Raw genomic sequence first — 72089 nt, forward strand, 5'->3', positions numbered from 1 at the left:
ATGGCGGCATGTTCAGGCACAGACAGGTTGAAAAGTCGGCCCTTAGGAAACTTACAGCCTGGAATCAAATCAATAGCACAATCACAGTCCCTATGCGGTGGAAGGGAACTGGACTTGGGCTCATCGAAAACATCCTGGAAATCTGACAGAAACTCAGGAATTTCAGAAGAAGGGGAGGAGGAAATTGACATCAGGGGAACGTCATCGTGAACCCCCTGACAACCCCAACTAGTCACAGACATAGATTTCCAATCCAACACCGGATTATGTACCTGTAACCATGGAAACCCCAGCACAACAGCATCATGCAAATTATGTAACACCAGGAAGCGACAATCTTCCTGATGGGCTGGCGCCATGCACATGGTTAACTGTGTCCAAAACTGAGGTTTATTTTTAGCCAATGGTGTAGCATCAATCCCCCTCAAAGGGATAGGACTCCGCAAAGGCTGTAAGGAAAAACCACAACGTCTGGCAAATTCTAAGTCCATTAAATTTAAAGCGGCGCCTGAATCCACAAATGCCATGACAGAGAATGACGATAATGAGCAGATCAGGGTCACAGATAACAGAAATTTAGGTTGCACAGTACTGATGGTAACAGAACTAGCGATTCTCTTGGCACGCTTGGGGCAATCAGAAATAACATGAGCAGAATCGCCGCAGTAAAAGCACAACCTATTCTGACGTCTGAATCCTTGGCGTTCCGCTCTAGACACAATCCTATCACACTGCATAGGCTCAGGACTCCGCTCGGAAGACAACGCCATAGTGTGCACAACTCTGCGCTCACGCAAGCGCCGATCAATTTGAATGGCCAGAGACATAGAATCACTCAGATCTGCAGGCATGGGGAACCCCACCATAACATCTTTAACAGATTCAGAAAGACCCTTTCTGAAAATTGCCGCCAAAGCATCCTCATTCCACTTAGTAAGCACAGACCATTTTCTGAATTTCTGGCAATATGACTCTGCCGCTTCTTGACCCTGACACAGGGCCAAAAGTGTTTTCTCAGCATGCTCTACAGAGTTAGGTTCATCATACAATAACCCAAGCGCCTGAAAAAAGGTGTCTACATTAAGCAAGGCCGGATTCCCAGATTCCAGGGAAAATGCCCAATCCTGCGGGTCACCACGCAACAGAGAAATGACAATTTTTACCTGCTGGATGGGATCACCAGAGGAACGGGGCTTAAGAGCAAAAAACAGTTTACAGTTATTTTTAAAGCTCAAAAATTTGGACCTGTCCCCGAAGAACAGATCGCGGGTAGGAATTCTAGGCTCTAAAACAGGAGTCTGCACGATATAATCAGAAATACCCTGTACTCTAGCAGTAAGTTGATCCACCCGAGAAGCAAGTCCCTGAACATCCATGTCAACGCCTAACTCCTGAGCCACCCAGAAGTGAAGAGGGAAAAAAAAAAAACACAACAGAGTACAGAAAAAAAAATGGCTCAGCACTTTCTTTCCCTTCTTTTGAGATGCGGTTAACTCATTGTTGGCCAGTTTTACTGTTATGAACTGGTGGCCTAGGAGCAGCATGGACGAGCTCTGGAGTAGGTGGCCTCTATACTGACCGCAGACCCTGAACTTAACACATCAACTAGAAGTAGCCGTGGGATGTTCCTGTCACTCCCTAGACACCTCGTCACGGCCGGAGGACTAATTACACCTAAAGAAAGAAACAGGAATACTATCTTGCCTCAGAGAAAATTCCCAAAGGAAAGGCAGCCCCCCACAAATATTGACTGTGAGAGGTGAGGGAAATTACAAACGCAGACTGAAAACAGAATTTAGCAAAGGAGGCCACGCTACCTAGAAAGAAAAGACAGGAAAGAGTACTGTGCGGTCAGTATAAAAAATACTACAAAATCCACCACAGAGAATACAAAAATCTCCACACCTAACTAAAGGCATGGAAAATGAAAAAAAAATGGACAACTGGCACTCCCTAAAGGAAGGAGCCAGACTAAATAGCTCCGTCCAAAGTGGAAGCAGCTGATGACTGTTGTGAAGGACAAACAGCAGCACTACCACTTATAACCACCGGAGGGAGCCTAAGAGCAGAACCCACAACAGAATTCACAACAGGGACCGTACGGAGAACTACCTTGTCCTGGTGAAAAACCAGGAAAGGCCGTCTGCAGGAGAGTGCTGTCAGTTCAGACACCCTGCGTAGCAAGGTGATTGCCACCAGGAAAAAAACACCTTCTGGGAGAGAAGGCGGAGCGGGACCTCCTTAAGGGGTTCGAAGGGTGGTTCCTGCAATGCTGTCAGGACCAGGTTGAGGTCCCACGTTTCTAGTGGTCGTCTGTAGGGGGGAACCAATCGGGAAACCCCCTGAAGAAAAGTCCTTACTCGCAGCTTGGTAGCAATGCGCCGTTGAAAAAAAAAAAACACTGAGAGGGCTGACACCTGGCTCTTAGGCGAGCCCAGGGACAGCCTGGCCTCCAGACCTGATTGGAGAAACAACCAGGTAGTTCGGGGAGGGAAGAAGGGAATGGGGTCTGGCCACGAGATTCGCACCAGGTAAAGAGAACTTTCCAGGTACGGTCATAGATCTTGGCAGAGGCTGGCTTCCGTGCCCTGATCATGGTCCTAATGACGTCTGTCGAGAGCCCTGCCTAGGATAGAACCCAGGTTTCAAGGGCCATGCTGTCAAATTGAGAGCCCCTGAGTTCTAGTGGTAGAACGGGCCTTGTGATAGAAGATCCGGGCGGTCGGGGAGGCGCCAGGGGGCGTCTGCTGAAAGTTGTACGACGTCTGCATACCATGTACGTCTGGGCCAGACCGCAGACCGGTGCGATTAAGATGGTTGGAACTCCATCTTGCTTGATCTTCCTCACCACTCTGGATAACAGGGGGAGAGGTGGAAAAATGTACAGAGGCTGGAACTGGGTCCAGTCCTGAACCAGAGCGTCTGCTCCGAGCGACTGCGGATCGTGTGTTATGGCCATGAAGTTGGAGACCTTGGCATTGAAGTGGGATGCCATTAGGTCCACATCTGGGGTCCCCCAGCGATGGCAGATCTGACGAAAAATTTCGGGATGGAGAGACCACTCTCCCGAATCTATTCCTTGTCATCTGAGGAAGTCTGCTTCCCAGTTGTCCACACCCGGAATGTGGACCGCCGAGAGAACCGAGCCTGTGTCCTCCACCCAGTGGAGGATGTGTGACACTTCTCGCATCGCCTGGGTACTGCGGTTTCCCCCTTGGTGATTCACAGATGCCACAGTGGTGGCATTGTCCGATTGTATTCTGATGTGAGAGGCTGCCAGTAAGTGATGGAAGGCCCTCAATGCCAGGAGGATGGCACGAATTTCCAGGATGTTGATGGGCATGGTCGCTTCCACTGGGGCCACTTGCCCTGTGGTGTAGGTGCACTGCACCCCAACCCATCAGGCTCGCATCGGTGGTCAGAACTTTCCACTGACCTGTGAGAAAGGATTTCCCCTTTGCTAGCGAGGTTGGCTTGAGCCACCAGTGCAAGGACCTCTTGGTTGACAACGTTAGCCGGAACTCCCTGTCGAGAGAAAAAGGGATTCCTGTCCCAGGACATGAGAAGGGCTAGTTGGAGAGGCCTGAGGTGAAACTGGGCCAAATTGGTACCACTTCTATTGCTGCCCCCATCCTGCCGAGGACTCTCATGGCAAACCGGAGAGATTGAGGGGGTTTGCGGAGGAGGATGCGAACTCCTAGGCGGAGAGCCAGTGCCTTGTGCCTGGGAAAGAGAACTAGACCTCTGGAGGTGTTGTATAGCATTCCCAGGAAGGTCAGAGACTGACTCAGGGTTGGTGATTACCTTGTAGGTTGACTAACCAGCCCATGCGATTCAGAGTGTCGATTGTGATTGAGACGCTGAGCTCGCAGTCCTTGAAGGTAGGAGCCTTGATGAGTAGATCGTCCAGGTATGAAATGACTACTATGCCTCTAGAGTGCAGGACGTCCATGGTGGCTGCCAAGACCTTGGTAAACACTCTGGGAGCCGTGGCGAGTCCGAACGGAAGAGCCACGAACTGGTAGTGGTCCTGGTCGACTGCGAACCTGAGAAAACTCTGACGAGCAGGTGCAATCGGTATATGCAGGTATGCATCTTGTATTTCTATGAAGGCGAGATATTCTCCCTTCTCCATGGACGCAATGATGGACTGAAGGGGACTCCAGCGGAAGTGACGAACCCGTACATATTTGTTGAGTTGTTTTAGGTCCAGTATGGGCCGTACGCTGCCTCCTTTCTTGGGGACTATGAATAGATTGGAGTAGAACCCTCGGAAGCGCCCAGCCGTGGGAACCGGTTACTCCTGCTTGAAGAAGCGAGGGAACCGCTTGGTGGAAGGCACGAGCCTTGGCTGGCGGTTTTGGGGGAACAGAGAGGAAGACTCGGTTCGTGGGTTGGAGGTTGAACTCTATCTTGAACACTAGTTCCCTGACCCACCTGTCTTCTGTAGTAGGCTTCCAGACTTGCTGGAAGAGCAAAGTCGGTCGCCTACGGGTGGGATGTCTTCAGGGGTCCATGAGGAGGAAAAAATCTGAGGTTTACCTCCTTTGGGCTTTGACTGGCCTGCTTTTAACTGCCAGGTCTTGTCCGACCAGGTCTGTAATGCTGTAGATAAGCCCCTGATGTAACCTGAAAGATAAGAAAAGCAAGTTAGATTATACTCACCCAGGGGTGGTCCCGGTTCGGGTCCGATGGGCGTCGCAGGTCCGGCGCCTCCCATCTTCATGCGATCACTTCCTCTTTCTTGCTTCTGCTCCTGTGCAGGTGTTATTCTCTGCCCTGTTGAGGGTAGCGTAAAGTACTGCAGTGCGCAGGTGCCAGGCCTCTCTGACCTTTCACAACACCTGCGCACTGCAGTACTTTGCTCTGCCCTCAACAGGACAGAGAATAACGCCTGCACAGGAGCCGTGACAGAAGCAAGGGAGAGGACGTCATGGTATGAAGATGGGAGGCGCCACACCCGGATCGTGACACCCATCGGAACCGAACCGGGACCCCCCCGGGTGTGTATAATGTAACCTCTTTTTCTCATCTTTCAGGTTACATCGGGGGTTTATCTACAGCATTACAGGAAGCTGTAGATAAGCCCCTAATGGCGGTGGCCACAGTTTATAGCGGCAAAATGAGGTGACAGATTCCCTTTAATGAAATAAAACACAACACAGTTTGACCATTTTATTATTACTCCTAATCCATACGACCCCATCGATCTCCTGTAATAAAAGTAAAATAACAAACCAACAATATACCCATACCTGTCCGTCGTCGTGTCCCACGCCGTAATCCATATCTGGGCGATATACTTTATTAGCATAGCCATGTATTACGTAATCTTACAGGTTGCAGATTGTTACATGTGTATAAGATCAGAACATTCCACCCCCCACCTATACTGTCTCCTCACAAATTCCTCCTACATCTATACTGTCACCTCACATTCTCTCTTGTCCAAACTGTCTCCTCACACATCTCCGTCTTCTTACACATTCCTCTCCTTCTTTTTACACATTTTCTCCCCTATACTTTCTCTGCACACATTTATACTGTCTCTTCACATTTTTCTTTTCCCTCCCTGTCCAAACTCTTTATATATTTCTTATCCCTCTTGCTCATACTGTCTCTTTACACATACGCCAATTTTGACAGAAAAATTGTAGCTGAATACAGTACCAGCAAAGGGAAGAGAGTTTTCTAATCTCCCCCACGCTTTTTCAGTGTAGAATTTGATTAGGATACGGCCACACACAGCAGCGGACTGCGCAGTCAGGGTTTTGTGACACCTAATTTGCGACAATTGGCTATTGCATTAGGTAGAGTTTCTCCCACCCAGGGCAGTGTTCTGTGTGATCTCACTGTGAGGCTAAGGCTTCTTTCACACTTCAGTTGTTTGGCGTCAGTCTGCTCCGACATTGTGACGGATCGACGGATCCATCAAAATTGTTGAGAAAACGGTTTTAACGGATCCGTTTTTTTGACGGATCCGTTACACGGATGCATAAAAAAACTGGATCCATTAGAACCATTGCGACCGTCTTTTAGATCCGTTGGAACCGTTTTTTGACGGATCCGTTTTTTAAACACCGAGGATCTCAATGTGATTGGCTAATACAAAGTACTGGGAAATGTGACTGGCTACTGGAAAACTATATATACAGTGTATTTACACCACATCTTTGAAAGGTTGTAGAGAAAGTGGCAGAGATGGAAGGAGTACTGGCGAATATTGGATTTCACTTTTCAGGCTAATCGGTCTGTCTTGCTGGCTGCTGGCAGGGTCTGTCTTGCTGGCTAGCACTGTGTTCTTTCTCTGCTTCTTCTCTGCTTGATGGCACATTGAGAAATTAAGCCCACCTGTCCTGTTTATATAGTTTTGGGGTTGTGTGGGAAAAGTATCTACTTTTTGGAGCATGCTCAATTGAAAAAGCGGATTGGGGCGACGGATCCGCCAAATTACGGATCCGTTGCCCATTCTAGGAAATGGCGGACACGACGGATCCATCGCGAACCGCCATTTCAGCGCAGACAAAAAACGTTGCAATGTCTAGACGACATCCTCCAAATTTCGACGGATCCGTCACATGGCGGATGGAACGGACGACCATCCGCCACAATCCGTCGCTAATGCAAGTCTATGGGAAAATAGCAAATCCGCCAAAAAAAATGGCGGATCCGCTATTTGACGAAAACGGCGGACTGAAAAAAAGACTGAAATGTGAAAGAGGCCTAAGCTCATACGAAAGTACAAGAAAATTGTCTGATTTTCAAGCAAAATAAATAGAAGAGGTTTGATCCATTTTTATTCATCAGAAATTTACGAGAACAAAAAGTTTCCTATGGTAAAGAATTGCAATGTATCTGTGATACAGATGCTTCGTATGGGATCCAATTTTACTTTGTGCACCCACAGACTTGTATGGGTGAGTCTCATCAAAGATATGGATGAGAATAGTGCACCCTGCGATTTTCTTCAAACGGACATTCGGTCTGCATGAAGAAAAAAAACGGTCATCTTAACAGCCCTATTAAATAACATTGTTTCATTTTGCTGTCAATTATTTACATCGACCGCACCCCGACTGAAAACATGTAACTTAGGTTATAGTGATGCTCAAGCATGCGAGTGTGCCGAGGGTCTTCCACGTGCTCGAATATGTTCGAGTCCCCGCGGCTGCATGTCTCACGGCTGTTAGGTGCAACACAATCAGGGATTGCCTAACAAACAGGCTGCTAACAGCCACAAGACATGCAGCCGCGGGGACTCGGATGTTCGCGTACGCGGAAGATACTCTGCACACACGTATAACACCTCATCCGAGCTCGTTTGCTCATCACTAGTTATTAGTGATGAGCGAATATACTCGTTGCTTCGGTTTTCTGGAGCATGCTCAGGTGGTCGCCGACTATTTGTGACTGCTCGGAGATTTAGTTTTCGTCGCCTCAGCTGCATGATTTATGGCTGCTAGCCAGCCTGAGTACATGTGTAGGTTGCCTGGTTACTAGGGAACCCCCACATGTAATCAAGCTGGCTAATAGCTGTAAATCATGCAGCTGAGGCAACGAAAACTAAATCTCCGAGCACTTACAAATTCTCGGAGACCACACGAGCAACGAGTACACTCGCTCATCACTAGTAGTTATCTAGTTTTAACAAGTGAAACATAGTGGACCGATGCAGCTTTTCTGAGAACGCCGGGAGCTGGCCCGCCGGATGGCTCACTTGGGGTAAACGACAGCGTTCGGCTGCCGATGTGACGGAAACGGGTCCATACAGCCTGGAAAATGCTGTCACTGGATGGCTGCAAGTGGACAGGGTCTCTACTGTGGCGACCATACCACATAATGGGTTCACCTGCACGGACACACATTTAATAGGGTACGTCAAGGGGAATCCAGATCGCCAGACTGGCCATCAGCACACACTTCTTGAAGAGTTTTACGGTGCAGCACTGACACTAGTTACACACAAGGCACCTGGTGGCCATACAGGGCAGGCAGCTGTACCAGGACTCTTGGGATGAATGAGATGGGCAGCATTAGAGGAGTACAGGTGGTCTGTAGTAACAGCGCCCCTGCTGTCTGGAGGCTGCAGCCCTCCTCACCAATGCTGGTGGGTAATGAGTGCTGCCAGTGCCCTGAGCTGCAGGCGCCTAGTGCTACCGGTTACCACCACCCCCAGCACTCCTCACGGCTTCCCGCCCGCCCTCTGCCAGGGATTTCTGGAGAAACTGTCCATCCACCACACAGCTGAGCTCTCCTCCTCCAGCCGTACAGTCCGGCTCCTCCCACACGTGACTGATCACATGGGCACGACGTCATCGGAAGGTCCTTTACCCTGTGCAAGTTAGCTTCTAGCGAATTAGTGCTGCTTGTGGTAGGTACGGCTCCCATCTATGTCATTATGTAGCCAGTCATATCATGGGTACACGTCCGGCTATAGCGCAGTATATCTAATGCTTTCTCCCCCTTGTATACAGTACCTCTCTACTGAGATCACCTTGTTCTCACCGGTGTACAGGCCTCCCCTGCCCCTCATATATACAGAACGATTGTGCTTTCCTTCATATATACAGAATCACTTTGCAATGTCCTTATGTATATGTCTTCTTGTATAAGGGCTGCGTCCCCTAACATATAGGACCCCTCCGCTGCATCCCCTCGTGTACAGGACCCCTCCACTGTGTCCCCTCGCGTACAGGACCCCTCCGCTGCATCCCCTCATGTACAGGACCCCTCCACTGTGTCCCCTAACATATAGGACCCCTCCGCTGCATCCCCTCATGTACAGGACCCCTCCACTGTGTCCCCTCGCGTACAGGACCCCTCCGCTGCATCCCCTCATGTACAGGACCCCTCCACTGTGTCCCCTAACATATAGGACCCCTCCGCTGCATCCCCTCGTGTACAGGACCCCTCCACTGTGTCCCCTCGCGTACAGGACCCCTCCGCTGCATCCCCTCATGTACAGGACCCCTCCACTGTGTCCCCTAACATATAGGACCCCTCCGCTGCATCCCCTCGTGTACAGGACCCCTCCACTGTGTCCCCTCGCATACAGGACCCCTCCGCTGCATCCCCTCATGTACAGGACCCCTCCACTGTGTCCCCTAACATACAGGACCCCTCCGCTGCATCCCCTCGTGTACAGGACCCCTCCACTGTGTCCCCTCGCATACAGGACCCCTCTGCTGCATCCCCTCATGTACAGGACCCCTCCACTGTGTCCCCTCGCGTACAGGACCCCTCCACTGTGTCCCCTCGTGTACAGGACCCCTCCACTGGGGCCCCTCACGTACAGGACCCCTCCGCAAAATCCCCTCGCCTACAGGTTCACTCCGCTACGTCCCTTCACTTAAAGGACCCCTCCGCTGGCTGCTTCCCTTCGGGTCATTCCATGTCAAGTGAACCAATGATTTTTACCACTATATTTTTAATTCTTTTGAGATTTTGTTATTTGGTAATAGTGTGTCAGAGAATGCAAAATGTGAAGAAAAAAAAAATTCTAGATTTTTTTTTTTATTTTTTATTGATTTTCAAAGTTCGGAAAAAGTGCGAATTTCGGTGTTGCCTGCCTTTACATTTCTCCCCATAACTCAGGCTAGAAAAGAGATAGAGAAACAAAATAAACACCATTCTACTCAGAACTGTACAGGCTTTCGCCAGATATGTCACAAGAATATCTTTGATAATATTTTACCTATGCGAACGCAAACTTTAAACCGCATTTCCGAAAAAAACGTTTAATTTAAAAATTTCAAAAACTGCACATGTGCCTGCTATACTCCTATTCACATCTGTACCAAAATACAAGATGGGATCATGATGGGATCATATTTTAAAAAATAAAACTATTACAGTGTCAGTTCAAAAATCTTGATTTCAGGTCTGTTCAGCCTGTGGTGTAGATGTGTGGCGTCCATATTTACCAAATAATCCATGATTGTTAGATATTACGGTATTATTTTATTATGTTAGAGCTTAGAAGCAGGAGAGGACAGAGGAGAAGCTTTGTTAGGGCTGAGAATGACCAGGGGTAGACGGTGAATGCAGAGCAGATGACAGGCCGGCAGCTCGCGCCTCCAGAGGCCATATTCACACCAAATCTTAACACCGATGCAACTCCTCAAATGGAGGGAGAAAAATACTCTTAACATCCAGTTCATGTATTGTACAAACCAGGACTACGAAGAGGAGGAGAGTTTGTTATAGGAAGCAGAACCCATCACAGGGACTCAGCAATACCGGACTGTCATCCCATGTAGTGGAAATAAAGACAGTGACGTCCATGACGTGGTAGAAGGCTGCACAAGATCGGCCATGGATGACACAACTGGCTATGTGACCTGTGAATATGGTCAGCGCTGGCGGCTACTGGACTCTCCAAAGATTGTGAAAATGAAGACGTAGAAGTGACTTTTCTGCACCTTCTGGTCCAGCGCCGTCCTTTGTGTATCCAAGAAAATCAGACATTGTAAAAGTGAACAAAAATCAGATATAACTCAGGTGGAGCCGAGCACCATGACAGCCGCACATACTCTGACCCAGAAGGAAACGGCCATTGCTAGTGAGCGCTTATGGGCAAGATGACATTTCATCCACTAGAAGGGACACATTGATGATAAAAGGCCAGTGTAAAAACCTACTATTAATTGTTTGATTAGTTCATATTTTATAGAACGAGGATTTAACTACTGTACTATTCTTCTTAAACACTTCAGAAATGACATGTTTAGTGATATAGTAGAAAAAAAATTGTTCCATGTATAAATAGGTGGTGGAAATATTGGTTCTTTTAATCTTGTTTTTAACATATAATTAGGACGAGACTGTATTTAGAAAATCACACTTGAGGATATGATCACCTTTTTTCTTTTGGCTTGTTCAATGAATTCAGGTTGAAAATGCAGAGCAAGTTATGATGATTAAGATGTATTTATTCTGGCACTTTGGTATTTGTTTTTTGTGTTACTTTATTGTTACATATAAATGTTGAATGCAGTAAGTTGTAATTTGAAAAGAAAAAAGGAAGAAACTCACACAAACATAAAATCAGATGATGCAAGGCTTAAAAAAAAAAATACAAATGTGATAGATCCCAAGTTGAATCCCTGTACAAATATAAACAAGGACACAAGTAACACACATGCATGTTTTCACAATTTTAAAACATACGTTTTTTTCAGAATTGCACATCAAAATATTTAATTTGATTTCTCCAAAAGAAAATATAAAGAAACATAGTCTTGTGACATATCAAATGAAAGCCGGTACCGTTCTGAGAAAAATAATGCCTCTCCCACCTCTTTATCTTAATTCTAGCCTGAGATATGATAAAAAATGTAAAGCCATACCAGGCCAAAATCCATGCTTTTTCAAAACTTTAAAAATCTGTAAAAAATTAACTGATGAAGAAAAAAATTCTAAACTTTTAATTTGTAATTAACTAAAGTTGTACTTCATAAAAACAAAAAATAAAAAAAATCTAAAGACGTCAGGTAAAAAAAATATTCATATTTGGATCACTTGATATGGAATGACCCCTTCGCGAAAAGGACCCCTCCGCTGTGTCCCTTCGTGTGCAGGACCCCTCCGCTGCGTCCCCTCGCCTACAGGTTCCCTCCGCTACGTCCCTTCACGTAAAGGACCCCTCCGCTGGCTGCTTCCCTTCGCGAAAAGGACCCCTCCGCTGTGTCCCTTCGTGTGCAGGACCCCTCCGCTGCATCCCCTTGCCTACAGGTTCCCTTCGCTGCTTTCCTTCGCGAACAGGACCCCTCCGCTGTGTCCCTTCGTGTGCAGGACCCCTCCGCTGCATCCCCTCGCCTACAGGTTCCCTTCGCTGCTTTCCTTCGCGAACAGGACCCCTCCGCTGTGTCCCTTCGTGTGCAGGACCCCTCCGCTGCGTCCCCTCGCCTACAGGTTCCCTGTTGTGAATTTGCTTTTGCTCCCTCTAGTGGTTACTATTTTTTTGACTCTGGTTTTTCTGTCATTCCTTTTATCCGCACCTGGGTCGTTAGTTAGGGGTGTTGCTATATAAGCTCCCTGGACCTTCAGTTCAATGCCTGGCAACGTAGTTATCAGAGCTAGTCTGCTGTGCTCTTGTCTACTGATCCTGGTTCCAGTTATATCAGCTAAGTCTGCCTTTTGCTTTTTGCTATTTGTTTTGGTTTTGTATTTTTGTCCAGCTTGTTCCAAATCTAAATCCTGACCTTTGTAGGAAGCTCTAGGGGGCTGGTGTTCTCCCCCCGGACCGTTAGACGGTTCGGGGGTTCTTGAATTTCCAGTGTGGATTTTGATAGGGTTTTTGTTGACCATATAAGTTACCTTTCTTTATTCTGCTATCAGTAAGCGGGCCTCTCTGTGCTAAACCTGGTTCATTTCTGTGTTTGTCATTTCCTCTTACCTCACCGTCATTATTTGTGGGGGGCTTCTATCCAGCTTTGGGGTCCCCTTCTCTGGAGGCAAGAAAGGTCTTTGTTTTCCTCTACTAGGGGTAGCTAGATTCTCCGGCTGGCGCGTGTCATCTAGAATCAACGTAGGAATGATCCCCGGCTACTTCTAGTGTTGGCGTTAGGAGTAGATATATGGTCAACCCAGTTACCACTGCCCTATGAGCTGGATTTTTGTATTCTGCAGACTTCCACGTTCCTCTGAGACCCTCGCCATTGGGGTCATAACAGTTTGCCAGGCCAGTATTAAATGTTTAATGCATTGCAGAAGAGGGATTATAAGAAAGAAGATTCTGAGTTTTTTTTTTCTTTTTCCCCTTTACCTCAGAGTGGCTATGCTTGCTGCAGACATGAATGTCCAGACCTTGATTACAAGTGTGGACCAGCTGGCTACTCGTGTGCAGGGCATACAAGACTATGTTATCAGAAATCCTAGGTCCGAACCTAAAATACCGATTCCTGAACTGTTTTCCGGAGACAGGTTTAAGTTTAGGAATTTCGTGAATAATTGTAAATTGTTTTTGTCCCTGAGACCCTGTTCATCTGGAGATTCTGCTCAGCAAGTAAAGATTGTTATTTCGTTCTTACGGGGCGACCCTCAGGATTGGGCTTTTTCGCTGGCGCCAGGAGATCCGGCATTGGCTGATCTTGATGCGTTTTTTCTGGCGCTCGGTTTACTTTATGAGGAACCCAATCTTGAGATTCAGGCAGAAAAGGCCTTGCTGGCTATGTCTCAGGGGCAGGACGAGGCTGAAGTGTATTGCCAAAAATTTCGGAAATGGTCCGTGCTGACACATTGGAACGAGTGTGCACTGGCCGCTAATTTTAGAAATGGCCTTTCTGAAGCCATTAAGAATGTTATGGTGGGTTTTCCCATTCCCACAGGTCTGAATGATACTATGGCACTGGCTATTCAAATTGACCGGCGGTTACGGGAGCGCAAAACCGCAAATTCCCTCATGGTGTTGTCTGAACAGACACCTAATTCGGTGCAATGTGATAGAAAAACCGCAAATTCCCTCATGGTGTTGTCTGAACAGACACCTGATTTAATGCAATGTGATAGAATCCTGACTAGAAATGAGCGGAAAATTCATAGACGCCGGAATGGCTTGTGCTACTACTGTGGTGATTCTACACATGTTATCTCAGCATGCTCTAAACGTATAGCTAAGGTTGTTAGTCCTGTCACCGTTGGTAATTTGCAACCTAAATTTATTCTGTCTGTAACTTTGATTTGCTCACTGTCATCTTATCCTGTCATGGCGTTTGTAGATTCAGGTGCTGCCCTGAGTCTCATGGATCTCTCATTTGCTAAGCGCTGTGGTTTTACTCTTGAACCATTAGAAAATCCTATTCCTCTTAGGGGTATTGATGCTACACCATTGGCAGCAAATAAACCGCAGTATTGGACACAGGTTACCATGTGCATGACTCCTGAACACCGCGAGGTGATACGTTTCCTGGTTTTACATAAAATGCATGATTTGGTTGTTTTAGGGCTGCCATGGTTACAGACCCATAATCCAGTCCTGGACTGGAAGGCTATGTCAGTCTCAAGTTGGGGCTGTTGTGGTATTCATGGGGATTCCCTGCCTGTGTCTATTGCTTCTTCTACGCCTTCGGAAGTTCCGGAGTATTTGTCTGATTATCAGGATGTCTTCAGTGAGTCTGAGTCCAGTGCACTGCCTCCTCATAGGGACTGTGACTGTGCTATAGATTTGATCCCAGGCAGTAAATTTCCTAAGGGAAGACTGTTTAATCTGTCGGTACCTGAACATACCGCTATGCGTTCATATATCAAGGAGTCTCTGGAGAAAGGACATATTCGTCCGTCTTCTTCCCCTCTTGGTGCGGGATTCTTTTTTGTGGCAAAAAAGGACGGATCTTTGAGACCTTGTATTGATTATCGGCTTTTAAATAAGATCACTGTCAAATTTCAGTATCCTTTACCGCTGTTGTCTGACTTGTTTGCCCGGATTAAGGGTGCCAAGTGGTTCACCAAGATAGACCTTCGTGGTGCGTACAACCTTGTGCGCATTAAGCAAGGTGATGAATGGAAAACCGCATTCAATACGCCCGAAGGTCATTTTGAGTACTTGGTGATGCCTTTTGGGCTCTCCAATGCGCCTTCAGTTTTTCAGTCCTTTATGCATGACATTTTCCGGAAGTATCTGGATAAATTTTTGATTGTTTATCTGGATGATATTTTGGTTTTTTCTGATAATTGGGATTCGCATGTGGAGCAGGTCAGGTTGGTCTTTAAAATTTTGCGTGAAAATTCTTTGTTTGTCAAGGGCTCAAAGTGTCTCTTTGGTGTACAGAAGGTTCCCTTTTTGGGGTTCATTTTTTCCCCTTCTGCTGTGGAGATGGACCCAGTCAAGGTACGAGCTATTCTTGATTGGACTCAGCCCTCGTCAGTTAAGAGTCTTCAGAAGTTCTTGGGCTTCGCTAACTTCTACCATCGTTTTATCGCTAATTTTTCTAGCATTGTGAAACCTTTGACGGATATGACCAAGAAGGGCTCCGATGTAGCTAACTGGGCTCCTGCAGCCGTGGAGGCTTTCCAGGAGTTGAAACGCCGGTTTACTTCGGCGCCTGTTTTGTGCCAGCCTGACGTCTCACTTCCCTTTCAGGTTGAGGTGGATGCTTCGGAGATTGGGGCAGGGGCCGTTTTGTCGCAGAGAGGCCCTGGTTGCTCTGTTATGAAACCTTGTGCCTTTTTCTCTAGGAAGTTTTCGCCTGCCGAGCGAAATTATGATGTGGGCAATCGGGAGTTGTTGGCCATGAAATGGGCATTTGAGGAGTGGCGTCATTGGCTCGAGGGTGCTAAGCATCGTGTGGTGGTCTTGACTGATCACAAAAATCTGATGTATCTCGAGTCTGCTAAACGCCTTAATCCGAGACAGGCCCGCTGGTCATTGTTTTTCTCCCGCTTTGATTTTGTTGTCTCGTATTTACCAGGTTCAAAGAATGTGAAGGCCGATGCTCTTTCTAGGAGCTTTGTGCCTGATGCTCCTGGAGTCGCTGATCCTGTTGGTATTCTTAAAGATGGAGTTATCTTGTCAGCTATTTCTCCGGATCTGCGACGTGTGTTGCAGAGATTTCAGGCTGATAGGCCTGAGTCTTGTCCACCTGACAGACTGTTTGTCCCGGATAAGTGGACCAGCAGAGTCATTTCCGAGGTTCATTCCTCGGTGTTGGCAGGTCACCCGGGAATCTTTGGCACCAGAGATCTGGTGGCCAGGTCCTTTTGGTGGCCTTCCTTGTCAAGGGATGTGCGGTCATTTGTGCAGTCCTGTGGGATTTGTGCTCGAGCTAAGCCTTGCTGTTCTCGTGCCAGCGGTTTGCTCTTGCCCTTGCCTGTCCCGAAGAGACCTTGGACACATATCTCCATGGATTTCATTTCTGATCTTCCGCTATCTCAGGGCATGTCCGTTATCTGGGTGATATGTGATCGCTTCTCCAAGATGGTCCATTTGGTTCCTTTGCCTAAGCTGCCTTCCTCTTCCGATCTGGTTCCTGTGTTTTTCCAGAACGTGGTTCGTTTGCACGGCATCCCTGAGAATATTGTGTCAGACAGAGGATCCCAGTTCGTTTCCAGGTTCTGGCGATCCTTTTGTAGTAGGATGGGCATTGATTTGTCGTTTTCGTCTGCTTTCCATCCTCAGACTAATGGACAGACGGAGCGAACCAATCAGACTTTGGAGGCTTATTTGAGGTGTTTTGTCTCTGCTGATCAGGACGATTGGGTGACATTCTTGCCGTTGGCTGAGTTTGCCCTTAATAATCGGGCTAGTTCCGCCACCTTGGTTTCGCCTTTTTTCTGCAACTCTGGTTTCCATCCTCGCTTTTCTTCGGGTCATGTGGAGCCTTCTGACTGTCCTGGGGTGGATTCTGTGGTGGATAGGTTGCAGCAGATCTGGAATCATGTGGTGGACAACTTGAAGTTGTCACAGGAGAAGGCTCAGCGCTTTGCCAACCGCCGCCGCGGTGTGGGTCCCCGACTACGCGTTGGGGATTTGGTGTGGCTTTCTTCCCGCTTTGTTCCTATGAAGGTCTCCTCTCCCAAATTTAAACCTCGTTTTATTGGGCCTTACAAGATATTGGAAATCCTTAATCCTGTATCTTTTCGTCTGGATCTTCCTGTGTCGTTTGCTATTCACAATGTATTTCATAGGTCCTTGTTGCGGCGGTACATTGTGCCTGTAGTTCCTTCTGCTGAGCCTCCTGCTCCGGTGTTGGTTGAGGGCGAGTTGGAGTACGTGGTGGAGAAGATCTTGGATTCTCGCCTCTCCAGGCGGAGGCTTCAGTACCTGGTCAAGTGGAAGGGCTATGGTCAGGAGGATAATTCCTGGGTGGTCGCCTCTGATGTTCATGCGGCCGATTTAGTTCGTGCCTTTCATGCCGCTCGTCCTGATCGCCCTGGTGGTCGTGGTGAGGGTTCGGTGACCCCTCACTAAGGGGGGGGTACTGTTGTGAATTTGCTTTTGCTCCCTCTAGTGGTTACTAGTTTTTTGACTCTGGTTTTTCTGTCATTCCTTTTATCCGCACCTGGGTCGTTAGTTAGGGGTGTTGCTATATAAGCTCCCTGGACCTTCAGTTCAATGCCTGGCAACGTAGTTATCAGAGCTAGTCTGCTGTGCTCTTGTCTACTGATCCTGGTTCCAGTTATATCAGCTAAGTCTGCCTTTTGCTTTTTGCTATTTGTTTTGGTTTTGTATTTTTGTCCAGCTTGTTCCAAATCTAAATCCTGACCTTTGTAGGAAGCTCTAGGGGGCTGGTGTTCTCCCCCCGGACCGTTAGACGGTTCGGGGGTTCTTGAATTTCCAGTGTGGATTTTGATAGGGTTTTTGTTGACCATATAAGTTACCTTTCTTTATTCTGCTATCAGTAAGCGGGCCTCTCTGTGCTAAACCTGGTTCATTTCTGTGTTTGTCATTTCCTCTTACCTCACCGTCATTATTTGTGGGGGGCTTCTATCCAGCTTTGGGGTCCCCTTCTCTGGAGGCAAGAAAGGTCTTTGTTTTCCTCTACTAGGGGTAGCTAGATTCTCCGGCTGGCGCGTGTCATCTAGAATCAACGTAGGAATGATCCCCGGCTACTTCTAGTGTTGGCGTTAGGAGTAGATATATGGTCAACCCAGTTACCACTGCCCTATGAGCTGGATTTTTGTATTCTGCAGACTTCCACGTTCCTCTGAGACCCTCGCCATTGGGGTCATAACAGTTCCCTCCGCTACGTCCCTTCACGTAAAGGACCCCTCCGCTGGCTGCTTCCCTTCGCGAAAAGGACCCCTCCGCTGTGTCCCTTCGTGTGCAGGACCCCTCCGCTGCATCCCCTTGCCTACAGGTTCCCTTCGCTGCTTTCCTTCGCGAACAGGACCCCTCCGCTGTGTCCCTTCGTGTGCAGGACCCCTCCGCTGCATCCCCTCGCCTACAGGTTCCCTTCGCTGCTTTCCTTCGCGAACAGGACCCCTCCGCTGTGTCCCTTCATGTGCAGGACCCCTCCGCTGCGTCCCCTCGCCTACAGGTTCCCTTCGCTGCTTTCCTTCGCGAACAGGACCCCTCAGCTGTGTCCCTTCGCGTACAGGACCCCTCTGTTGCTCCCATTTACATTATCATTCTGATGTCAACATACAGTGGCTTGCAAAAGTATTCAACCCCCTTGGCTTTTTACCTATTTTGTTACATTACAAACTGTGCTTAAATAGTTTTGTAATCCAGTTTGGGTGTGATGCATCAGTGCTAAATAGTCTAAACTGGTGAAGGGAAGTGAGAAAAATATAGGTATAAATAAAGTTTATGGGCTCAAATAATTAAAAATTGGCATGAGCATATGTATTCACCCCTTTTACTATGAAGTGTCTAAAAAGTAATAACCTTCATAAGTCACATGGTCTGTCAGTATATACTGTACACATCTTTTCTGAAAGGCTGTATCACCATTAAGCAACAGGCACCACTATCCAAACAACACCATGAAGACCAAGGAGATCTCCAAACAAAGTTGTTGAGAAGTACAAATCAGGGTTGGGTTATAAAAAATACTGCAATCCCTGATGATCCCCCGAAGCACCATCAAATCCATTATCATCAAGTGGAAAGAACATAGTACCATAACAAACTTGCCAAGAGAGGGCCACCCACCAAAACGCTCATCTCAGGCAACGAGGGCATTAATCAGAAAGGCAGCACAGAGACCCAAGCAGAAACTGGAATGTCTGTCCATGCAACCAGAATACAACCCCTGGCAAAAATTATGGAATCACCGGCCTTGGAGGGTGTTCATTCAGTTGTTTAATTTTGTGTAAAAAAAAAAGCAGATCACAGACATGGCACAAAACTAAAGTCATTTCAAATGGCAACTTTCTGGCTTTGAGAAACACTAAAAGAAATCAAGAACAAAAAATGTGGTAGTCAGTAATGGTTACTTTTTTTTTAACCAAGCATAGGGGGAAAATTATGGAATCACTCAATTATGAGGGAAAAAACTATGGAATCATGAAAAACAAACAAAAATACACTCCAAAACATCACTAGTATTTTTTTGCACCACCTTTGGCTTTTATAACAGCTTGCCGTCTCCGAGGCATGGACTTAATGAGTGCCAAACAGTACTCTTCATCAATCTGGCTCCAACTTTCTCTGATTGCTGTTGCCAGATCAGCTTTGCAGGTTGGAGCCTTGTCATGGACCATTTTCTTCAACTTGCACCAAAGATTTTCAATTGGATTGAGATCTGGACTATTTGCAGGCCATGACATTGACCTTATGTGTTGTGAATTTGGATTCTGGGCTCCCCCGGTGGCCGCTTGTGGAATTGGACTTGTCATCCTCTTTCCTGTTTCACCTGGTTCCATCAGTAGTGGGTGTCGCTATTTAAGCTCATTTCTCTGGTGGTTTCTTGCCGGTCAACAATGTTATCTGATGCCTCTCAGTGCTTGTTCCTGCTTCTAGACAACTACTAGATAAGTTGGACTTTTGTCCATGTTTTGTTTTGCCTATTTGTTCCAGTTCACAGCTGAAGTTTTGTTACTGTGTCTGGAAAGCTCTCGTTGATCAGGGATTGCTACTCTGGCGTTATGAGTTAATGCCAGAGTTTAAGGTAATCTCTGGATGGTGTTTTGTTAGTGTTTTTCTGCTGACCATGAAAGTATACTATCTGTCTTCTGCTATCTAGTAAGCGGACCTCAAATTTGCTAAGACTATTTTCCTGCTGCGTTTGTTGTTTCATCTGAACTCACAGTCATTATATGTGGGGGGCTACTGTCTTCTTTGGAATATTTCTCTAGAGGTGAGCCAGGTCTTATATTTCCCTCTGCTAGCTATTTAGGTCTTAGGCCAGAGCTGGGCATCTAGCTATAAATAGGAAATGCTACCTGGCTATTTCTAGTTGCGCGGCAGGCTTAGTTCATGGTCAGTATAGTTCCATCTTCCGAGAGCTTGTCCCTCTATAGGCTTGCTATGATCTCTGCCTGCAGAGATCATGACAGTTTGACCGGCCAATAAAGTGTTAAAGACCCAGGTTGAGAAAGGAGAGTCATAAGAAGTCTGCTGGAATTTTTTTTTTTTTTTTTTTTCCTCCAGTCTGCCTTGCTGCAGTCTTTTTTCTCTCTCTCCTCCTAATCTCTGTATGGCTCTGTGTGCACCTGACAATAATGGATCTTCAGAGTGTAACTGCGGGTTTGAATAATCTCATCACGAAAGTACAAAATTTACAAGATTTTGTGGTACATGCTCCGGTATCTGAGCCGAGAATTTCTTTGCCGGAGTTTTTCACAGGGAATAGAGCTAGCTTCCAGAATTTCCGAAATAATTGTAAGCTTTATTTTTCCCTGAAGTCTCGTTCAGCTGGAGACCCTGCTCAGCAGGTTAGGATTGTGATTTCCTTGCTCAGGGGTGACCCTCAAGATTGGGCCTTCTCATTGCCAGCAGGGGATCCTGCGTTGCGCGATGTGGATGCGTTTTTTCTGGCCTTGGGCTTGCTTTATGAGGAACCTCATTTGGAACTTCAGGCAGAAAAAACTTTGATGGCACTATCTCAGGGGCAAGACGAAGCTGAAGTTTACTGCCAAAAATTCCGTAAATGGTCTGTGCTGACTCAGTGGAATGAGTGCGCCTTGGCGGCAACTTTCAGAGAGGGTCTCTCTGATGCCGTTAAGGATGTTATGGTGGGGTTCCCTGTGCCTACAGGTCTGAATGAGTCCATGACAATGGCTATTCAGATTGATAGGCGTCTGCGGGAGCGCAAACCGGTGCACCATCTGGCGGTGTCTATGGAAAAGACGCCAGAAAGTATGCAGTGTGATAGAATTCTGTCCAGGAGCGAGCGACAGAATTTTAGACGGAAGAATGGATTGTGTTTCTATTGTGGGGATTCTACTCATGTTATATCAGCATGCTCTAGGCGTACAAAGAAGCTTGATAAGTCTGTTTCCATTGGCACCATTCAGTCTAAGTTTATTTTGTCTGTAACCCTGATTTGCTCTTTGTCATCCATTGCTACGGACGCCTATGTTGACTCTGGCGCCGCTCTGAGTCTTATGGATTGGTCCTTTGCCAATCGTTGTGGTTTTGATTTAGAGCCTTTGGAGACTCTTATTCCTCTGAAGGGGATTGACTCCACCCCATTGGCTAATAATAAACCACAATACTGGACACAAGTAACCATGCGTATCAATCCGGATCACCAGGAGATTATTCGTTTCCTGGTGCTGTATAATTTACATGACGATTTGGTACTGGGATTGCCATGGTTGCAGTCTCACAATCCAGTCTTGGACTGGAGAGCAATGTCTGTGTTGAGCTGGGGATGTAAGGGTATTCATGGGGACTTACCTTTGGTTTCTATTTCTTCGTCCATTCCCTCTGAAGTCCCTGAGTTCCTCTCTGATTATCAAGACGTCTTTGACGAACCCAAGCTTGGGTCGTTACCTCCGCACCGTGAGTGCGATTGTGCCATAGATTTGATACCGGGTTGTAAATATCCAAAGGGTCGTTTGTTTAATCTGTCTGTGCCGGAACATGCTGCTATGCGGGAATATATAAAGGAGTCTTTGGAAAAGGGACATATTCGTCCATCTTCTTCTCCCTTGGGAGCTGGGTTTTTCTTTGTCTCAAAAAAAGACGGCTCTTTGAGACCATGTATTGATTATCGGCTTCTGAATAAGATCACTGTTAAGTATCAATACCCATTGCCATTGCTTACTGATTTGTTTGCTCGTATAGAGGGGGCTAAGTGGTTCTCTAAAATTGATCTTCGTGGGGCGTATAATTTGGTGCGGATCAGGCAGGGGGATGAGTGGAAGACCGCATTTAATACGCCCGAGGGCCACTTTGAGTATTTGGTCATGCCTTTTGGTCTTTCTAATGCCCCTTCAGTTTTCCAGTCTTTTATGCATGATATTTTCCGCGATTTTCTGGATAAATTTATGATAATATATCTGGATGATATTCTGATTTTTTCTGATGACTGGGACTCTCATGTCCAGCAGGTCAGGAGAGTTTTTCAGGTTCTGCGGTCTAATTCTTTATGTGTGAAGGGGTCTAAGTGCGTTTTTGGGGTCCAGAAAATTTCCTTTTTGGGGTATATTTTTTCTCCCTCTTCCATTGAGATGGATCCCGTCAAGGTGCAAGCTATTTGTGACTGGACTCAGCCCTCCTCTCTTAAGGGTCTTCAGAGATTTTTGGGCTTTGCCAATTTTTACCGCCGATTTATTGCTGGTTTTTCGGATGTCGTTAAACCACTTACTGATTTGACCAGACAAGGCGCTGATGTTGCTAATTGGTCCCCTCATGCTGTAGAGGCCTTTCAGGAGCTTAAGCGCCGTTTTGCCTCTGCCCCTGTGTTGCGTCAGCCTGATGTGAATCTGCCTTTTCAGGTTGAGGTTGACGCTTCGGAGATCGGAGCTGGGGCAGTGTTGTCGCAGAAAGGTTCCGACTGCTCCGTCATTAGGCCTTGTGCCTTCTTTTCTCGCAAATTTTCGCCCGCAGAGCGGAATTATGATGTTGGGAATCGGGAGCTTTTGGCCATGAAGTGGGCGTTTGAGGAGTGGCGCCATTGGCTCGAGGGGGCTAGGCATCAGGTGGTGGTATTGACTGACCACAAAAATTTGATTTATCTTGAGACTGCCAGGCGCCTGAATCCTAGACAGGCGCGCTGGTCTTTATTTTTTTCTCGCTTTAATTTTGTGGTGTCATACCTACCGGGTTCTAAGAATGTTAAGGCAGATGCCCTTTCTAGGAGTTTTGACCCGGACTCTCCTGGTAATTCTGAACCCACAGGTATCCTTAGGGAGGGAGTAATTTTGTCGGCCGTTTCTCCTGATCTGCGGCGGTCCTTGCAAGAGTTTCAGGCGGATAGACCGGATCGTTGTCCGCCTGATAGACTGTTTGTTCCGGATGATTGGACCAGTAGAGTCATCTCTGAGGTACATTCTTCTGCATTGGCAGGTCATCCCGGAATTTTTGGTACCAGGGATTTGGTGGCAAGATCCTTCTGGTGGCCTTCCCTGTCACGAGATGTGCGAGTCTTTGTGCAGTCATGTGACATTTGTGCTCGGGCCAAGTCTTGTAGTTCTCGGGCTAGCGGACTGTTGTTGCCCTTGCCTATTCCTAAGAGGCCTTGGACACACATCTCGATGGATTTTATTTCTGATCTGCCTGTTTCCCAGAAGATGTCTGTCATCTGGGTGGTCTGTGACCGTTTCTCTAAAATGGTCCATTTGGTTCCTCTGCCCAAGTTGCCTTCTTCTTCTGAGTTGGTTCCTCTGTTTTTTCAGAATGTTGTCCGATTGCACGGTATTCCTGAGAATATCGTTTCTGACAGAGGTACCCAATTTGTGTCTAGATTTTGGCGGGCATTCTGTGCTAGGATGGGCATAGATTTGTCTTTTTCATCTGCTTTTCACCCTCAGACTAATGGCCAGACCGAGCGGACTAATCAGACCCTGGAGACATATCTGAGGTGTTTCGTCTCTGCCGACCAGGATGATTGGGTTGCTTTTTTGCCATTGGCAGAGTTCGCCCTCAATAATCGGGCCAGCTCTTCCACCTTGGTGTCCCCGTTTTTCTGTAATTCGGGGTTTCACCCTCGATTTTCCTCCGGTCAGGTGGAATCCTCGGATTGTCCTGGAGTGGATGCGGTGGTGGAGAGATTGCATCACATCTGGGGGCAGGTTATGGACAATTTGAAGTTGTCCCAGGAGAAGACTCAGCGTTTTGCCAACCGTCATCGTCGTGTTGGTTCTCGGCTTTGTGTTGGAGATTTGGTGTGGTTGTCTTCTCGTTTTGTCCCTATGAGGGTCTCTTCTCCTAAGTTTAAACCTCGGTTCATCGGCCCTTATAGAATATTGGAGATTCTTAATCCTGTTTCTTTCCGTTTGGACCTCCCTGCGTCCTTTTCCATTCATAACGTTTTTCATCGGTCGTTATTGCGCAGGTATGAGGTACCTGTTGTGCCTTCAGTTGAGCCTCCTGCTCCGGTGTTGGTTGAGGGTGAGTTGGAGTACGTTGTGGAGAAAATTCTGGACTCTCGTGTTTCCAGACGGAGACTCCAGTATCTGGTCAACTGGAAGGGTTACGGCCAGGAGGATAATTCTTGGGTCAATGCATCTGATGTTCATGCTTCTGATCTTGTTCGTGCCTTCCATAGGGCTCATCCTGGTCGCCCTGGTGGATCTGGTGAGGGTTCGGTGCCCCCTCCTTGAGGGGGGGGTACTGTTGTGAATTTGGATTCTGGGCTCCCCCGGTGGCCGCTTGTGGAATTGGACTTGTCATCCTCTTTCCTGTTTCACCTGGTTCCATCAGTAGTGGGTGTCGCTATTTAAGCTCATTTCTCTGGTGGTTTCTTGCCGGTCAACAATGTTATCTGATGCCTCTCAGTGCTTGTTCCTGCTTCTAGACAACTACTAGATAAGTTGGACTTTTGTCCATGTTTTGTTTTGCCTATTTGTTCCAGTTCACAGCTGAAGTTTTGTTACTGTGTCTGGAAAGCTCTCGTTGATCAGGGATTGCTACTCTGGCGTTATGAGTTAATGCCAGAGTTTAAGGTAATCTCTGGATGGTGTTTTGTTAGTGTTTTTCTGCTGACCATGAAAGTATACTATCTGTCTTCTGCTATCTAGTAAGCGGACCTCAAATTTGCTAAGACTATTTTCCTGCTGCGTTTGTTGTTTCATCTGAACTCACAGTCATTATATGTGGGGGGCTACTGTCTTCTTTGGAATATTTCTCTAGAGGTGAGCCAGGTCTTATATTTCCCTCTGCTAGCTATTTAGGTCTTAGGCCAGAGCTGGGCATCTAGCTATAAATAGGAAATGCTACCTGGCTATTTCTAGTTGCGCGGCAGGCTTAGTTCATGGTCAGTATAGTTCCATCTTCCGAGAGCTTGTCCCTCTATAGGCTTGCTATGATCTCTGCCTGCAGAGATCATGACACTTATGTGTCTTTTTTCAAATAATGTTTTCACAGTTTTTGCTCTATGGCAGGATGCATTATCATCTTGAGAAATGATTTCATCATCCCCAAACATCCTTTCATTTGATGGGATAAGAAAAGTGTCCAAAATATCAACATAAACTTGTGCATTTATTGAAGATGTAATGACAGCCATCTCCCCAGTGCCTTACCTGACATGCAGCCCCATATCATCAATGACTGTGGAAATTTGCATGTTCTCTTCAGGCCGTCATCTTTATAAATCTCATTGGAACGGCACCAAACAAAAGTTCCAGCATCATCACCTTGCCCAATGCAGATTCGCGATTCATCACTGAATATGACTTTCATCCAGTCATCCACAGTCCACGATTGCTTTTCCTTAGCCCATTGTAACCTTGTTTTTTTCTATTTAGGTGTTAATGATGGCTTTCGTTTAGCTTTTCTGTATGTAAATCCCATTTCCTTTAGGCGGTTTATTACAGTTCGGTCACAGACGCTGACTCCAGTTTCCACCCATTCGTTCCTCATTTGTTTTGTTGTGCATTCCCTGTTTTGGAGACATATTGCTTGAAGTTTCCAGTCTTGACACTTTGATGTCTACCTTGGTCTTCCGGTATGTTTGCCTTTAACAACCTTCCCATGTTGTTTGTATTTGGTAAAGATTTTAGACACAGCTGACTGTGAACAACCAACATCTTTTGCAACATTGTTTTAATTGACAGCTCTTGTGTTGGAACCATTATTCATGTCAGTCCACTTTGTGCAACAGCTCTCCAAGGTGTGATCACTCCTTTTTAGATGCAGACTAACGAGCAGATCTAATTTGATGCAGGTGTTATTTTTGGGAATGAAAATTTACAGGGTGATTCCATAATTTTTCCCCTCATAATTGAGCGACTCCATAATTTTACCCTTATGCTTGGTTAAAAAAAGTAACCATTACTGACTACTACATTTTTTGTTCTTGATTTCTTGTAGTGTTTCTTAAAGCCAGAAAGGTGCCATTTGAAATTACTTTAGTCTTGTACCATGTCTGTGATCTGATTTTTTTCTACAAAATTAAACAACTAATGAACATCCTCCAAGGCCGGTGATTCCATAGTTTTTGCCAAGGGTTGTAAGCTGTACACTTGATAGAGATGGCCTTTATGGAAGAGAGGGTAGAAAAAAAAGCCTTACACACAAAAATTGTAAGGCTCGTTTTGAGTTTGCCAAAAGACGTGGGAGACTCCCCAAATGCATGAAGGAAGGTGCTGGGGTCAGATGAGATCAAAATTTAAATTTTTGGCCATCAAGGTAAATGCTATCTATAGTTCCAAACTAACACAGCTCATTACCCCAAGAACATCATCCCCACAGTGAAACGTAGTGGTGGCAACATCATGCTGTGATGTTTTTCGGTAGCAGAGACATGGAAAATGGTCCGAGTCGAGGAGAAGATGGATAGTGTGAAATACCGGGATATTCTTGGGCAAAACCTGTTTCAGTCTGTCAATGATTTGAGACTGGGATGCAGGTTCAGCTTCAAACAAGACAATGATCCAAAGCATACAGCTAAAGCAACACTCGAGTGAGTTAAGGGGAAACGTGTAAACGTTTTGGAGTGGCCTAGACAAAGCTCAGACCTTAATCCAATTGAGACTCTGTTTTCAGACTAGAAAATTGCTGTTCACCAGAGGAAAGTGTCTAACTTGAAGGAGCTGTAGCAGTTTTGCCTAAAGAGGAATAGACAAAAACTCAAGTGGCAAAATGTGTAGAGTTCATAGAGACTCATGCAAAGCAACCTGCAGCTGTACAAAGTACTGACTTTATGGGGGAGGGGTGAATATTTATGCACACTGAAGTTTTCAGTTATTTTGTTCTATTTGTTGTTTGCTTCACAACAAAAAGAAAACCAAATTAATCACAGTTGAGGCATGTTCTTTACATGAACTGATGCAAACTATAAAAAAAAAAACAGTGAAACTCCAGGTTGTGAGGTAGCAAAATGTTGTGAATTCTGCTTTTGGGTTCCCTCCGGTGGTGGTAAGTGGTAATGCAGTTGTCCCTGGGTTTCAGTCCTGGTCAGGTGTTTCTGCTGATTGCAGTTCTGACTGGGGTATTTAGGTGTGCAGGATTCATTAGTCCTTGCCAGTTGTCAATTGTTGTTGGGAGGTGTTGGACCTCTGCCTGGTTCCTCCTGCCTTTCTGCCAAATCAGCAAAGATAAGTGTCTGGTTTTTTTTTTCTGTGGCACACATGCTGTGTGCTTCATGATTCAGTGCTATTCTTTTGTGTTTTCTTGTCCAGCTTAGATTGTGTCAGTATTTTCTCAGTCTTGTTGGATTCTCTGGGGTTGCAGATATTCATTCCACGTCTTGAGTTAGATTGTGGAATTTTTTGTATTATCTGCTGTGGATATTTTTTGAAAGGTTTTAATACTGACCGCCTAGTATTCTGTCCTATCCTTTCCTATTTAGCTAGAGTGGCCTCTTTTGCTAAATCTTGTTTTCTGCCTGCGTGTGTCTTTTCTTCTCCTACTCACAGTCAATATTCGTGGGGGCTGCCTATCCTTTGGGGTTCTGCTCTGAGGCAAGGTAGTATTCCTATTTCCATCTATAGGGGTATTTAGTCCTCTGGCTGTGTCGAGGTGTCTAGGGTTTGTTAGGCACACCCCACGGCTACTTCTAGTTGCGGTGTTAGTTCAGGATCTGCGGTCAGTATAGTTTCCACCTACTCCAGAGAAAGTTTCATGCGGCTCCAAGGTCACCGGATCATAACAGCAAAAGACCAAAAATGCCAAGTGGGTGAACAGTTTCCCAAGCCACTGTATATACAGGATGCTTGTTCTCACCCATAAAGACCTCCCATGTCACTCATATTTCAGTGTCTTCACTGCCACCCCCAGGTATATAGAGCGACTGTACTGTCCTACATTGTCTACATTGATATTAAGTGCAGAATCTATGTGGAAAATCCTTAATACAATAAGACAATGTGGTTTTGTGTATATGACAGGTAGCTCCATTATCAGGTGTGTATAATACAGAGCTGATAGTCCTACTGAATAGACTGTTAGAATTTGTATTATGGCAAGAAAAAAGCAGCTAAGTAAAGAAAAACGAGTGGCCATCATTACTTTAAGAAATTAAGATCAGTCAGTCCAAAAAATTGGGCAAACTTTGAAAGTGTCCCCAAGTGCAGTTGCAAAAACCATCAAGCACTACAAAGAAACTGGCTCACATGAGGACCGCCCCAGGAAAGGAAGACCAAGAGTCACCTCTGCTTCTGAGGATAAGTTTATCCGAGTCACCAGCCTCAGAAATCGCAGGTTAATAGCAGCTCAGATTAGAGGCCAGGTCAATGCCACACAGAGTTCTAGCAGCAGACACATCTCTACAACAACTGTTAAGAGGAGACTTTGTGCAGCAGGCCTTTATGGTAAAATAGCTGCTAGGAAACCAGTGCTAAGGACAGGCAACAAGCAGAAGAGACTTGTTTGGGCTAAAGAACACAAGGAATGGACATTAGACCAGTGGAAATCTGTGCTTTATTCTGATAAGTCCAAATTTGAGATCTTTGGTTCCAACCACCGTGTCTTTGTGCGACTCAGAAAAGGTGAACAGATGGACTCTACATGCCTGGTTCCCATCGTGAAGCATGGAGGAGGAGGTGTGATGGTGTGGGGGTGCTTTGCTGGTGACACTGTAGGGGATTTATTCAAAATTGAAGGCATACTGAACCAGCATGGCTACCACAGCATCTTGCAGCGGCATGCTATTCCATCCGGTTTGCGTTTAGTTGGACCATCATTTATTTTTCAACAGGACAATGACCCCAAACACACCTCCAGGCTGTGTAAGGGCTATTTGACCAAGAAGGAGGGTGATGGGGTGCTACTCCAGATGACCTGAACCCAATTGAGATGGTTTGGGGTGAGCTGGACCGCAGAGTGAAGGCAAAAGAGCCAACAAGTGCTAAGCATCTCTGGGATCTCCTTCAAGATTATTGGGTTGGAAGACCATTCCCGGTGACTACCTCTTGAAGCTCATCAAGAGAATGCCAAGAGTGTGCAAAGCAGTCATCAAAGCAAAAGGTGGCTACTTTGAAGAACCTAGAATATAAGACATATTTTCAGTTGTTTCAAACTTTTTTGTTAAGTATATAATTCCACATGTGTTAATTCATAGTTTTGATGCCTTCAGTGTGAATTTACAATTTTCATAGTCATGAAAATACAAAAATATCTTTAAATGAGAAGGTGTGTCCAAACTTTTGCTCTGTACTGTATATGACAGGCAGCCCCATTATCGGGTGTGTATATATGAGAGGCAGGTATTACAACTTACTTTTATACATTGCATGCTCAGCACTATGGATGGATCCTTTTTATATTTAAATTTCTTCCTTGTAAAATATCTGTTCATTCCCTACAAGATGCACTAAGGATGGATGAAGAAAGAAGCAAGATGAAGTTATTACATCTCAGCCTGGACCTCATCTACCTGCTAACAGGAATGGTAAGAAAATCAGGGAATAATACCACATTATATCCCATTTTGACTACTTAAAAAACAGGGACATAATAACTACAGAAGTGATGGATTCCGGAGATGTATATTGTGATATTTAGCAGTATCTCCCTGCACGCACAGGACTACACATTAGTAAAGAAGATTCCCGAAAATTGTGTGACCTCCAGCAGATGTTCTCGTGTGTCAGGAGAATTGAGCAGGACCCACAGCCCCATCATGGAGCCTCCACTTCTCTCTCTTATACATGAGTACAATGATCAGAAGATCCTGGATCTCGTCAACAAGATGATTGAGCTGCTGACTGGAGAGGTGAGCGCTGCTGGGAATGCTGGGGCATTATACAGTAACACAAGGGAAGATGTGTCTGGATGATGACTGTATCACTGTGTGTCAGGTTCCTATAAGGTGTCAGGATGTCACTGTCCATTTCTCCATGGAGGAGTGGGAGTATATAGAAGGACACAAGGATCTGTACAAGGATGTCATGATGGAGGACCAGCAGCCTCCAACATCACCGGGTAAGAGGAAGCTTCAGTGTAAAGTGTGATTCGATATGAGAGGTCTCTACATGGGAAAATGATACAATTCTAGTTAAGAATGAATGCAGTCTTACCAATTAATGGTTCTTTTCTGAGATAAACAATAATGAATACAGCAGTAAAGGCCCCGTCTCACATAGCGATTTACCAACGATCACGACCAGCGATACGACCTGGCCGTGATCGTTGGTAAGTCGCTGTGTGGTCGCTGGGGAGCTGTCACACAGACAGCTCTCTCCAGCGACCAACGATCAGGGGAACGACTTCGGCATCGTTGAAACTGTCTTCAACGATGCCGAAGTCCCCCTGCAGCACCCGGGTAACCAGGGTAAACATCGGGTTACTAAGCGCAGGGCCGCGCTTAGTAACCCGATGTTTACCCTGGTTACCAAAAAAAACAAACAGTACATACTCGCCTTTCGGTGTCCGTCAGGTCCCTTGCCGTCTGCTTCCCGCTCTGACTGAGCCGCCGTACAGTGAGAGCAGAGCGCAGCGGTAACGTCACCGCTGTGATCTGCTTTCACTTTCACTTTGCGGCGCTCAGTCAGAGCAGGAAGCAGATGGCAAGGGACCTGACGGACATCAGATGGTGAGTATGTACTGTTTGTTTTTTTTTTACATTTACGCTGGTAACCAGGGTAAACATCGGGTTACTAAGCGCGGCTCTGCGCTTAGTAACCCGATGTTTACCCTGGTTACCAGTGAAGACATCGCTGGATCGGTGTCACACACACCGATTCAGCGATGTCAGCGGGACCTCAACGACCAAAAAAAGGTCCAGGCCATTCCGACACGACCAGCGATCTCACAGCAGGGGCCTGATCGCTGGTACGTGTCACACATAGCGAGATCGCTACTGAGGTCGCTGTTGCGTCACAAAACTAGTGACTCAGCAGCGATCTCGCTATGTGAGACGGGGCCTTAAGACCACCAGTAACAAGTACTAATTCACAGAGTGGGCCCTTATTAAGTCACAATCTTTCTTAAATATCCCTTAATGGGGATAAGTTTTTTCAACCTTGTGCTAAGTTAGATTATTAAAATGAACTGTTACCTTCTGTTGCTCCAGGAACATCTCAACAGTCTTTCCTTCGGGCTTTACAGTGAAGTCGTCACAACTGCATTACACATGACCACTTCAGCCAATCACTGAGCTCAGCCTGTCATGCTATCTACACTGACAAGCAAATAGGCTGGAAAAAAGCTAAAGCTCCCTAAAATCCAAACAACAACACAGCTGTCATTGTTCTGATACCTGATCACTCAGGATCCACTGGTTCAAATACAAAACGTTCCTCTGATGAACCAAAATTATTGAGGTATAAATGGACTAGAAGACATGGAGCTGGGGCTACCTTTTTGAGCAGTATCATAGCCTTTATGCAGGGACTGTTATGACTGCTCATATTATTCTGCATATTCATTCTAGTCAAGGTGTCCTGCCATGTGGAGTTGCTAGCCTATTTATAATGACTTAGGGACCATTTGATCTAGCAGTTTTCACCAGAATTGTGGTGTAAAATTGCTTGATGCATCAAAAAAATTTAGGCAAAAATTTGGTGACTTTTGGCCAGCTCCACTCACCTTTTGAACATTTTGGGTGAGTCCAGACTAAGTGTGGCCAAGCACCCATGGCAAATGCACCATAATATATGCTACAAAGGTTGGCATAAATTAAAAAAGAAATGTCATCATCCCCTGACTAGAGTGCATTCCTGGTGGTGACACATGATGCACATGACGTTGACGGATGCACCAAATTCATTAAAGTGATGCACGCTCCTTAATGAATTTGGCACATGTTACCCGATGCTTCCTTCATTAAAGGGAATCTGTTATTGGGTCAAACCTCCTAAGCCGTCTATATGGTCATGTGGGACATAGGAAGCTGAATAAAGCGATACCTTGATGTCTGCGATCCGATGTCTTAGGCTGGGGTCACACATGGCGTAAGACAATACGCCACGTATTATACGTCCGTACTACGGCCGTAATACGGAGAAATGTCCCCAAAATATTGATCCGTAGTCAGGGTGTTTCAGCGTATTTTGCGCATGGCATCCTCCGTATGTAATCCGTATGGCATCCGTACTGCGAGATTTTCGCGCAGGCTTGCAAAACCGACATCTAATGGATTTATGTGCTCAAATGTTAGGGAAAACATATATACAGTATATATATATATATATGTCATTGAGACACATATATATATATTCTGTATTTAGATTTCATTCAGCGCGATATCTGTGAACAGCCGCTAATTCAATTGCCGGCTTTTCATTTCTCCTGCACAAACCCGACAGGATATGAGACATGGTTTACATACAGTAAACCATCTCATATCCCCTTTTTTTTTGCATATTCCACATTACTAATGTTAGTAGTGTGTATGTGCAAAATTTCAGCGCTGTAGCTGCTGAAATAAAGGGTTAAATGGCGGAAAAAATTGGCGTGGGCTCCCGCGCAATTTTCTCCGCCAGAGTGGTAAAGCCAGTGACTGAGGGCAGATATTAATAGCCAGGAGAGGGTCCATGGTTATTGGCCCCCCCGTGGCTAAAAACATCTGCCCCCAGCCACCCCAGAAAAGGCACATCTGGAAGATGCGCCAATTCTGGCACTTGGCCACTCTCTTCCCACTCCCTGTAGCGGTGGGATATGGGGTAATGAAGGGTTAATGCCACCTTGCTATTGTAAGGTGACATTAAGCCAGATTAATAATGGAGAGGCGTCAATTATGACACCTATCCATTATTAATCCAATTGTAGGAAAGGGTTAAAAAACACACACACACATGATTACAAAGTAGTTTAATGAAATAAACACAGCGGTTGTTGTAATAATTTATTGTTCTCCCATTCCATTTCCAGGACCTCGCTTGGCAACATAATAAACGCACAAGATACATACCTTCTGCTGTCAGATCTCATCCCACGAAGTAATCCATCTGAAGGGGTTAACTAATATTACAGGCAGGAGCCCTGCAAATGCAGCTGTGCTCCGTGCTTGTAATCCCCGGGGAATGAATGAAATGTAGGTCATTGACCTACATTTCCTTCAGTCGCGGTGATGCGCCCCCTGGTGGATGTCCTCATATGACCTGGAGCGTGGGAAAAAGTTCCCAGGCTGCAGTTCATGAGAACATCCAGCAGGGGCGCATCACCGCGACTGAAGGAAATGTAGGTCAATGACCTACATTTCATTCATTCGCTGGGGATTACAAGCACGGAGCACAGCTGCATTTGCAGGGCTCCTGCCTGTAATATTAGTTAACCCCTTCAGATGGATTACTTCGTGGGACGAGATCTGACAGCAGAAGGTATGTATCTTGTGCGTTTATTATGTTGCCAAGCGAGGTCCTGGAAATGGAATGGGAGAACAATAAATTATTACAACAACCGCTGTGTTTATTTCATTAAACTACTTTGTAATCATGTGTGTGTGTGTTTTTTAACCCTTTCCTACAATTGGATTAATAATGGATAGGTGTCATAATTGACGCCTCTCCATTATTAATCTGGCTTAATGTCACCTTACAATAGCAAGGTGGCATTAACCCTTCATTACCCCATATCCCACCGCTACAGGGAGTGGGAAGAGAGTGGCCAAGTGCCAGAATTGGCGCATCTTCCAGATGTGCCTTTTCTGGGGTGGCTGGGGGCAGATGTTTTTAGCCACGGGGGGGCCAATAACCATGGACCCTCTCCTGGCTATTAATATCTGCCCTCAGTCACTGGCTTTACCACTCTGGCGGAGAAAATTGCGCGGGAGCCCACGCCAATTTTTTCCGCCATTTAACCCTTTATTTCAGCAGCTACAGCGCTGAAATTTTGCACATACACACTACTAACATTAGTAGTGTGGAATATGCAACAAAAAAGGGGATATGAGATGGTTTACTGTATGAAAACCATGTCTCATATCCTGTCGGGTTTGTGCAGGAGAAATGAAAAGCCGGCAATTGAATTACCGACTTTTCACTAACAGCGCTGCGTATTTCTCGCAAGTCACACTGCAGGTCCGTGTGGAATCCGTATTTTTCGCGCCCCCATAGACTTTCATTGGCGTATTATTTGCGCAGTACGCTGACAAACGCAGCATGCTGCGATTTTGTACGGCCGTAGAAAGCCGTATAATACTGAACCGTAATATACGGCTAATAGGAGCAGCCCCATTGAGAATAATTGTGCCGTATGTAATGCGAGTTTTACGGACGTAGTTTCTGCGCTCTTACGTCCGTAAAACTCGCATGTGTGACCCCAGCCTTATTCCAGAGATATACACATTTTTCTTAATCTGTGAGTTGATAAGATCTATGGGCTGTGCACAAATCTCCCTGAGAATCTGCCTTCAGAGAATATTTTAAATGACGAGCATTATCAGAGCAGACATGTAATGACTGACAGTCTTCTCTCTTGATCTATATGTCTCACACTGGTGACTCCTTTTTTCATGTAAAATAAGCTCTGGAGGCAGAGTCTCATTCAGATCTCTGTCTGGCCCATAGATCTTATTAGCTGCCTTACAAATAAGAAAAATGTGGATGTCTTTATAATAAGACATTGGATCGCAGATATCAAGGGATCTCTTTATTCAGTTTTCTATGACCTACATGTCCATATAGATGTCTTAGGGGTGTTGATCTTTAAGCTTGGCATACAAAACACTAGTCTTGATGATTCGGAGCCATATTCGTTTGGTGACATCAACTATCCCATGGGTTAAAGATATTTGATGGTTAACCTCTTCACCTAAGGATACAATTTCCCATTATCTATTTGATACCCCATTAAGTAAATATGTCACTGAGCATTTCTTATTATGTGATCAGTGACCTTTTGTTGCCCATTTGTGTTTTTTTTTATATTATCTGAATATATAGGTGTTGTTTGGATTTTACTGCATATTTAATTAAGACTCCTACTTTTTTTATACGAGTTCTTTTATCTGCATGGAATTACAGTGGACACATAAAGTCTACATGCCTGTTAAAATGCCAGGTTTTTATCATGTGAAATCATAACGAAGAATCATTCCAGATTTTTTTCCACCGTATTGTCCCCCACAATCTGAACAAATCCATTGAGAAAGTGAAGTATTTTCGGTTACAAAAAGAAAAAGAGCTAAAACAATGTGGTTGCATAAATATGCACAGCCTTAAACTATAGCAGTGTGCTGCTGGAATAAAGTGTCTTCAAGCAAGTAATTAAAGATTTTTTTTTATTGTCAACGCATTTCGGCATCGGACAAGCATTTTTCTCAAGACTGAAAAAACAAATTTGTTTAATTAATTGCCACTTTACTGAAGAAATTGAGGCTCTCCAATCAAAGTTTTTTCCATTTTTACAATCTTTGATAATTTGTAGAGGGGAGAACATAGGTGGGTGGTCTTTTTCATTTCCTTTCTGGTATTTGCTTGGCAGGGTTGCCAGAGGAATCTGATGGGGGCAGAGCATTTTACTTGTGACCTGGTTAAGTCCTTCATCTGAATATTTAGCAGAAATTATATATATATAAAGAATGTTCAGCACAAAACTCGGTTTTGACACTTCAGTTCCTTAGATTTGGGTCTATGATTGGCAATGCGAAAACGCAATGTATCATGACACAAATGATTTTACATGACAAGAATCATTCATATCTTGGGAAACATCTATTTTCGAATGTCTCCTTCCTTGCAAGTGTCCCAATTGATCACTATGGGGAAAATCTAAGGCCACTCTTTGTGACAGATGATGATCCCTTCTTTCTTGTAAACGATCTTGGCTTTGACAATCACTTGTAAATAATGAGTTTCCTACAGATGTATCCAGTTGGAGAAATCAACCAAGATGTTCTAGCCCTCTGTATTCCCAGGATTGTCCAGAAGAACCAAACTACGATGACCTACAGGATCATCAGGTAGATGGAGCTAACGTCTGTGTGGATTATTTGTTCAAATTTCGCTCACTAAATCTAGTGGGACTATCTATGGGGGGAAATAGACTCTGCGACCCCTGCTAATGAAACAAATTTGGTCAGCATAGGCTGATTTGATTAAATTAATGGGAGAAGACCTTTCCATTTAGGTCTGTGGGAGATTACGGTAACACCCAAGCAAGCAGCTCTGCCATACTTACCAAAGACTTTAAAGGGGTTCTCCCAAGAAATGAAAACAATAACTTCTTTGATTAGCAAATCTCACTGTGAATATACTATGATAATAGGATGATAATAGGACATGTGCCTGGTAATATTCCCTGTTGAATGCTCTGCTGCTGTTACATGGAGATAGTTTAACACTACATGGAATGTACAGCGGGTGAAACAAGTATTGAACATGTCACCAATTTTCTAAGTGCACTTTTTTTTCTCAGACATCCCACTGACCTATAGAGTTGCATTGATCTATGTACTCTTCAGTTTTAAAAACAGATCAGTGTCTCCAATCCATGAGACTCAGAACATGTCAAATTACCATCCATTATGCAGATAAAATTCGACCATTAAAGTCTATGGGGATCCGTATTAAACGGATGACCCAAGACATTCTTTGTACTTCAGAGTTCCATTCCAGTTTCATCCATTTTTAACTGATCCATTACTAAGAGTCAATCGATAAAAAGTTCAGTCTACCAGCTTCATTGAAATGGCAGATCTGAAAAAAACTGATGCAACAAGCACTCTGCAATCTTACCCATTTAAAGGGAATTTGTCAGGTCATTTTTGCGTACCCTACTAATGGTATCCTGAAATAGGGCTTGGCAGCCCTTTCAGGATATGTAACTTTTATTAATGTATGTTACCCCATTGTGGTGCTGTAAGCCCCTGAACATTCGCACGCCGGCTAGTCAAACATTTGTTAATGCCAAATGAATATTCACTCCTTCCCCCACCCATAATCTTGCCCAACTCTTTGAACCGGCGTCAGCGATTCAGTCAGACTGCCATATGGCCGAGAATTGCATTGCAAACCTCAGACTGGCCGCTTGCTCTCCTGACCCGAGCATAACAGTTGCATAGAAATACATGTTGTCATGCTAAGGTCAGGAGAGCAGACGGCCAGTCCGTGGATTGTGATGCGATCCTTGGGCAAGTAATATGGCAGTCTGACTGAACCTAATCAGTGACGACGGCTCAGAGGGGTGGACGGGATTATGGGTGAGGGAACGGGTGAATATTCATTTGGTATTTACATATGTTTGGCTAGATGGCAACCTTGATAGCATGTATTACTATGCAGTTGTCACGATCAGGTTAGGAGAGAAGATGGCCAGGCCGAGGATTGTGATGCGATCCTTAGGCAAACGGCAGTCTTACTGAATCACTGACACTGGCTCAGGGGTGGAGGGAATTATGGGCAGGAGAAGGGATAAATATTAATTTGGCATTATCATACATGTGTCTAGCCCGTGTGCAACCATAAACTTTCAGGGCCTTACAGCAACACAACGGGGTAGCGTACATCAATAAAACTTACATATTCTCAAAGAGCTGTGAAAGCCCTATTTCAGGATACTATTAGTAGGGTATGCAAAAATGACCTGTCAGATTTAAGGAGCTGAGACAACCCCTTGAAGTCCTACTCTGTAAATAAGAGAGTAATACATACACATTTTTTGTACATATTTCTAAAGGCATCTAACAGTTAACAGTTCTTGGGAGAGTAAAAAGAGATGTTTGGATTCCTTTAATAGTAAATAGATAAACTGACCGAACAATATATATATATATAAATAGTTTGTAGCCAAAAAAAGTCAAATATAAAATAGGTCAATGGCCAAACTCATCTGTGCTAAAAAATAGGAAAATGTGAAATATGTGAAGTGTGAATAGCATACTGGCTTATGAACTTAATGAACAAACACATGAGATTTTTAGCACAAGATTTGCAAAAATTGTGAGCCCATTCACCAAAACGTCAAGGTAATCTCAGATCGAATGGGTAACTACACTGACTCTCTGGTGTGAACACTTACCTATGGTTTCTGAGCTGAATGCCTAATGTGAACACTTACTTGTGGCTAATGAAAGGGTAAAGCCATTTATATAGGAGGCTCAGAACCAATAGTGTTGAGATGTAATTAAAACATGGAGAAGGGCAGGGCGTTCAAGTCAGAAAATAATATATAGTAAATAGATCAACTGACCGAACAATATATATATATATATAAATAGTTTGTAGCCAAAAAAAGTCAAATATAAAATAGGTCAATGGCCAAACTCATCTGTGCTAAAAAATAGGAAAATGTGAAATATGTGAAGTGTGAATAGCATACTGGCTTATGAACTTAATGAACAAACACATGAGATTTTTAGCACAAGATTTGCAAAAATTGTGAGCCCATTCACCAAAACGTCAAGGTGAATCCACGGGCCAGTCCGTGGATTGTGATGCGATCCTTGGGCAAGTAATATGGCAGTCTGACTGAACCTAATCAGTGACGACGGCTCAGAGGGGTGGACGGGATTATGGGTGAGGGAACGGGTGAATATTCATTTGGTATTTACATATGTTTGGCTAGATGGCAACCTTGATAGCATGTATTACTATGCAGTTGTCACGATCAGGTTAGGAGAGAAGATGGCCAGGCCGAGGATTGTGATGCGATCCTTAGGCAAACGGCAGTCTTACTGAATCACTGACACTGGCTCAGGGGTGGAGGGAATTATGGGCAGGAGAAGGGATAAATATTAATTTGGCATTATCATACATGTGTCTAGCCCGTGTGCAACCATAAACTTTCAGGGCCTTACAGCAACACAACGGGGTAGCGTACATCAATAAAACTTACATATTCTCAAAGAGCTGCGAAAGCCCTATTTCAGGATACTATTAGTAGGGTATGCAAAAATGACCTGTCAGATTTAAGGAGCTGAGACAACCCCTTGAAGTTCTACTCTGTAAATAAGAGAGGAATACATACACATTTTTTGTACATATTTCTAAAGGCATCTAACAGTTAACAGTTCTTGGGAGAGTAAAAAGAGATGTTTGGATTCCTTTAAGATCTGTCTTGATTTGGAGGCACTGTTGAGGTTGCAGAGGCCTTTTTAAGTTATCACTTCCTGTTGCGATTGCCTGGTGGGAGAAGGATAATCTACTATCTATGACTGTTTTATTTCATATATGTCTTATGACACTACAAACCTTTCTTTTTTGCATAAAAATAAATTAATATCATTTCTTATTTGGTTTGCATGTGGAATCAGGATGAAGATCTTCTAAACCTTAAAATTAAAATTATTGAAGAAGAAGAAATTAATTTAAGTAGTGATCACACATGTAAGGAAGAGAACATTCCTGTTGAAATTAGCCCAGGTGAGTAAAAATAAGAGAATACCTGAAAAAAAAATCACTTTCTCTCCTTGTAACAATTACTAGCTAGCCATAGCTTTAGGCCAGGGTCACACGTGTGAGAAAATCGCACGAGTCTTGCATCTCAATACCCGGCACTGTAGAAATACATGCAGCCGCACGCTCCGGTCCCGAGTGCCGGCGGCAGTGCCGCGTATTGAGATGCGAGACCCGTGCGAGTTTCTCACGTGTGACCCCGGCCTTTTAACAAAGCTTCATAGGAGCAGTGTTTTTGGATACATATTCTTGCTAGAGCAGCAGTTCAAAGCATCTTCAGAAAGAGAATGGACTATGCAGTTAAAACAGCGGGTTTAACTTAATGTTTATAAGAGAAGGAAGCAAAATAAGGTAAGTATGTTACAAATATGTATAACTTTCAAAACACTGATCAATAATTAAGTTTTAAAAAAATGAAGTTACTCCTTAACAAATGTACAGTACTTGAAGCTTTATGTGAGGAATATGAGAAAATTAAGCTACTCTCCTCCTTTCCAGATGGCCACAACAAGGACTTGGGACAAAGTCTCTTTTCCTCCACAACCTGTGAAGAAAATGAAAATAATCACTATAAATGTTTAGGGTGTGGGAAATGGTTTAAACAGAGATTAGATCAGAAAACTCTCACAGAAGAGACACATTTTCGATGTTCACAATGTAGGAAACATTCTAAGCAGAAATCAGGTCTTGCTGAGCATCAGAAAATTCACACAGGAGAGAAACCATTTTCATGTTTGGATTTTGGCCAAGATTTTGCCAAGAAATCATGTCGTGTAGAACATAAGAAAAATGATAAAGGTGAAAAACTGTTTTCATGTTCAGAATGTGGGAAATGTTTTACAAAGAAGTCAAATTTAGTTCAACATCAGATCATCCATACAGGAAAGAAGCCATTTTCATGTTCCAAATGTGGAAAATGTTTCACCAAGAAATATGGTTTGGTTAACCATTATTGGGTTCACACAGGGGAGAAGCCATTTTCATGTCCTGAATGTGGAAAATCATTTACCCAGAAATCAGATCTTGTCAAACATCATAGAAGTCACACAGGGGAGAGGCCGTTTTCATGTTCAGAATGTGGAAAAAGTTTTACTCAGAAATCAGATCTTTATAAACATCAGAAAATTCACACAGGAGAGAAGCCATTTTCATGTTCAGAATGTGAGAAATGTTTTACCAAGAAATCCGATCTTATTAAACATCAGAGAATTCACACTGGAGAGAGGCCATTTTCATGTCCTGAATGTGGAAAATCTTTCACCCAGAAATCAGATCTTGTAAAGCATCATAGAAGTCATACAGGGGAAAAGCCATTTCCATGTTCAGAATGCAGTAAACGTTTTGCTCTCAAATCAGGTCTTGTTAAGCATCAGAGAATCCACACAGGAGAGAAGCCATTTCCATGCTCAGAATGTGCTAAATGCTTTGCCAAGAAATCAGCTCTTCTTAAACATCAGAGAATTCACACAGGAGTGAGGCCATTTCCATGTTTGGTATGCGGAAAAAGTTTTACCCAGAAATCTGTACTTCAAAAACATGAGAGAATTCATAAGGTGGTGGCAATTCCTAACATTTCACAGAACAAGAGTCTTCCCAGCACTTGAACTCTTCGATTTGGATAGACTAGCTCTTGATCTTTCACCTGCTATACTTGCATGTTGTCAGAATCCAAGAAAAGTAGTGCACAGAACATTATTTTTTTTATTTGACGTTGCTGTATGAGATTTTTCTTTTGCGGATCAAACTGTACTTTGTGTTATGTTTTTATACATTTACATTAGTGTTTAACTTGTATTCAGTTTTATTTTGAAGAAAAACAATTTTCATAATTTATGCCCTATTATAAATTTGTTAAGCTTTTTAAAAATACCCAATATATGTATCTTATTTAATGCTTATAATACTTTATTTTTTCGTAAAAACAAAAAATAGTGTGCACATGTGTTATTTTATTATTGGGCCTGCATTGTGTCACAGTTTCTCCTTTTATACTCCACAATTACAGGTGATGGTGGCATTCAAAGTGTTAAGTGGCAGAGATCAATAGTTACTCTGATTTCCGCCATTGGGACAGAACTGTACCTTTTTATTACAGCATTAGTCCACTCTCTGTATCATGCTTCATCAAAATATTAGAAAAAATATCTACATTTTTCAAGAAACAATGATACATTTGTCCATAAGCGGGGTTTCCAATTGCAATTGAGTGGGATTAAACATATATTCACAGGGAGGAATTTATCACAAGGGGAATTTTTAAAGGGTCTCTGTCAGAACAAAATAACTGTTCAAAGTACAGGCGCCCGGTGCTTGATGGCGGAGCCAAATATTTATATATACCTTTATCCCCCCACCAGCACCGATCTAGTAATGGCTGCATGCAGGCATCTTGTTACTAATATTTCAGAGAATTTGGACCTAGGAAAATTGTATGCGGATGCCGCCGCATGCGTCGTTTTGACGGTGCGGCATCTGCACGAAAATGCAACATGTTGCGTTCGGCGCAGGTCGTCGCACCGTCAAACGACACAGCGGCATGGCCTGCATACCCAATGTTAAAGATAGGGCGCGCACGCCGCATGCAGCAGTAGGCGGAGCTGAACGAAGAGGCGCGGCAGTGGGCGGGGCTTCACGGAGGAAGTCCGCAGCCCGGATAAACGCTAGTGTGAAACTAGCCTTACTAGAGATGTGCTGATTTTCTGGTCTCTGTTCCATTGTCCAGGTCAGTTGTGCCTGGGAGCTAGATGAGAGGCACGCAAATGTCTTACCCTCCTGCATCCCCGCCTTTCACCAGTCGTGTGTTGTAGCAAGGAGTCAGATTTAATTTACAGCAGTTGACCCAGCGCTGTACATAGATGACATTTGGTATAAAGGTCCACATGCCAGCTTGTACGGTCCAATTAGGGGTTTGTTACTTGGTATTACTTGAATCTTCCTAAAATTTTAGAAATATAGACAGAACATCACTTGTTAATTTTATTTTATTTATTTTTTTTGGTGTGGGATTGCCCTTCAATAAATATTACATCCGTTGACCAGTATTCTATTTTAGGCCATCGTCACATAGTTTTTCTTTACTATTTAGCTTTGTAAAAAGTGCCGTGAATTTCATGTGTTTTTTTTGTGTGGAATTTTCTTAGACCGTTTTCTTATGCATTTTTTACTTGTGGCAAAGTGCAAGAAAAGAAAATCCATAAGAACATCCAGCATTTTGGGAAAAAAAATACCAAGGACCCAAAAAAGCACCAACATTAAAATGTTTAAAGCAAATAATAATAAAGTTTTGAAAAAAAATGTGTACAGAATCCATAAAATGGTAAAAATGTAAAAACTACACATACTACAACGTAAAATACAAAATTATCATATTATTACACCACACTCAAAAAAGGCAGATCTTTAAAAGATAAACCAATAAAACTTGAATTAAAATGTGTTGTCACCTATGGGAGGTGGAGCCGCATATTCATTACTATAATGAGTGGTACCATGTGACCGCTCAGTACAGGAAGAAGCTGCGGCGCCGGGGAACCAGGGACCTGCAGGGACCGTGCCCGGAGCAGGTGAGTATTATTACACAGCCCCCGCTCCCCCTCCCCTGCCGACCCCTGGGTATGACTCGAGTATAAACCGAGAGGGAGACTTGCAGCCCCAAAAAATGGGCTGAAAATCTCGGCTTATACTCAAGTATATATGGTAATTTAGACTTCACTCGTGTTCATTCACTTTCCATGTTATTAATTGATAAAAGATTAATTTTAACACTTCTATTTTTGAAAGCGTTACTTTGCAGCATTTTTTACACACCTGCCTAAAACCTTTGTACAGTATAGTGTATAATATACACCACATCTGCTATATCCTTAAAAAACACATGTAAGTTGCCCTCATGCTGAAAATACATCTCTAATATTGGAGACATAGACTGAAAGTCTCTTGTGGTGCTCGACACCAAAACATTAGCAACAGATCATGCAAAATGGAGCCTCCATGAGTTGGACTTGTTTTTCCAGCACATACCACAGTTGCTCAATAAGATTAAGATCTGGGGAATTTGGAAGTCAACACTTTGAACTGTTATCATGTTTCTCAAACTATTCCTGAACATTTTTTACAGGGTGGTAGTGAACAAAATTCTGTTCAAAGAGGCTTCAGCCATAATGAAATGCTTGAACATATTATTATTATTTATTATTATAGCGCCATTTATTCCATGGCGCTTTACATGTGAGGAGGGGTATACATAATAAAAACAAGTACAATAATCTTAAACAATACAAGTCACAACTGGTACAGGAGGAGAAAGGACCCTGCCCGCGAGGGCTCACAATCTACAAGATATAAAGAAAGACGTAAATAGAACAGATACAAGCAATTCTTTATTGAGGATTTTTAAAAATATAATATGTAAAGCTTATATGCCAATATGATGCATGGTAGTGAGCCAGAGAAAAATTAGTGGCACCACTTTTGTAAAAATAATAACTACGCACAGGTAATTTGATGTTCCCACAATCGTCTGCGAGAGAGATGGATCCATGCTATTACTGGAAAGGAAGACAAAAGCAACTCCAGTTTCCTCCTTCAGGCCTCGCTCACAGGAGTGTATAACACGGCAGAGTGCTATTTGAAGTGTTATCACATAGCACTCGGCCCAGTGTTATACTATGGGGCAGTGCCCATCTGCGATTTTTTTTTATCATGCCGATTAGGCATAAGAAAATAATCTCAGCATGCTATGAGTGCCCCTGATAATCGGATCGCACTCACCAATTTATGTCTATGGGTGCGTGTGAAATATTGGACTGCACTCTGATGTATCCTCACAGAGAAAATGTAGAAATTACGTTCTTCATCTTCTTCACACCTGTGTTGTGATTCTCTAATGTAAGAGAATCGGGTCACACAGGATGAAAATCGGCTCAAACTGATAGAGTTTGATCCGAGTGATATTAATCAGTCCAATTCTCTCACATGAGAGAATTGACGACCGTGTGACACTAGCCTCAATGTGATTTTCAAGTAGGAGTTACCTAAATTTATAATCATCATCATTCTGGTTATATATTCACTCAAGGTCATTTCTTCACTGTGAGGAGAGAAAGACCCCAACCACTACAAGCCAGTGAGAGGGAATAAATTGGGTGCTATCATGGGTTTTGGGAAAATCAAATTACCAGTACTCAATTATAATTTTTCCAATCCCCCATAACAGCACCTAAGAGACATGCTTGGATAGGGAGGGAACACTCCTTGTAAAATCCCAAGAATATCCCAATTCAATGGATAGTGCTTAAAGAGTAACTGTCATTTACATTTTTATTTCATAAATCAATAGTACACATCGAAATCGGAAATTTTGCTTTATATTTTATCAGAGAAATCTGCTTCTTTCTCCTCCAGGATTAATTAATCAATTTTCAAAATCTTCAATTCGTGGATAAAATCTATATTTACTAAACACAGTCTGTCTTTACTTAATACAGATTTTGCTGGTAAATTGAAGATTTTGAAAATTATTACTTAATCCTGGAGAAGAATGAAGCAGATTTCTCTGATAAAATATAAAGCAAAATTGCCGATTTTAATGTGTACTATTGATTTCTGAAATAAAAATTAAAATGTTTTTTTTTTTCAGTGGGTTTTTTTTTGCAGAAAAACCTGATCACTTGGCAGGAAAGAAGATGCAAAAAAAAGCATGTTTTTCTTGCATTTTTTGCTGCGGTTTTGGCATGCTAGATTTGTCTCTTGTGAATGCTGATAAAGTTTAGTGTTGCAGAAAAAAAGTCTATAGAATTAGGTTTTGGCACACAAAAACACAGCAAGACTTGATATCTGCATTCAGGGCCGGTTTTAGACAAAGTGGGGCCCCAAAACCTCACATATTGCACCATCACACATAAACATTTCTACTGTATTTACATGCGCTGAGTTCCGGCCAGTAAACAAGCTTGATCGACAATATTGAAGCCATTTGACGCTTGTTTCCCGGCCTTTTTAGGGTAGGTGCACACGTTCAGTAATTGGCAGCGATTTGGACGCAGCACATGTCCACTGCGACCAAAGCGCTCCCGGCTATTGAACGCAGGTGATTCCTCTTGTGTTCATTGAACCGTGTGGATTCACCATGACCAATACATTGTACAGGTGAAACTTTTTGCGCCTCCGCAAGATAAATAGACATGCTGTGGTCTGGAAAGACGTGCTACAGGTCTGTCTCCACAGGTAAGCCACAGGCGTCGGTGCACGCATAGTGGGCATGGGATTTCTTGAAATCCCATCCACTATGCTGTAACCTCTGGACGCTGCACAAGTACGCAGCGTCCAACCTGCATCGTTTACTGACCATGTACAGCTACCCTTACTCCAGCTGAGGAGGAATGATTGTACAGATAGTCCTCGATACAGTATAATGCAGGTCCCATCTAGTACATATAGTAAAATGCACTCCCCATGGTCCTTGATAAAGTATAATGCAGCCCCCCTTCATAGCGTATACTGCAGCCCACCATCAGAGTATAATGTAGTCCCCTCAAAGAGCATGATGCAGCCCCCACGCACAGTATAATGCAGCCCCCACACACAGTATAATGGAGCCCCCAGAGTATAAAACAGCCCCACATGGAGTATAATACAGCCTCCCACATAGTATAATACAGCCCACCACAAACGCACACAAACAGTATAGTGCAGCCCCTTCAGAGTATAATGCAGCCCCCTAAAAGTATAAGGCAGCCCCCCCATACACAGTATAATGCAGCCCCCCAGAGTATAAAGCAGCCCCCTCAGAGTATAAATCAGCCCCCCACACACACACAGTATAGTGCAGCAGACACACACACCACAGTATTATGCAGCAGACACACACACACAATACTTACCTCTCCTCGTTCCCTCGCTGCTCTGGCTTCTGCAGAGCATTTCAGAGTCACATCAGCTCCACTGCTGGCACAGGATGAGTCAGAGGCAGTGATGGGAGATGAGCAATGTGGGGGGGGGGGGTGTCGGGCCCCTATTACTCAGGAGCCCCATAGCAGCTGCGTGGTGTGCCGCTATTAGCGGCACACCACTGGCAGGGGGCCCCTGGATGAGCGGGGGCCCTAGGCAACTGCCTGGTCTGCCTGCCCCTAACGCCGTCCCTGCCTGCGTTTTTAGTGTGTTTTTTACCACCCATTCATTTCAATGGGTGAAAAATGCTGAAAGAAGTAACATGCTCCAATGTGCAAAAAACATGCAAAGCACAAAATCCTGATGAAAAAAAAAAAACAAGCTGTGTGCAGATTTCTGACATCTTACTGACTTTGCTTGTAGTGTAAAACACAGCTGAAAATTTGCATTAAAAAAACACTGCAAAAATGCCTAGTGTGAACTTAACCTTATTTAGAGATTCTGTATTTGTTAAACCAATTAATCAACGACTAAAGTATTTGGGAACCAGTATGAAAACTTACAATGCTAATGGAAACAGAAGTCAAGTGATACAAGGAAACCGAGTAGGGTTCCAAGTGGGGAGACAGACCCAACAAATACACCTTGTCAAAATTATTTAAAGGAGTTCTCCGAGAAAGTGAATAAAATAAAAAATACATGTAAATATTAAACATTTTACTAAATACCTTTATTCAGGAAAAATTAAGCAAAAAATAGTGCACTGTTAGAATTTTAACTATGTCCGCTGCCATCTATAGCAGCCATCCCAGCTGTGATGTAGTAGGATGGGCTGCCCCCCATCCTGATGTAAGCTGCCCCCCGGCGGTAGTCATGTGAGTGGTCCACCATTTCCATGTTGGGGCAAGCTATAGGAAATTTTGTGTTGTTGGGAGTGTGTGTGTGACATTGTACCTGGATCTACTGCTTCCATTGCACACAGTGCAGTCCCGCTTCAGTTATCCGTTTCATTCAATAAATCAGACCGGTCCATAAAAACAAATGTCCATTTTATATTAGGCCAAACTGGCGAACAGGGGATTACAGGTTATGTATGCTCTAACTCCATCTTCCACAATACACCGGCTCTATTCTTAGAGTTACAGGTTGCACTTTGTTCCCGGCAGCAGATACCACAGGGGGCATGGGGAGATGTTTGATTTGCCTGCGTTTCCTTAGGGGTAGAGTCATACGGGTCCACGTGTAAAGCTATAATCCCGATACCCGGAGCCTTTAGCTAAGACAGTCCCAGGGATGCTAGTGGAGACTAAGCTTCGTTTCTAGTACTCACAGCAGGGTGATACCTTTTCCCAAGGTTTCCCTCTTTCGCTGGACCTACTTTTCCTGGACTTCTAAGCTCTTTTCTCCTTGATGCAGGGGTCCCCACTTTCCTCAGTAACTAGCTTCTTTCCATGCTGAGCCTTTGTAGTTCCAAAACACTGAACCTGTCCTCCCCGTCACCTCCTCTCTTGCACACAGCCTTCTCAGCACTTTGCCCACTGAACCCTGGCTACTTCCTCTATTACTGTAGCCGTCCCACTGGTTCCCCCTGTACGGCCACCCATTCCCCCCTCTCCAGGGACGGCCTTGAGGTTATCCCTCCAAGAACCTGACAAACAAACCGACCATAAGAATAAAATACAGTCATTATATAGCATATGCAAACAATGTAATCACACATTAACTCTGGGTAACTTGCCTAGACACCTGTCCATCCTCTCACACCTGCTAGAGACAGACATCAGATGAAGGCAGTGTCCTTCAGGTATTGTGAACATGCATTCCTCTGTTCACTAATCTGACAGGAGGAGGGACTAAAGCAGAAGATAAATGCTCTCAGGGTATGTGCTCACGTCCGGATTTCTTGCAGAAATTTCCTGAAGAAAACCGGAAATTTTCTGCAAGAAATCCGCATTTTTTTATTTTGCGCTTTTTTTTCCGTTTTTTTCGCGTTTTTTTTAGCATTCTGCAAGCGTAATTAGCTTGCAGAATGCTAAAGTTTTCCAAGCGATCTGTAGCATCGCTTGGAAAACTGACTGACAGGTTGGTCACACTTGTCAAACATACTGTTTGACAAGTGTGACCAACTTTTTACTATAGATGCTGCTTATGCAGCATCTATAGTAAAAGATAGAATTTTTAAAAATAATAAAAAAAATAAAAAAATGGTTATACTCACCTGCAGACAGCCAATCTCCTCAGCGGCGTCCGTTCCTATAGATGCCGGTGTGGTTCAGGACCTTCGATGACGTCGAGGCTTGTGATTGGTCGCGCGAGTCAGATGAGCGGTCACGCGACCAATCACAAGACAGGGACGTCATCACAGGTCCTGAACCACACAATCTATAGGAACGGAAGAGAGAGCATGCACCGGAGAGGCGGGAACACTCCGGGGTACATCAGAGGGTGAGTATATGACTGTTTTTTATTTAAATTTTTTTCTTTTTACCAATTATACGGTGCCCAGTCCGTGGAGGAGAGTCTCCTCTCCTCCACCCTGGGTACCAACCGCACATGATCTGCTTACTTCCCGCATGGTGTGCACAGCCCCGTGCGGAAAGTAAGCAGATCAATGGACTCCTAGGTGTGCGGAATCCCCGCAATTCCGCATTTTTAACCCCTTCACCCCCAAGGGTGGTTTGCACGTTAATGACCGGGCCAATTTTTACAATTCTGACCACTGTCCCTTTATGAGGTTATAACTCTGGAACGCTTCAACGGATCTTGGCGATTCTGACACTGTTTTCTCGTGACATATTGTACTTCATGATAGTGGTAAAATTTCTTTGATATTACCTGCGTTTATTTGCAGAAAAAATGGAAATTTGGCGAAAATTTTGAAAATTTTGCAATTTTCCAACTTTGAATTTTTATGCCCTTAAATCACAGAGATATGTCATGCAAAATACTTAATAAGTAACATTTCCCACATGTCTACTTTACATCAGCACAATTTTGGAACCAAAATTTTTTTTTGTTAGGGAGTTATAAGGGTTAAAAGTTGACCAGCAATTTCTCATTTTTACAACACCATTTTTTTTTAGGGACCACATCTCATTTGAAGTCATTTTGAGGGGTCTATATGATAGAAAATACCCATGTGTGACACCATTCTAAAAACTGCACCCCTCAAGGTGCTCAAAACCATATTCAAGAAGTTTATTAACCCTTCTGGTGCTTCACAGGAATTTTTGGAATGTTTAAATAAAAATGAACATTTAACTTTTTTTCACAAAAAATTTACTTCAGCTCCAATTTGTTTTATTTTACCAAGGGTAACAGGAGAAAATGGACCCCAAAAGTTGTTGTACAATTTGTCCTGAGTACGCCGATACCCCATATGTGGGGGTAAACCACTGTTTGGGCGCATGACAGAGCTCGGAAGCGAAGGAGCTCCATTTGACTTTTCAATGCAAAATTGACTGGAATTGAGATGGGACGCCATGTTGCGTTTGGGGAGCCCCTGATGTGCCTAAACATTGAAACCCCCCACAAGTGATACCATTTTGGAAAGTAGACCCCCTAAGGAACTTATCTAGAGGTGTGGTGAGCACTTTGACCCACCAAGTACTTCACAGAAGTTTATAATGCAGAACCGTAAAAATAAAAAATCATATTTTTCACAAAAATTATTTTTCGCCCCCAATTTTTTATTTTCCCAAGGGTAAGAGAAGAAATTGGACCCCAAAAGTTGTTGTACAATTTGTCCTGAGTACGCTGATACCCCATATGTGGCGATAAACCACTGTTTGGGCGCATGGGAGAGCTCGGAAGGGAAGTAGCACCGTTTGACTTTTCAATGCAAAATTGACTGGAATTGAGATGGGACGCCATGTTGCGTTTGGGGAGCCCCTGATGTGCCTAAACATTGAAACCCCCCACAAGTGACACCATTTTGGAAAGTAGACCCCCTAAGGAACTTATCTAGATGTGTTTTGAGCGCTTTGACCCACCAAGGGCTTCACAGAAGTTAATAATGCAGAGCCGTAAAAATAAAACAAAATTTTTTTCCCACAAAAATTATTTTTTTAGCCCCCAGTTTTGTATTTTCCCGAGGGTAGCAGGAGAAATTGGACCCCAAAATCTGTTGTCCAAGTTGTCCTGAGTGCGATGATATACCATATGTGGGGAGAACCACTGTTTGGGCGCATGGGAGGGCTCGGAAAGGAAGGAGCGCCATTTGGAATGCAGACTTAGATGGAATGGTCTGCAGGCGTCACATTGCGTTTGCAGAGCCCCTAATGTACCTAAACAGTAGAAACCCCCCACAAGTGACACCATGTTAGAAAGTAGACCCCCTAAGGAACTTATCTAGATGTGTGGTGAGCGCTTTGACCCACCAAGGGCTTCACAGAAGTTTATAATGCAGAGCCGTAAAAATAAAACAAAAATTTTTTCCCACAAAAATTATTTTTCAGCCCCCAGTTTTGTATTTTCCCGAGGGTAACAGGAGAAATTGGACCCCAAAAGTTGTTGTCCAATTTGTCCTGAGTGCGCTGATACCCCATATGTGGGGGGAACCACTGTTTGGATGCATGGGAGGGCTCGGAAGGGAAGGAGCGCCATTTGGAATGCAGACTTAGATGGAATGGTCTGCAGGCGTCACATTGCGTTTGCAGAGCCCCTAATGTACCTAAACAGTAGAAGCCCCGCACAAGTGACCCCATTTTGGAAACTAGACCCCCCAAGGAACTTATCTAGATGTGTTGTAAGAACTTTGAACCCCCAAGTGTTTCACTACAGTTTATAACGCAGAGCCGTGAAAATAAAAAATCCTTTTTTTTCCCACAAAAATTATTTTTTAGCCCCCAGTTTTGTATTTTCCTAGGGGTAACAGGAGAAATTGGACCCCAAAGGTTGTTGTCCTATTTGTCCTGAGTACGCTGATACCCCATATGTTGGGGTAAACCCCTGTTTGGGCACACGGGAGAGCTCGGAAGGGAAGGAGCACTGTTTTACTTTTTCAACGCAGAATTGGCTGGAATTGAGATCGGACGCCATGTCGCGTTTGGAGAGCCCCTGATGTGCCGAAACAGTGGAAACCCCCCAATTATAACTGAAACCCTAATCCAAACACACCCCTAACCCTATTCCCAACAGTAACCCTAACCACACCTCTAACCCTGACACACCCCTAACCCTAATCCCAACCCTATTCCCAACCGTAAATGTAATCTAAACCCTAACCGTAACTTTAGCCCCAACCCTAACCCTAACTTTAGCCCCAACCCTAACTGTAGCCTTTACCCTAGCCCCAACCCTAGCCCTAACCCTAGCCCTAATGGGAAAATGGAAATAAATACTTTTTTTTTATTTTTCCCTAACTAAGGGGGTGATGAAGGGGGGTTTGATTTACTTTTATAGCGGGTTTTTTAGCGGATTTTTATGATTGGCAGCCGTCACACACTGAAAGACGCTTTTTATTGCAAAAAATATTTTTTGCGTTACCACATTTTGAGAGCTATAAATTTTCCATATTTTGGTCCACAGAGTCATGTGAGGTCTTGTTTTTTGCGGGACGAGTTGACGTTTTTATTGGTAACATTTTTGGGCACGTCACATTTTTTTATCGCTTTTTATTCCGATTTTTGTGAGGCAGAATGACCAAAAACCAGCTATTCATGAATTTCTTTTGGGGGAGGCGTTTATACCGTTCCGCGTTTGGTAAAATTGATAAAGCAGTTTTATTCTTCGGGTCAGTACGATTACAGCGATATCTCATTTATATTATTTTTTTATGTTTTGGCGCTTTTATACGATAAAAACTATTTTATGGAAAAAATAATTATTTTTGCATCGCTTTATTCTCAGGACTATAACTTTTTTATTTTTCTGCTGATGATGCTGTATGGTGGCTCGTTATTTGCGGGACAAGATGACGCTTTTAGCGGTACCATGGTTATTTATATCTGTCTTTTTGATCGCGTGTTATTCCACTTTTTGTTCGGCGGTATGATAATAAAGCGTTGTTTTTTGCCTCGTTTTTTTTTTTTTTTTTTCTTACGGTGTTTACTGAAGGGGTTAACTAGTGGGCCAGTTTTATAGGTCGGGTCGTTACGGACGCGCCGATACTAAATATGTGTACTTTTATTGTTTGTTTTTTTTTATTTAGGTAAAGAAATGTATTTATGGGAATAATATATTTTTTTTTTTTTCATTATTTTGGAATATTTTTTTTTTTTTTTTACACATTTGGAACATTTTTTTTTTACTTTTTTACTTTGCCCCAGGGGGGGACAATACAGATCGGTGATCTGCCAGTTTGCATAGCACTCTGACAGATCACCGATCTGATTGAAGTGCAGGCTGCTTCACAGTGCCTGCTCTGAGCAGGCTTCTGTGAAGCCACCTCCCTCCCTGCAGGACCCGGATCCGCGGCCATCTTGGATCCGGGTCTGGAGCAGGCAGGGAGGGAGGTAAGACCCTCGCAGCAACGCGATCACATCGCGTTGCTGCGGGGGGCTCAGGGAAGCCCGCAGGGAGCCCTCTCCCTGCGCGATGCTTCCCTGCATCGCCGGCACATCGCGATCATGTTTGATCGCGGTGTGCCGGGGGTTAATGTGCCGGGGGCGGTCCGTGACCGCTCCTGGCACATAGTGCCGGATGTCAGCTGCGATAGTCAGCTGACACCCGGCCGCGATCGGCCGCGCTCCCCCCGTGAGCGCGGCCGATCGGCTATGACGTACTATCCCGTCGAGGGTCAGATAGGCCCAGGTCACCTCGACGGGATAGTACGTCAAAGGTCACAGAGGGGTTAATGAACATGTTGCTTTTTTTTCCGCGATGCGATTTTTTCGCGGAAAAAAAATGCAACATTTGCACAAGAAATGCGGAATACACTGTAAATAATAGTAGGCATATGTAAGCGTTTTTTTCGCGTTTTTATAGCGAAAAAAAATGCGAAAAATACTGAACGTGTGCACATGGCCTCAGTCCAGCAAAGAAATGTTATCTCAGTCATTCTGACAAGTTTATTGCAGGACAGGAGGACTGTTGGACAAACAATACAATCTGTCTTCAGCCATCCTGACCATTTCTGTTCAGTAAGGCCATGTGCACACGTTCAGTATTTTTCGCGTTTTTTCGCTATAAAAACGCGAAAAAAACGCTTACATATGCCTCCCATTATTTTAAGTGTATTCCGCATTTCTTGTGCAAATGTTGCATTTTTTTCCGCGAAAAAATCGCATCGCGGAAAAAAAAGCAACATGTTCATTAAATTTGCGGAATTGCGGGGATTCCGCACACCTAGGAGTGCATTGATCTGCTTACTTCCCGCACGGGGCTGTGACCACCATGCGGGAAGTAAGCGGATCATGTGCGGTTGGTACCCAGGGTGGAGGAGAGGAAACTCTCCTCCACGGACTGGGCACCATATAAGTGGTAAAAAAAAAAGAATTAAAATAAAAAATAGTCATATACTCACCTTCGATGGCTCCCGGAGTCTTCCCGCCTCTCAGGTGCACGCTGCCGCTTCCGTTCCTATAGATGGTGTGTGTGAAGGACCTGCGATGATGTCGCGGTCACATGACCGCGACGTCATCGAAGGTCCTGCACACACACACCATCTATAGGAACGGAAGCCGCTGAGATCGGCTGTCTGCAGAAGGTGAGTATAACCATTTTTTTTATTATTTTTAACATGATATATTTTTACTATTGATGCTGCATAAGCAGCATCTATAGTAAAAAGTTGTTCACACTTGTCAAACACTATGTTTGACAAGTGTGACCAACCTGTCAGTCAGTTTTCCAAGCGATGCTACAGATCGCTTGGAAAACTTTAGCATTCTGCAAGCTAAATTCGCTTGCAAAATGCTAAAAAAAACGGGAAAAAAACGCAAAAAAAAAATGCGGATTTCTTGCAGAAAATTTCCGGTTTTCTTCAGGAAATTTTGTGACGTGTGCACATACCCTAAGTGACAGAATCCTCTCAGAATCGTGAGTAAAACAATATGACACTGCGTGTGCCGACACCTGTATGTTACACTGTATATGCCGACGCCTGTATGTTACACTGTATATGCCGACGCCTGTATGTTACACTGCATATCCCGGCGCCTGTATGTTACTCTGTGTCAACATAATATAAATTTGCCATATTCCGAGTATAGTTCTAGAAGGTTCCATGGCTTTCCAGACACAGGCTGTGGGCTCTCTGACCCCCCTCTTCAGCTGCATAGGAAACTCTTCTTCTCACTACACACTCTGTGCAACTTGATACCAATGTGCAGCAGCCCCCCACTGCGTAGTTTATAGCTTTAAGCTTGCTAAAGGCAGCTATAGTACCATGTGCTCTTTTGTTCATGTAAAAACATAATAGTAAGGCATAACTTGACCCCAATTAGTGACAGAGATATGAAAGTTATATATTTGGTATGTGCAACAATAGGGCTACACACCCGTGCGTTTTCTAAGAGCAGCACTTAGCAGAAACGGGTTACTGCTTAACAGGGGCTCATATCCACTTCATGTTTGGGCTCAAATTAACGCCCAGCTCATGCCCGGAAGAATGGTACTTCCGTGGTCGCTGTACGGGGTGCCATCCCCGAGCTACGATGGCTAGGAGCTTTCAGTACGCTTCAGTCCCTCTGAGAAAAGTGGAGTGCATTTCATAACTCAGCCCACTCAGTGATGTCACGACCAGAGGGTATATCTTAAACCTGCTGAGTTATGAGTCAGTCTGTGCCCAGGAAAAGAGCTAACAGCAGCTCTGCAAGCTGCTCTGATGCACTGGTATATATGCTCCTCCTCCCAGCCGCATGGTCAGCAATGCTATGAAAGAACTGGTTTTTTTTTTCAACTTTAATCCCTTTTTATTTGTAATCGTTCTGTACATATATAATTGTCTCATTTTATAATATCTTTGTTCCACTTTTGTAAACACTGCCTACCTTTTGAAGTAAAATATATAAAATTACTAGCTTGCTACTAATTGGGTTGGCTCCTGACCCGTTATTGATTAAGGAATAGCAGCTGGTGGCAGCGGACCGTACTAAGCTTGTTGGGTAAAGCTGGCAGCAACGGAACGGGGTTTATAAGTGTTTTCCTCGGCTGCGGCTGGGAACAATTACATCACCCTCACTACAGTGTGTGCCCAATAGCCAGTACATAGCAGGCAGCTGTTCTGGCGACTAATTATCTTAGGTGCAGTTCCCTGACTGACCTGAGGGTACACCGACACCTGTATGTTACGCTGTATATGCCGACATCTGTATGTTACGCTGTGTATGCCGACATCTGTATGTTACACTGTATATGCTGACACCTGTACAGTATGTTACGCTGTATATGCCGACACCTGTATGTTACGCTGTATATGCCGACACCTGTATGTTACGCTGTATATGCCGACACCTGTATGTTACGCTGTATATGCCGACACCTGTATGTTACGCTGTATATGCCGACACCTGTATGTTACGCTGTATATGCCGACACCTGTATGTTACGCTGTATATGCTGTCACCTGTATGTTTGAAATCTTGTGAAGAGCTGAAACATTCATACAGATTCCGAGTAAAAGAATCAAGATTCAGGTTGTATGTGAATGCCGGAGTCCTTCACCAATGTATGACTGTAGACTAGGAAAAACAACTGAACTTATAATGTTTTCAGTTTTAGTGCCGTCATGTCCATCTTATTACTACAACTAAGACATAGATGCTTTATAACAGAGGTCCCCAACCTTTCTGACCTTGAGAGCCACATTCAACTCTGCAAGAGGGTCGCGAGACACATCCAGCTCCTGTCCTCTCTCACAGTAGTAACAACCAAAGCCCCCATTGTGGGTATAATGATAACCAAAGCTTTTCCACACAAATGACCCCGAAGCAGTACACCAAGATCCAGGGGTTCCCACCACATTCAGCATTCTTCCATTACGCACTCCCAACACAGTCACATCCATCTTCAAACACCTCCTCTGACCGGTAGTATCATCCTGTCTCCAGCGTACCATGCGTAAATTATCTCTAAACCCCCAAAACCAGTAGATGTGTACCTAGATCTGCTCTTCTCTGCAGGGCTACTCCCAAAGTTCACCATTTTGAGATGTGCTCTTCATACTAGTTTACTAAATCTGGAGCTAATGCACCAAGCTGGCAGACAGCCGTGAGCCACAATTCATGGGACTGCGAGCCACATGTGGCTCCCGAGCTACAGGTTGGGGACCCCTGCTTTACAAGATCAAACACTGACTTGTTTATTTTATGACTTCAGAGGAATGACTGTTCTTAGAATGGTTATATTTGATTTACTGCAGTATGCACATCCAAAGTAGGAGGGACAGACTAGGAACTTGTTTTATTCAGCAGCTTCCTGCAGGACTGCAAATTAGTTCCATCCTTAACTAAAAACAGACAACCGGTATCATTTGAAATTTATCCTTCACCAAGCTCGGTAGCACCTGGTTTCAAGTGAAAAAAGCTAGAAGCAACATGCAAAAAATCATGTTGTGAGGCAGTCATAAAAAAAAAAACCTAAGAAAGCCATATTGCCCGAAATTAATGCATATTAACCAATGGTCACGCACACACAGAGCCAAAGGCCAAATGAAGCCAAGCCATGAAGCTGCCAATCAAAACACAAGGCTGCAGGCCAGACATCAGACCCGAAGCCGCAGGCCCCAACATCAAGCATGCGACTGAAGGCCTAACACCAGCCATGCAGCCGCAGGCTCAACATCAACCATGAGTGAGGCCACAGGCTCTGCATAAACCATGAAGCTGTAGTCCAAACATCAAACATGAGGAAGCAGATACAACTTTCCCAGGCTAATGTTACATTCCAGTGCCCAACTGTGGGCCAATGTACTCACTGTAATTCTACCTAAAGGTTGCTAAAAAAAACACCAAGAAGGGTGCTTCACGATTCATAGCTGCTACAGTCGTTTGTTCAAGGTTCTTCTGTCTAAAGGACAGGAAACCGCATTGAAGGAACAAGTGGGGGTTTCCTTTTTATTTGTTTGCTCTTGGCTTTTTGTCCAGTGATAGAGCGGGATCCACCTTCTCAGGTTCTGTCATAGATGATGGGAAAAATAAGGCCATTTACATAAGATTGAATCCGGGCCAAATGTCTCAGCGAGAACATGTGGTCCGGTCAGTAGAACTTTGGAATGACCATGACACTTCAAATATGGACATAGAAATACATCTATGATACACGAACTGGCAGCATATTTGTATAGTTTTCCTATTTTGATTTACACTTAAAATAGGTTGTCCACTACAGTGTATAATTCACCCATCGATTTAAACCTTATGAATAAGTATTTTTGTAAATACCGTATGTTGCCTTATCTAAAGGTGAACAGCGCTACTGCTCTTCGCTCAGTCCTGATCATGTGACATCGGCCGCAGCTGGTGCTGACATCCACAGATGTCACATCAAACTTCTGAACTCCCTTGCAAAACCAAGGCGTGAAACAGTTGCACGCACTCCCCCTGATTGACTGTCCTCTCGGCGGTGTTTCACCGCACATCACAGAGTAGAATAAGAAGTGGGAGGCCCCGCTGCACAACTGAGCAATAAGACAAGTATTAGAGTCTGTAGTTTGAAAAATCGACGCCTCACAGGTCCTCAACTGGAAACTTCATTAAATAGTACACGCAAAACGCCAGTGTCAACGTCTACAGTGAAGGGGCGACTCCGGGATGCTGGCCTTCAGGGCAGAGTGGCAAAGAAAAAGCCATATCTGAGACTGGCTAATAAAAGGAAAAGCTTAATATGGGCAAAAGAACACAGACATTGGACAGAGGAAGATTGGAAAAAAGTGTTATTGACAGACGAATCCAAGTTTGAGGTGTTTGGATCACACAGAAGAGCAATTGTGAGATGCCAAACAACTGAAAAGATGCTGGACGAATGCCTGATGCCATCTGTCAAGCATGGTGGAGGTAATGTGATGGTCTGGGATTGCTTTGGTGCTGGTAAAGTGGGAGATGTGTACAAGGTAAAAGGGATTTTGAATAAGGAAGGCTATCTCTCCATTTTGCAACGCCATGCCATACCCTGTGGACAGCGCTTGATTGGAGCCAATTTCTTCCTACAACAGGACAATGACCCAAAGCACATTTCCAAATTATGCAAGAACTACTTAGGGAAGAAGCCGGCAGCTGGTATTCTATCTGTAATGGAGTGGCCAGCGAAGTCACCAGATCTCAACCACATTGAGCTGTTGTAGGAGCAGCTTGACCGTATGGTACACAAAAAGTGCCCATCAAGCCAAACCAACTTGTGGGAGGGACTTCTGGAAGCATGGGGTGAAATTTCTCCAGATTACCTCAGCAAATTAACTGCTAGAATGCCAAAGGTCTGCAATGCTCTAATTGCAGCAAAGGGAGCATTCTTTGACGAAAGCAAAGTTTGAAGGAGAAAATTATTATTTCAAATAAAAATCTTTTTTTCGGACCTTGTCAATGTCTGGACTAGATTTTCAATTAATTTGGGAACTCATTTGATTAAAAAAAGTATGAGTTTTTATGGAAAACACAAAATTGTCTGGGTGACCCTAAACTTTTGAACGGCAGTGTATTTAAAAGGTTTAAATCGATGGGCACATTATATATTGCAGTGGACCACCTCTTTAAGGGCCTACACTAAAAAAGCTGATTCTTTTCAAAAATAAAAAACTAAGATCAACAAAATAAAATTTATTAGAAACATAGGAAAAACATAATAAATAACATTTCAGGCTTTTTATTACATAATAAAACACCCACCAATCCCTCTCCCCTAAACCTATGGCCCTTAAACACCCAACTAGCTCTCCCACCCGCCCTATAAAACTATTTTTTTAAACTATATGCAGTATAAAAAATGTACAGCTATTTACAAAAGCAGGCTTCACCTCCAACCAGACCTTAAGCTGATATCTAACTAGAAATAAATTAAAAACTGGTGTACGGTGGGTTGGAATAGTCTGGAGAGGTGGAGGAACTAGTAGGCTGGCTTTCAGTGGGCCCACTGCTGGTGTAGGGAGTAGGGGGGCACTGATAAAACGTACTTAATAATTGAGAGCCTGTAGTGGGCTGGGCAGGAGGGGGCTGAAGAGCAGAAAAATTAACAGGATCAGTCTGGATGGAGATAGACTTGACTCGGGGCCTTGGAAGGGAACGAGGAGGCAGTTCCCGCAGACCAGAGGCCCATCGGAGGGTATTTATTAGATCTCCAAGGTCTGGTAGGGATTCAGCAGTGTCGTAGAGTCCCGCGGCAGCATGCACAAATGACATGAAGTCATCTTGGTGCTCAGGTCGCATCTGTCGGCAATGAGATGCTAACCCGAATCCAAAAAAATCAAATCTGTCATTGCCTTCCACCCTCCAGTTAAGACACATGGATTCCCTTTCCCCTTCCAAATGCCTGTCTGTTAGCCGCAGGGCTCTTCGACTCCGTCCACGGATGGAAGCTGTACGGGTTGGGAGCATGGGCCGTGTGACAGGGATGACTACTGGAACAGGGGAAACTACTGGAACAGGGGAAGAAATTGTGACAGCAGCTATTTTTGTGGTTGCAGCTGATGTCTCCTCTACCGGGGATGGTGGCGTGGTCAACCATGACGATTCCACCTGGTCTTCCAGATCCACCTCTACTTGCTGGATGGGCGCAGCAGATGTAAAAGAAGTGGGCTCGCTCTCCATTTGCTGCTGCTCATCATATGCTGCAGGCGACTCAGCTAAGCTCTCTGTCTCCTGATAACTGCCTTGAAATCTGTTGGAAAATTTTTATAACTAAATCAAATATAAAGTGAACAAAACATATCATAACATTTGTATTAAATACTAACGTCCGAGGTTCACAGTTGGGCATGATGAACAGCAGCTCATCATAAAATGGCATCTTGCGGCGCTTTGAGGGAGAGATCCCACTTCGGATTGCCTGGCGTCTCTCCTTCAGGAAGCGGTCACGCACAGACTTCCACCTCTGACGTACATCATCCTCTAGAATCAAAATCATGGTGTAAAAATGCTTAAAGGGACTGTCTGCACAGAATGACCATTCCAACCAAGCACATGCGCATAACGGCGCAGCCAGTCATTTATAGACACCTTCCCACCTACTTGTTGTCCCTTTATCTCCACCCTCCCTTTTCCTTGATTGTCAGGTCTCACTTCATAGCGCCAGAGAAGGGAGGAGGAGATGGAAACCAAGCAGGTGGGAAGATGTATATAAATGAATGGCCCCACCATGGAGCACCGATACTTGATTTGAACAGTCGTTCTGTGTTGACAGAGTCCCTTTAAATAGCATTTAATGTATGTATTGCTCTCCATTGCTGTGCCAGGTGAACACCACTGTGTTCCATACCGAGTTTATTGATTCCATCAGCAATGTCTTGCATTAAACTCACCGATAACCTCCTGCTGTGGATGCGAGTATCCACCCCAGTCTGGGTATAGTATCTGACAGATATCAATCCAGGCCCTGTCTCGGCGGTGGCGGTCAGTGTACCCAAAAGAGCCTTTATCCCAAAGCAAAGGACGGGCCTGTACCTGCAAAAGATAATAAAAAAGCCTCTTTATATATAGTTAAATGCTTGTCAAAAAAACATTTTTATAACAAAAACATTTTATTGTAAACATACCCCAACATACCTTGGTTGATGAAATCCATCATGTGGTTGTTGTTTAATCTTTATTTTCAGTTTTGAGTTAATTATATGCTTCGGGGCGGCCTGTGGGGGGAGGGGAAGTGGGGTTTATGTGGTGCTCTAATTAGGTATTCATCAGTATGGCTCCTGACAAAAAAAAAATCACATTCATCAGACTGGCCCTGTAGCATGATACTGTGGATAATATGAATGTTTTCTTTTTATTTAGTTGCTGGTGCTGCTTTTCTAGAGAATAAAAAATTAGGTTCTATCAAGATGGCGCCTGTGCAGTAGCATCGATCGTAACGTGACAGATGGTACTGCATAGGCGCACCAACCGGACCCATTTTGATTAAGATTTTTTTAGTTTGTTTTTTGTCATGCTACAGCGCTGGCGCCTGCCTGATGAATGTGAATTTTTTGTTTTTCAAACCATATTATATGCAATATGTAGAATAGGGAGCAGGTCACTGAGGGATCAGTGACCTGTCAGAAGCCATACTGATGAATATGTAAGCAGAGAACCACATAAAGACCCCCACAGGCCCGCCGGAAGCACGAGCATATCATTAACTCAAAACTGAAAATAAAGATTAAACAACAACCACAACATGGATTTCATCACCCAGATATCATTGTAATCAGTATAATGGTGCCAACCTGACACTGTCCGTAGGTTACTGTGCACAATCCTGCTAACGGATTAATCGGTCAAGACCCCCGTCTATTCTAATTAGGCCACATTCGCACGCTCAGTATTTGGTCAGTATTTTACCTCAGTATGTGTGAACCAAATCCAGGAGTGGGTGATAAATACAGGACTGGTGACGTGTTTCTATTATACTTTTCCTCTGATTGTTCCTCTCCTGGTTTTGGCTTACAAATACTGAGGTAAAATACTGATCAAGTACTGAATGTGTGACCGTGGCCTAATATGTAAATCTACAACCATGCTGCAGTCTTGATACGACAGTTCTGCAGGCTGTCAGTCACACACAGGGAGGTATGATTAGAAGACACAACTACTCCAGAGAAAGGGATTCCTTCCTGCCGGACAAGTACTGTCTTATAAGTATATGCAATGCTGCAGGATAAAACTACACTCTTAACTGATTAATGTAACTTATTAAAGATTCAAACACTTTATTGTTATAAAGGAGTAGGTGTATCAGTTGGAAACGGTCAGGTTTTCTGTGACAGTTTACATTTAATGGGAACCTGTCACTTTGAAAAACACTACCTGCAGATATAGGGTTAATCTGCAGGTAAATAGCACTACCGTGCTGTCTGGGTGACTTAAAGGGGTATTCCAATCTCCAAGATCCTATCCCAATATGTAGCAGGCGTAATAATAATATTAGCAAATACCCCCAAATAGACATGTAGAATAGTTTTTCTTATTCGCTATGTCTCTTTCCTCATGTACAGGCATTGCAGGACCTTAGGTATCCATGGTTACATCCACTGATGAAGTGTCAGTTAGCTAGTTGCCAGTGGTCGTATCCATGAATACCTAAGGTCCTGCAAGGCCTGCACATGAGGAAAGAGACATAGCGATTCAGAAAAACTATACTACCTTTGTAATTGGAAGCAGTTACTAATATTATTATTACACTTACTACATATTGGGATAGGATCTTGGAGATGGAAATACCTTTTTAAAGAAAGTGCAGCTACTGGGAGAAAATTAACTTTTTTCTCCCAGAAGCTGCCAGCTTTCAGTCTTAGGGGTGGTACAGGAAGCGATTACAGTCATCGTTCACTGTGAGTGGCGGCTTTAAACGCGCCCTGCCACTTTGACAGCTTGTGGTGCAATATATCTGTGCAGAGTGAGCTGTCAATCAAAGTGCCAAAGATTACAGCTGTGTGTGAGAAAAGTGGGGAGCGATGACTGCAATTGCTCCATGCATACTCGCATGACTGAAAGCCAGCAGCTTATTTCTCCCAGTAGATGAACTTTCAGTAAGGTGAGCGGACAGCAGTGGAACGCCACTTACCTGCATTATTATCCCTGTATCTGTAGGTAAATGTTTTCTGAGGCGACAGGTGCCCTTTAAACATAACAGCTATTATCGTAATCATCAGCCACATCTACGACATGTTCAGTGACACTTACTTCAGAGATCAGTGTGCCAACGTCCATATCCATCCTCCGGTAGATTTTCCTGGGTGTTGCAATCCTACCTCTCCTTTTCCCACCATATGATGACTTCCGGGATGCTACAGAGAAAGTTTCGGCCTCTTTATAATGGTTGGTTTATTTTTCTTTATGTTTTAAAAACTCAAACAGCATGCACATTCATGTCAAAAAGCAATCACATGCATTTGCAGCAAATTGTTCACCTCTCATTTATTTTAATGGGAGAAATCTGAGCAGAATTCATACTAAATCACTGTCATCAACTTGATGCTGTTTTTCCTTCCTGAACGGATTTCAAATTTAAGTGCAGAAAAATTTGCCATATATGAACTGCGGCACAGATTCACAGTGAAAACAATGGGAGACAGAATTCAAGTGGATTTTACATGGATTGCAACAAGGAAATCCCATCAGAATCTATTTTATCTGTGTAAACATGCCCTTAGGATCATTTTAAAGAAGCATTTTAATCAAAATGTTTACCCTTTTAATATATTGCAATCATCATATATGCCACTGTGTACTTACAATTGCTCATTTTACCTTTCTAGCCAGTTAATTCTACTGTTTTCCATTAGGTCTCTGACATCACATGATTTAAAACTGACTAGCTGAATCTTCCTAAGCTCTGTGTAGAAACAGGAGGCCAATTTTCACTGTACGAGTCATAAGTCACTGCAAAAGTCCCTGGCAGGGAAAAGAGCAGAGCTGATGGGTCAGGAGTTAAAGAGCAGAATGATTTCTGCAGGGACAAGAGACTTCCTGTTTCTACATGGAGCAGTGAAAAATAATTATCTGGGTAGAAAGGGAAAATTAGCAATTGTAAGTGCACAGTGCTGTATAATATGATGATTGCTATATATTAAGAGGATACAAATTTTGATGGGAGGAGTGCTTCTTTAACCCCTTTACCCCCGAGGGTGGTATGCACGTTAATGACCAAGCCAATTTTTATCATTCTGACCACTGTCTCTTTATGAGGTAATAACTCTGGGACGCTTCAATGGATCCCGGTGATTCTGACAGTGTTTTCTCGTGACATATTTTACTTCACGTTAGTGGTACAATTTCTTTGATATTACTTGCGTTGATTTGTGAAAAAAACAAACAAACAGAAATTTAGGGAAAATTTCACAGTTTTCCAAATTTGAATTTTCATGCCCTTAAATTACAGTGATAATTCACACAAAATACTTTATAAGTAACATTTTCCACATGTCTACTTTATATCAGCACAATTTTGGAACCAATTTTTTTTTTAGGAAGTTATAAGGGTTAAAATATGACGAGCAATTTCTCATTTTTACAACATCAATTTTTATTTAGGGACCACATCACATTTGAAGTCACTTTGAGGGTCATATATGATAGAAAATACCCAAAAGAGACACCATTCTAAAAACTGCACTCCTTAAGGTGCTCAAAACCACATTCAAGATGTTTATTAACCCTTCATGTGCTTCACACGAATTTTTCGGAGGTGGAAAAAAAAATAAAAATATTTACGGTAACTTTTTTCACCCAAAATTTATTTCAGATCCAAAATTGTTTTTATTTTGACAAGGGTAACAGGATAAATGGACCCCAAAATTTGTTGTGCAATTTCTCCTGAGTACGCTGATCCCCAATATGAGGGAGAAAACTACTGTTTGTGCGCACGGCAGAGCTCGGAAAGAAAGGAGAACCATTTGACTTTTTTAATGCAAAATTTGTAACAATTGGTGAACTCCATGTAGTCTTTGGAGAGCCTCTGATGTGCCTAAACAGTGAAAATCCCCCACAAGTGACACCATTTTGGAAACTAGACCCCTTAGGCAACTGATCGAGATGTGTAGTGGGAACATTGAACCCTCAAGTGCTTCACAGAAGTTTATAATGTTGAGCCGTGAAAAAAAATAAAATCTAATTTTCACCACAAATAGCTATTCGACACAAAATATTACATTTTAATAAGAGCAACAGGAGAAATTGCACCATACAATTTGTTGTGAAATTTCTCCTGAGTACGCCGATACCCCATATGGGGAGAAAACTACTGTTTGTGCGCACGACAGCGATTGGAGTGGAAGGAGCGCCATTTGACTTTTTGAATGTAAAATTTCCTGAAATCATTAGCCACATCATGTCCCATTTGGAGAGCCCCTGATGTGCCTAAACAGTAGAAACTCCAGACAAGTGACCCCATTTTGGAAACTATATCCCTCAAGGAATGTATTTAGATGCATGGTGAGCACCTTGAACCCCCAGGTGCTTCACAGAAGTTTATAACGTTGAGCTGTGAAAATAATAAAATCACATTTTCCTCACAAAAATGTAGCTTTAGCCCCAAGTTTTTAATTTTTCTAAGAGCTAATAGGAATTTGTTTTTACAACAAACTGAGGTCCATTTTTTCCAGAGTGCACCAATACATTACATGTAAATCGGGAAGTATTTTTCAGGCACAGTGCAAAGCTCAGAAGGCAAGGAGATTTTACTGTTATGGATGGCAGGTGCCATGACCCACTTGGAGAGCCCATGAGGTGCCAGATCAGCAGAACCCCCCATAATTTACCCCATTTTACAAACTACACCTCAATTAATTCATCTAGGGGTGCAGTGATCATATTGACACCATGGGTGGGTCACAAAATGTTGTACCATTGAGAAGTGAAGAAAAATAACTAGATTTTTACCATCAAAATTTAGTTATAGCCCCAGATTTTACATTTTCACAAAAGAAGCGGGTAAAAATGGCACCAAAATTTGTCCCACAATTTCAACTGAATGTGGCAATAACCAATATGTGGCTGTACAGGCTACTTAGCCATGCGGAGAGACTCGGGAGGAACGGAGCGTTATTTGCCTGCTGGAGTGCAGATTTTACTAGAACAGTTTGCAAACTCCATATACAGAGCCCTTAGTTGCTAGAAGAGCAGAATCCCCCCTCAAGTGACCCCCATCTTGGAAATTATACACCTTTGGGAATTTATCTACAGGGGTAGTACTGATTTTATCTCCATGGGTATTTTCCAGAAACAAGGAACAATGAATGTTGCCGAGTGAAAATTGCAAACTGCCACTGTATTGACCAGTATGTTGCAGTCACCAGTACCATTTTCAGGCACATGACTTTTTTTTATCACTTTCTATTCTGATTTTTGTGAGGCAGAGCGATCAAAAAACAGAAATTTTATGAATTTCTTTTCTTTTTTTTTTTTTTTGGGGGGGGGGGGAGGGGGGGGGTTATGCCGCTCCGTGTGTTGTAAAATTGATAAGGCCACGCTGAACTTTCCTCCCACCTCTCATCTAACTTGCTCTTTGATAATTTACAATCTGGTTTCCGCCCCCATCACTCAACTGAGACAGCCCTGACCAAAATCACTAACTACCTACTTACAGCCAAAGCTAACGGACAATACTCTGTACTCCTCCTTCTAGACCTGTCCTCTGCTTTCGGCACAGCTGACCACTGCCTCCTACTACAGATCCTCTCCTCCTTTGGCATCAAAGACCTCGCCCTATCCTGGATCTCCTCATACCTTTCCAACCGCACATTCAGCATCTCCCACTCCCACACTACCTCCTCATCCCACCCTCTCTCTGTTGGGAGTCCCCCAAGGCTCTGTTCTAGGACCCTTACTCTTCTCAATCTATACTCTTGGCCTGGGACAACTCATAAAGTCACATGGATTCCAGTACCACCTTTATGCTGATGACTCTCAGGTCTCACCTCTCTGCTGTCCAGAATCCCGGAGTGTCTATCAGCCATATCCTCCTTTTTCTCCTCTTGCTTCCTCAAACGCAATGTGGACAAATCTGAACTCATCATCTTTCCTCCATCTCATAGATCTTCCTTACCTGGCCTATCTATCGCAATTAACGACATCACGCTTTACCCAGTACCGAAAGTCCGCTGCCTCAGAGTAACCCTTGACTCTGCATTGTCCTTCTAACAGCACATCCAAGCTCTTTCCATCTGCTGCCGCCTCCAGCTCAAAAATATCTCCAGAATCCGTCCTTTCCTCAACCTTCAATCTACTAAAATGCTTGTGCATGCCCTCATCATCTCCCGCCTCGACTACTGCAACATCCTTTTTTGTGGCATTCCTACTAACACCCTTGCACCTCTCCAGTCCATCCTTAACTCTACTGCCCAACTAATTTATCTCTCTCCTCGCTACTCCTCCGCTTCCCCCCTCTGCAAATCTCTTCACTGGCTTCCATTCCCTCAACGTATCCGGTTCAAATTACTAATACTGACCTACAAAGCCATCCATAACCTGTCTCCTCCATATATCTCTGAACTAATCTCCCGAAATCTTACTAATGTCCGGTCCTCCCAAGACCTCCTTCTCTCCTCCACACTTATTCGCTACTCACCCAACCGCCTCCAAGACTTCTCACGAATATCCCCCATCCTCTGGAATTCTTTGCCCCAACACATCCGACTATCAACCACATTCGGATCCTTCAGACGGAACCTGAAAACCCACCTCCTCACCACTACCGAAGCTGCCGCCTCACCAACACCGGAGCTCCTGCAACCCCCAACCTACTGTCTTCTTCCCCACCATCCTCTAGAATGTAAGCCCGCAAAGGCAGGGTCCTCACCCCTCTGTATTAGTCTGTAATTGTTAGTTTGCGTACTGTAAGCAATATCTGTAATTTGTATGTAACCCCTTCTCATGTACAGCACCATGGAATCAATGGTGCTATATAAATAAATAATAATAATTATAAGGCAGTTTTATTTTTTGGGTCAGTACGATTACAGCGATACCTCATTTATATCATTTTTTATGTTTTGGCGCTTTTATACAATAAAAACTATTTCATAGAAAAAATAATTATTTTTGCATCGCTTTATTCTGAGAGCTATAATTTTTTATTTTTCTGCTGATGGAGCTGTATGATGGCTTGTTTATTGCAGGACAAAATGACATTTTCAGCAGTACCATGTTTTCTTATATCCGTCTTTTTTTATTGCGCTTTATTCCACTTTTTGTTCAGCGGTATGATGATAAAGCATTGTTTTTTGACTTGGTTTTTATTTATTTTTTATTGTGTTAACTAAAGCGGTTAACTAGTGGACCAGTTTTATAGGTCGGGTCGTTGCAAACGCGGTGATACCAAATATGTGTACTTTTAATGAGTTTTTTTAATTCAAATATTTATTTAGAGATACAATATCTTTTCATTTTTTTATTATTATTTTTTATATATATTTTTGCAATTATTTAAACTTTTTTTTTCCTTTTTTCTAACTTTTTACAATTTACTTTGTCCCAATATGGGACTACCATTTTTTGCAGGCTGATCGCTTCTACAGCATGGAGATGAAGCAGCATGCCCATGCTGCAGAAACTGTCAGCTTTGCACTGACAGACAAACTTGCTCATCATGCACTGGGCGTGATCAGCAAGCTTGATAGGTCTGGTGACTGGGAGGTCGTCATGACGACATCGGGTCACCATGGTAAAGATCAGGACCCCAAGTCACGCTGCAGGGTCTCCGATTCAAAAGCAGAGGGGCTGTCAGCCCTCTGCTGGCTTACGGGATGCTGCGATCATGTTCGATCACAGCATTTCGTTGGTTAAAGTGCCGGGTGTCAGATGTCAGAATCAGCTGACACCGGGGCGGTTATCACCCGCACACCTCCTGTGTGCGAAGGCGATTGCGATGACGTAATATTCCAACCCTGGTCAAATAGGCCCAGGGCACAAGGATGCAATATTACGTCCAATGTCAGAAAGGGGTTAATAACTGAAACAAATTATGATTAAAAGAAAATAGTTTTTTTCTTGATTGTCCCAAGATAATTAATAAAATAAAATGGAAGTATGAAGCTAGTGTAAAATGGCGTTGTGGACATAAAGGTGACATTTACACATTGTTGTCATGAAAAGGCTTTGCTTACTTAAACTAGGATAGCCCTAGGAAAAAAAAAATGAAATATCTGAAGTAGGTATGTAAAAAATGAAGACAACAGAATAAAACATCTTTCTACAAGGGAATTACTGTACACAGACATTCAATGCGGCTCCAAGGTGGATCTTCACTTAACTTACATGTTTTTTTCCCACTTTTGCCCACAGTTTTGGGGGTTTCCTCCTCTCTGCTTTGCTGGTTACTCATCACATAAAATTCTTCCTCTTCTGATTTTATCTCCACTTTAATTCTGGCCAGATCATTATCACCCTAATATGACATAGGTAACAATTTAGTGCAATACAAGAGACAGAGAAGTGCAAGAGATCAGCATAAGAACCCACTAAACATCCAGAACTGTGTGACCACAAAGAACCAAACAATCCTTATACAGGTTTGATAGATTACTTAATTTTGTCTACCGGATCATACTGTAGCACATTATGATTATCCTCTGGACAATGCTGGGAATAATGCGGACTGGAACATCTCTCTGACTCCTCGTCTTCATCTTTCACATTAGTGTCAAGCTGATCATCATCACCCTGAAAAGCCAGGGTAAAAATAATTTAACAGTAACTTGTGTCTAATAAGTTAATGTTAAAGCGAATCTATCAACAGATTTTATCTGAAAGCAGCATCATGCAGAGACAGAGACACTGATTCCAGCAATGCATCTATTACTCACTAGGATGTGTGCTGTAGTTTCAATACAATCGGCGTTTTATCAGCAGAAGAGCACTACAAGACTAGCTGTCTTGTGCCAGACAGTCCTGCTCTGTGTAACCCTGCCCCCACCACTGAGTGGCAGCTTTCTGTCATTATACAGGTTACTGCTAATCAGAAGGGTGTCTGGAGTCATTCATGGCTCAGCATTCTGAGCACTGCTGGATCTGCAGCAGAGACAACAGAAATGTTATTAAAATGACAGCATGCAGACCAGCAAGTGAAACATTGCTGGAATCAGGGTCACACGATGCTCTCTGACAACATAGAAAAAACATGGTGACAGATTCCCTTTAATGAGATATGTTTTCAGACTTTGGTTCTATCTACCTGATAATCTTGTGTAACACTGTCCTCTTCATCTGAATCCTGATCATACACTGGACTGAGGAATCTCTTTGGTCTTGTTTTCTTACCGGATCCATCTGTAAAAGAAACATACACAATAACTAAAGTGCTTCAGAATATGTTGGCGCTATATAAATAAAAATTATTATTATTATTATAACTTTATACATCGTTATACGTGATGATCAGATGATTAGGGTATTTAGGTGGCACTCAAAATTCCTTACACTGCAGATCAGTCTTCATGTACATCCCGTCCTCTTCTTTGACTTTAGCTTCAATTTTAATGGCTAGCACATCCTCACCCTGGATGGACAAAGAAAAAACTATCAATAAACAATGACATTGGTCAAATAAATTGACGTTAAAATATTCAATCAGGATTTATAACCATTTACCTGAAGATTCTGAGGGGTATTGTGATTTTCTTTTAGGCAGTCATGAGAATCCAGCGGGCTGGAATTTTGCTCACAGGGTTCATCTGTAGGAAACAGAAACAACAATTAAATACATTGGAGGAGACTTATAAAAACGAGTGGAGCGGCCAATTGGACTCCAGCTGTCATTTTTATAAGCAACTCCTTAAAAGTAAGATATGAAAATTATATTTGTTTTAATCAGGATTGTGTGTTAACCCCTTTCCGACATCGGGCGTAATAGTACGCCCATGTTGGACTTCGGCGGTGAGCCCACATCTTTTCCGGCACGTCAGCTGTTTTGATCAGCTGACATGTGCCTCTAACAGCCATAGATGGAATCACAATCCACCCGTGGCTGTTATCTAGTTAAATGCCATTGTCAAAATCTGACAGCGGCATTTAACGTGCGCTTCTGCAAAGCATGCTGGAAATCCTGCCCATCGGTGACCTCGTCACATGATCGCGGGTCACCGATGGGTTGGCATGACAACCAGAGGTCTCCAGCAGACCTCTATGGTTGTCACTGCCGGATTGCTGAGTGCCGCCCTGTGATCTGATCATCGGCTGTATTTAGAAGAGCCGATCAGATTATGGCAGCTTCTAGTCTCCCATGGAGACTATTGATGCATGCCAAAAGTAAGAAAAAAAGTTTTTAAAAATTAAATAAAAAAAAAAAAATTCAAGTCACCCCCCTTTAGCCCCATTCAAAATAAAACTCAAACAAATTCACATATTTGGTATTGCCCGATCCATCAATATAAAAAAAGAATTTAGCAAAAACTCGGCACTCAACTTAACGTAAAACGTGATTTAATGGTGTCCACAAAATAACAAATGTTTCGGCCTACATCCGGACCTTCATCAGTCACAGTTTAGAAATGTGAGGGAGCAAGTGGACCCACAGAATTCGTAATTGTGGAATGAAATCAAACTTGTGTGTGAGCGCTGCCTGTATGTGGGCAGTATAGCCCCAAATGAAGCGATATACCTTAAAATATCAGGACATAAGTGCCGTGCCTGTGTGGGATGCGGAATCCACCGCTAGTCCATGGGGTACTAGCCAAAAGAGAAAGGGACCCCTGGAGTTAACTCCTAACTTATGACAGGTACTTTGGGTGGAAAGGAAAAGATAGCTGAAAAATGGCTGGGCTCTAAAATGGAGAAGGAGAAAAAGTTCCCGACCTAAACACAGACAGAGTCTTATCCTATCAGTATTTGATGGTGTGACTGTTAGGGATTATGAGAACTCATCTCAGCCCCTACATTCAGATAAAGTGCCTTTAGTAAGAGGTGCTACTGCAGGTCGCCTCTCTATGAAGGACAGGAAGTCACTGGAGGTATTTGCAGAGGTCCTACCTGTTATATAATCAGGCATCCTGCCCCTGGGAAGGTGAACCAGAGTCTCTCACATATGGAGCGGTCACACAGAAGTGGAGAAAATAATATTTGTGGGCTACAATGTTTCCGCACTTGGCACTCTCATTTTATAAGCTGAGCGTGCACATGATGATGTTCCAGTATGACGGCTATACCCCAAGCACCAGTAAGCAGCCACTTACACAGGAGCTGACCAAAAGCAGCTTGTGTAATGGCTCGTTTGTCCTGAGATGACCGCACAGATGCTAATGATGGCAACTAGGTCAAGTATCAGGCAAGGAACAGATAGCTCACACTACCAGGGATCTCCTCTTACCCTGTACTGTGAGGGGCTTGTGGTTCTCCATCATGACGTCCTTGTGTCCTTCTATGTACTCCCACTCC

At 43.7% G+C, this 72089-nt stretch overlaps 2 protein-coding genes across 3 annotated transcripts in view; one reads left to right on the top strand and one right to left on the bottom strand.

Annotated features, from left to right (window-relative positions):
- The first annotated feature begins 8112 nt into the window (after positions 1 to 8112).
- LOC143765009 (uncharacterized) lies at positions 8113 to 43012 on the top strand. Of its 2 annotated transcripts, none has more exons than XM_077251215.1 (7): positions 8113 to 8375; positions 29302 to 29384; positions 29520 to 29708; positions 29794 to 29917; positions 35740 to 35837; positions 39129 to 39237; positions 39769 to 43012. In XM_077251215.1, exons 2-7 carry the CDS (start codon positions 29313 to 29315, stop codon positions 40872 to 40874), a joined length of 1698 nt encoding a protein of 565 aa, XP_077107330.1. In that variant the 5' UTR covers positions 8113 to 8375; positions 29302 to 29312; the 3' UTR covers positions 40875 to 43012. The 2 variants fall into 2 exon arrangements, with proteins under 2 accessions (XP_077107330.1, XP_077107329.1); XM_077251214.1 differs by having other exon boundaries at positions 8113 to 8371.
- Positions 43013 to 58835: 15823 nt separating this feature from the next.
- The window catches only part of LOC143765016 (uncharacterized), a 59152-nt gene continuing 45898 nt past the window's right edge, over positions 58836 to 72089 (bottom strand). The window contains exons 2-11 of the mRNA XM_077251233.1: positions 72022 to 72089; positions 70308 to 70390; positions 70137 to 70215; positions 69892 to 69986; positions 69258 to 69380; positions 68976 to 69105; positions 62904 to 63007; positions 60548 to 60689; positions 59984 to 60137; positions 58836 to 59907 (exon numbers count right to left, since the gene is read on the bottom strand). The exon at positions 72022 to 72089 is cut by the window's right edge and continues 44 nt beyond it. Coding sequence (XP_077107348.1) covers positions 59088 to 59907; positions 59984 to 60137; positions 60548 to 60689; positions 62904 to 63007; positions 68976 to 69105; positions 69258 to 69380; positions 69892 to 69986; positions 70137 to 70215; positions 70308 to 70390; positions 72022 to 72089 — 1798 coding nt within the window. The 3' untranslated portion in view covers positions 58836 to 59087. The remainder of the gene's footprint in view (positions 59908 to 59983; positions 60138 to 60547; positions 60690 to 62903; positions 63008 to 68975; positions 69106 to 69257; positions 69381 to 69891; positions 69987 to 70136; positions 70216 to 70307; positions 70391 to 72021) is intronic.

This window comes from Ranitomeya variabilis, chromosome 4 (assembly GCF_051348905.1).
Source record: "Ranitomeya variabilis isolate aRanVar5 chromosome 4, aRanVar5.hap1, whole genome shotgun sequence".
Lineage (NCBI taxonomy): Eukaryota > Metazoa > Chordata > Amphibia > Anura > Dendrobatidae > Ranitomeya > Ranitomeya variabilis.

Coding starts and splice junctions, on each gene's coding strand:
- LOC143765009 (XM_077251215.1), top strand. CDS start 29,313: ATGGATGAAGAAAGAAGCAAGATGAAGTTATTACATCTCAGCCTGGAC. Junction 29,918..35,739: donor GCAGCCTCCAACATCACCGG/GTAAGAGGAAGC, acceptor AGTTTCCTACAG/ATGTATCCAGTTGGAGAAAT. Junction 39,238..39,768: donor TCCTGTTGAAATTAGCCCAG/GTGAGTAAAAAT, acceptor CCTCCTTTCCAG/ATGGCCACAACAAGGACTTG.